General features: G+C 50.0%; 2 protein-coding genes and 3 long non-coding RNA genes across 14 annotated transcripts; 2 read left to right on the top strand and 3 right to left on the bottom strand.

Moving 5' to 3' along the window:
• The first annotated feature begins 14,100 nt into the window (after window positions 1-14,100).
• On the top strand, window positions 14,101-19,499 carry LOC135283272 (uncharacterized). The gene is made up of 3 exons (XR_010349119.1): window positions 14,101-14,379; window positions 17,960-18,112; window positions 18,662-19,499. It is a non-coding gene; the product is annotated as an uncharacterized LOC135283272 (long non-coding RNA).
• A 9,940-nt stretch (window positions 19,500-29,439) lies between these two features.
• LOC135283186 (uncharacterized) lies at window positions 29,440-31,149 on the bottom strand. The gene is made up of 2 exons (XR_010349043.1): window positions 30,703-31,149; window positions 29,440-29,617 (listed from the first exon to the last, which is right to left on the bottom strand). It is a non-coding gene; the product is annotated as an uncharacterized LOC135283186 (long non-coding RNA).
• A 5,985-nt stretch (window positions 31,150-37,134) lies between these two features.
• Window positions 37,135-40,019, top strand: LOC135283311 (uncharacterized). The gene is made up of 3 exons (XR_010349142.1): window positions 37,135-37,274; window positions 37,523-37,624; window positions 39,300-40,019. It is a non-coding gene; the product is annotated as an uncharacterized LOC135283311 (long non-coding RNA).
• Window positions 40,020-41,141: 1,122 nt separating this feature from the next.
• Window positions 41,142-59,661, bottom strand: TMEM268 (transmembrane protein 268). Of its 10 annotated transcripts, XM_064393947.1 has the most exons (10): window positions 59,538-59,661; window positions 53,761-54,720; window positions 51,202-51,490; window positions 49,116-49,225; window positions 46,781-46,888; window positions 45,550-45,699; window positions 44,488-44,598; window positions 43,997-44,074; window positions 42,853-43,038; window positions 41,142-41,557 (listed from the first exon to the last, which is right to left on the bottom strand). In XM_064393947.1, exons 3-10 carry the CDS (start codon window positions 51,299-51,301, stop codon window positions 41,399-41,401), a joined length of 1,002 nt encoding a protein of 333 aa, XP_064250017.1. In that variant the 5' UTR covers window positions 51,302-51,490; window positions 53,761-54,720; window positions 59,538-59,661; the 3' UTR covers window positions 41,142-41,398. The 10 variants fall into 10 exon arrangements, with proteins under 10 accessions (XP_064250017.1, XP_064250012.1, XP_064250014.1 ...); XM_064393942.1 differs by lacking the exon at window positions 41,142-41,557 and having other exon boundaries at window positions 42,108-43,038; XM_064393944.1 differs by lacking the exons at window positions 41,142-41,557; window positions 53,761-54,720; window positions 59,538-59,661 and adding an exon at window positions 53,415-53,700 and having other exon boundaries at window positions 42,108-43,038.
• A 31-nt stretch (window positions 59,662-59,692) lies between these two features.
• On the bottom strand, window positions 59,693-63,285 carry ATP6V1G1 (ATPase H+ transporting V1 subunit G1). The gene is made up of 3 exons (XM_064393952.1): window positions 63,124-63,285; window positions 61,281-61,381; window positions 59,693-60,430 (listed from the first exon to the last, which is right to left on the bottom strand). Exons 1-3 carry the CDS (start codon window positions 63,203-63,205, stop codon window positions 60,257-60,259), a joined length of 357 nt encoding a protein of 118 aa, XP_064250022.1. The 5' UTR covers window positions 63,206-63,285; the 3' UTR covers window positions 59,693-60,256.
• Window positions 63,286-69,481: the final 6,196 nt, after the last annotated feature.

Genomic DNA, 69,481 nt, shown 5'->3' with positions numbered 1-69,481 from the left:
GTGGATCCATGGAGGCTTTTAATCAACCCCTGCTTTATTCTTTAGCTCTGTCCAGTCTCTGTTCTAGGGCAGTCTGCACAAGGCATCCCAAGTGAGAACTCATGATTTGCAGGTTCAATTTCCAGTGCCACTTTCCATTCTTCACTTTTTAAAATACCCCTTTTTAAAATATCCCTTCTTAAAATATCCCTTTTCTCTGCCTTTCTGCAGCTGGTCCTGAGCCCCCATTCCCAGCAGTGAGGATGAACTTCCTGAACCTGATGCCATGAAGAAACAGCAAAAAGCTCCCAAGAATACAAGGGAGGATGAGAAGTTTTGAGCAGCTTCAGGAATGTTGCAAAATGTGACTAAATTTGGCCTAGAGCATGGAATCAGGGAATAAGGAAACCACACATGGAAATATGAGAACACACAAAAGCACTGGCTCTCCCTCGGGAGGGGAGGAAGCAAACAAATGTTTTCTTTGCTAGGAGAGGCCAAAGCAGCTCTCCAGCAGCCCTTCCAGAAGAGTTTGTAACTCTGTGATGAAAATGAGTGAACAAAGAGATGGTTCCCTCCCTGCTGCCTCTTTTGGATGCCAATTTCAAGTGAAAAACCTTCTCATAACAAAGCTGAGTCATGAAATAACATCACTGGGCCTTGAAGCTGAGTCATGAAATAACATCATATGGGACAGTCATGAAATGACATCATGCAGGACAGCAGCACCAGAACCTCACACTGTGCTGTCCCCTGGCAGAGCCACCAGGTGCACAGGGATGGGACAGCCCCAGCAGCATTGGGAAATGACACTGAGAGGAAAAAAGCACAGAACAAGGTCTGCAAAGTTTGAGACTTTGAGACTGCAAGGTCTGAGTACTTGCTCAGTGCCACCCGACTCAAGGATTGAGGTGAATTTTCTGCCTGGGGTGTTTAGTTTGTGAGACAACGACCCCAAAGAGCTGTGATTGCCTGTGGCACAGGGAGAAAACCCTCCCTGGACAGCAACCAGCCCTTCATGGCTCACAGATGCTACCAAGGCATCAGCAGAGGTTGTTCTTCTCTCAGGTGGGTGATGCCCAGCTCCCCTCCAGCACTTCCAGGAGCAGACTGGGTTTCTGTCAATTGTTTCTGTTAGAGCTGGGTGGGAGCAGGTGACCCAATGTTGTAATAATTAAGAAATTTAATTCCATTTCCAGTTTAAATGCCAGGAAAATCAGTGGATTATGCTTTTGACTCAAAGGTCGCATCCAACTCCAAAATGCCACTGCCAGGTGCTGAGTTTAGAGGAGAAGAGGGAACAGCCTCAAGCTGGGCCAGGGCAGGCTCAGGGCGGACACCAGCAGGAATTTTCCCAGTGGGTGCTCAGGGATTGGCAGGGGCTGCCCAGGGAGGTTTGGAGTGACCATTCCTAAAGGTGCCCAAGGAAGGACATGGCACTCAGTGCTCTAGGGTGGTGACAAGGTGGGGATTTGTCACAGCTTGGACTCGATGATTCTGGAGGTCTTTTCCAACCTCAGTGATTCCATGACTCTGTTCCTCTGAAGAGCCAGCCTCCGTGACTTCACAAACAGGGATTTCATCATCCTTTATGAATTATTTCCATGGCCCCTCTCTAACTCCTGAGGTGTGGGGAGCCCCAAGCACACCTTGTCCCGAGGGCCCTCCTGTTTCCTCAACAGTACAAACGATTCCAGGGCAATTACACACAGAAACCTTGAAATGAAATGCTTCCCCATCCAAGGGCACAACATCTGCAGTCAAAAGGCTCCACAGCCTCTCCCTTCCTGTGCAAACAGCATCCCACATAGGGATTAATCATTCCGCAGGAATAGCACAACTGCTTTAGAGTGCTTGGCACCTCTCCCATCTCCTCCAGAGCAGGGAACTCGACCCTGCTTGAGTCATCTTCCCAGGAGCTCTCTTCAAGCCTGTACTCATCACCTCCCAGGTGAGCAGAATTTTGATTGTCAGCTCCCAGCACTTTCACTTCTCCAGCCTGGGCCAAATCAAACCTCCTGAAGAGGAGGAACACAGCTGGCACTGGCTGAGTGTAAACCTCACCCCACCCCAAGCAGGACAGCTGATCAGGGCACAGCTGAACAAATTTATTAGCTGCCTTTTGCTGTGATAGCAAATTTGATTTCTTCTTCCTTTCTCTGGAGTTTAGCAATATTCTTCAGCAGTTAAGAGTAAGAATACCAAAAATAAAACCAGTAAAAAAAACCCACAACAAAATCAGATCACTGGCGGAACTCACATTCCTTTTTTAGCACAAAATCTCCTTTCTGAGGACTCCCCTATTAAATAAGACATTTTTCTGGCCTCCCTGTCCATTTTGGATATGAACTTGCCAGGAGGGAAGTGACAAAACAGCCCTGAAGCAGCAGCACTGCCCTGGTGCTTGCCCAGGAGCTGCACTTGGAGCTTCTCAGCTACAGAGACAAAAATTGTTTTAAAAATGCCACATTTACAATGAAAAGGGTGTAAATTCACCATCTATTTTCTTATCTTCTGATGCAAAACTGGGGTTTTGCTTGCATCCTAGCAAGGTGCAGAAAAAGAGGGAAACACAATCCAGCAAAAGGGAGGATTAATGAAACAGAGTTTCAGCAGCTCATGGAGCCACCTGATGTTCAACACAATATTAACAAAAAAATCAGTTTTCTGTGCAGAATCAAACCAGGAACTGAGATCTAGACCAGGCCTGGACCCAAATATTGTTCTGTTAAGCAATCAAGGTGCTTGGGCAGATGAGCATATCTTTGCTCACTGATTTGTCCCTCAGCCTCACACCAGCTGGATGCTCCCAACATTTTGGAGCCAGTTAAATTCTCATACAAGCCTCAAAATTGATGGCACTGGAAGAAAACATGTGGGGCTTTTCCTTCAGGGTGAGGTGACAACAACTGCACAGCTGCAATCAGATCCAGAGCAGCTGTGAACAAAAAGTAAAGGTGAAAAAGAAATTTGAGTGCTGTTCTCAGTGAAACTCCACCAATGATTCACCCATGACAGAGAATCAAAGGCACCACGACACAAACAGGGACTCAGTTCAGGCACCCAAAGTTCTGCTCCCATCCATAACCTAAATTGGGATCTACCATGATAAAAATTCTTTCTGGTGACACTTTTAATTTCCCAGAGTGGGGGGAAATTTTAAAGCTGCCTTGTACAAGCAAGAATTTCTCAAAGTAAGTTTGTGTCTGCTCATCCCCAGCATTAACTGAATAAAATGAGAATTTTCACTTGCCTTGGCCTGGCTCTGGCATTGCTGCAATTATTCATGAGGCAACAGCTTGAATCACTTCCAACTGAAATTATATAAAGCTGTGGATAATGAAACCTCTATCAGCTCTGAAGCAAAGGATTTAGTTTTTATTATACCTGCAGGGACTTGAAGTTCTGTACTGAAACTTAGAGAGGGAGATGGGCTGAAGAAACTCCTGATGAACTTGAATATGTTTCCAATGAGTGTGGAAAATTCCTTGTGTCCTTCTCTAGAACGTCCAAAGGAAGCTCATTTGGAAGTGATGAAGAGTATACTCTTAAAGAGTATCAGGCTCTAAAAGAAATTTCAGCAGCACTGATGGGAGCTCATCAGGGTTTCCATCTACTCCTGACTGCACAAGGTCCTGCCAAGAGCCCAGCTCAGGGATTCCAGCAGAGCCCTGCAGCACTGCCCCAGGCATCCCACTTTGGGGAAGGATGTCTCAGAACATCACTAAATGCAGCTTTCCAGCCCCAGACTGAGAGGTTTTGTGGTTTCTTTAACTACATCACCAAAACCAAGCTTTTTTCACACATGTGATAACCAGAAAAAATTATGTCAGTTATGGCAGAAGAGCTTTTCTACCTGTGGTCTCCCATCTGATATTCAGTGGGACACATTTTGTTTTAAATTTAGTGCCAAAGACACATTTTATTTTCATAAAGCTGTTCAGCTCAATTGCACAGATTTAAAATATCCTACAATGATTATGGACTTCAACAAATGAGCAACTAAAATACACAGCCTTAATTTTCACACATCACTAAAGATCTGCACTGGGCTTTTAAACTGGGAAAGATTTCCAATGGCAGATGCAGGAATTGAAATCATTCTATCCTCTCCTAAAATGTTATTCAGCTTTGAAAATCCCACTGATTAAGGTTGATTTAATGTTGTTTTCTTTGTTCAGTGTTTGTCACTCATCAGGAACGGCAGTGATAAGACAAGGGGGAATGGGTTCACACTGAACCAGAGGAGGTTTAGGTGGGATATTGGGAATTAGGAATTGTTCCCTGGGAGGGTGGGCAGGCCCTGGCACAGGGTGCCCAGAGCAGCTGTGGCTGCCCCTGGATCCCTGGCAGTGCCCAAGGCCAGGCTGGACAGGGCTGGGAGCAGCCTGGGACAGTGGGAGGTGTCCCTGCCATGGCAGGGGTGGGATGGGGAAGAAATATATAAAGTTTTCTATATTACATTAGAAATATAATCTGTAATTCTATACAAATATAATCCTAGAATCCTGGTCCATGGAGTGTTGTGGAGCTGAATCATAGAGTCACAGGTTTAGGTTGGAAGGGACCTTAAATCTCATCCCATCCCACCTCACACCTCCCAATGCCCCAGGCTGCTCCAACCCAAACCTTTCCACGATTCTCTGATTCCATAAATCCTGCAGCTATTGACTCTCCATCCTGCTGGAGAATTCCAAATAAATTTGCTTTTCCTGCTCAGATCTGCATGTAAGCAGTGGTTTCCTTTAACAAGGAAAATTCTCTTTGCAGCACATGGAATTCACTCAGAAGGGTCCCACACCCAGCCCAGGATGGAGCAGGCACAGAAGCCCTGGCTCATGGACCCCAGTCCCTGGGAATGTTGCCCCCTGTGCTGGATAAAGGCTCCAGCTCAGTTCTGCTTTAGCATAAGAGTGAAAAATCACATTTCTCACACTCCTCAGGGGACTTTTCCATAATTAAATGAAAAGCAGCACTAAATAACCAAACATGTGTCTCGTATCTGTTCCTTTGGCACTGACAGATGTTCCTGTTTCAGTCCTGGAGTGAAAAGGAAGCCAAGCTCCACTCAGATTTTGTTCTCTAAATGCCTCACAAATGGCAACAGATGCCAGTGCAAACCTTCCCAGATCCTTCCTGCAGGTCCCTTTTGTAAACAGCTCCTTCTGGGTGGAATTTGGGCATGAGATCAGCAGTGCTGGGAATCCTCATGGCAGAGGGAGCTCAGTGGCTCTTCCCCAGCAGAGAAATGGAGGAAGGGAGGAGGAATGTTTGACTTTGGGCTGAGAGGAATCAGATTCCCCTTCCCAGAACCCACAGAATGAAGGGGAGATGGGTGAAGGGAGGAGAGAGATGCTCAAAGGGTGCCCAGAGAAGCTGCATCAGCACAGAGCTGCTGATGCTGTCATCCAAAAGCTGCCTTGCCCTTCACCTTGCCACAGGGACATCCACGTGCTGGGGTGTGATTTCCATGTTCCTCACAGACCAAGCTGGGATTTACATCCCCAGGGTCGAGTCTGCAGGAGAAAGCTCATGGAAAATCTGAGTTTCTTGCCCACAAGGAAGAAAACAGACTTGTTTAGGGAAGCTGGGTGGGAAGCAGATAAGCCTGCCTGAAGCACTGAGTGATAAAGAGGATTTGCAGAGACAAATATTTGGAGCTTCTCAAACAGAAAAAGCAGGGGAAGGTTGGAAGGAAAATGATACATTTGAAATGAGGTGGCTTTCTAGTGTGCTATTTGAATTGTTTTCACATGATGTAAGGCAGAAATGGTGTGTTTGTTCTTCCTGTGATGAGGAAATTGTGCTTTTTAGGGGGACATCCTCTGTTTGTCACCATGTGGAGTCAGGGCCCGTTACTGAAGGTGATGCAGAGATAGGAAGGCACTGAGAGAATACAAAACTGGTGTGTCCCAAAGCACAGGGTGGTGCTGGGCCAGAGCCACAGCCCCTCTCTCTGGAATCACCCTTTCCACCCCAATTTCTGTAGAGATGGGAGGAGTTGGCTGGGTGTGACCCCCTCAGCCACAGGCAGCCCCTCCTGCACAAGTACCACAGAGGTCCAAAAGGTGAATAAACCATGGGAAACAGGCAGCTCAAGGACCTCTCCCAGCCTGTGAGTCCCCAGGTGACTCCTGCAGATCCTTCAGCAGGCCCAAGCTGCTCAGCCCCAGCTCATCCCTGAACCCTCCCAGCCCTTTCCCTCTGCTGGTGGGTGACACAGCTTCTCCCAGCAGTGGGGTCACCACCCTGCTGCTCTCTGCACTGCCCAGGAGCTGCTCCTTCCCCAGGGGTGTGTTCCCAAACCTCAGACGTGCCCTGAGCAGTCAGCAAAGGCTCCTGAGCTGCCCACGGTGAAGTATCAGGTCATGCTTGAAGGAAACACCCATCAGGGAGCTTCCAGGAAACATAAGGAATCAGCACTTCCCAGAAAATCACATTTTCCTTCCCTTCACCTCAAATAACTGGGTGTTTTCTGGCCTTTTTGGTTAGCAATTGGTGGCAGAAGAACATATGGGTGTGTGGGACAATGCCCTTTTCTGGCCCAGACATGGGGCAAATGAGAGGTGTTTTAAAAGCTTTTATTCCATTTTCAGTCTCATGAGAAGGGTGAGACAATACAGATGTTATAATTCACACCATCACAATCAGAAGCCAACTATTTCCTAATTACAATATATTAGAAGTGTTTCTTGGCCTATCACCTTTAGCCACACCATGCTGTAGATGCCTTAAAGCCAATTATCTAAAACTACCCCTTGTTGCTCCTACTACAATGTATCTTCCATAGTTCTATTTCTCTAAAGTATCTAGAATTATTTGCAAGGCCATTCTTTGAAACTTATTTCTAGCTCCATTTCTCTCTCAGCAATGCCTGTCCTATTCCATGGCATTTCTGAGTCAGCATTTCTTATTTCAAAGTTTATATACAGACAGTGTGAGCTTTCTGTGAAGCTCTGAAAACTCTACAAATCCATTTCCCACCTTGATCAGAGACCTCTCAGGTGTCCCAGGGAAAACAGTGCTGGGAAACCCAGCTGTGCTCCTGGCACGGGGGATTTGGAGAGCTGCAGTCTCTGATGCAGACCCAGCCAGGGGCCAGCTCTTGGCTGCTCTGCCATGAATCCCTCTGGCCATGGGCTGCCTCTGGAGCTGAGCTGGCAAGGCTTTCATGGGCATCCAGCTGCTGTAATGGCTCTGACTAATCAAGGGCTAATTTTGTGTGTTCCAGACAGAGCATCCAGACACAACAGAGCTGCTCCTGCAGGACCTCAGGAAAGGGGGAAGCACAGCACGATAGGAGGGATAAATCTGGTGGAGGGGTCATTACTGTAATGAGATTACAAAACAAGCCAGCTGGTCCTTAACCTCTAAGCCTGGCTGAAGGAGGAAGGCAGAGCATGGGCTTTGCCAGGAGCTGTGCATGCTCTGGGCTTGTGCCCTGACATCTGGGAAGAGGCGTGGGTGAGGCAGGACTGGCCACAGCCTCAGTTCTCCCTCAGAACCAGGGATCCCAGCTGGGGATCCACCTCCCAGCACACCCTGCACTAACAAGGGGATGAGCTGCTCCTGCCTGACACAGCTGCCAGGGCAAGTGGCTCTCACTTTCCTCCTCATGGGAATGGAAAGAGGAGGCTGGAGAGGTTCCCAGCCTCTGGTGTGATTCACTCCCAGAGTGGGGACATCACCTTGCCTGGGAAGTGCCAGATCAAGTGATTCAGAAGCGTCCTGAAGCCGGGATGTGTGGCAAATCCAGGCAGCCACAGCCATGCTAGGAAATCATCTCCAACTGAGTAAATCTGAGTGTGTTTAACAGACACCACAGTTGTGCAATAACTGGTGTTGGTCCAGGAAATTCACGGGCCTGCTCAGGCAGCACACAAGTGAGAGGTGACAGTGGCACTGCCTCGTCACAGGCATCATCAGGACACGGCAGGGATGCTTTGTTCCCCTTTTCTCCTCCTCAATCCGTTCTCTGTGGGCTGGACACCACAGACACTGCTCAGCCATGGCTCCCCCTGACCTGCCAGCATCATCTCGGGGAGTTTCACTGGTTTAACCACCTGCACATCCTGCCACGGAAGGTGCCTGCAGCCCAGGGCCAGGAAGGGTTGGTGGCTGGGAGCTGCAGTGTGAATAAAGGCTGTCCCAGCACTGCACCTTGTCCCTGCCTGCAGGAAGGAACAGCCCTGAGCAGCAGGGCTGCAAAACCCCTGAAGGGGAACTGCTCCTTTCCCAAATGCATCCCCCAGGCAGCTGGCACAGAAAGGGGAACCTGGGCAGAGCAGGAGCCTGGCAAACACAGAAATGCCCCAAAGAGGGGGAGGAAGTGAGGCTGGGCCACAGCCACCCTTACTGTCAGTGTCCTGCTCCTGGGAAGTGAGAGGAATAGCAGATTTGTCTTTCCAAACAAGCTGTGGGTCTGCTGGGAGATAAAACTAGCACTGGGAAATGAAAGAAACAATAGGAAGGATTTCACTGATTGATGAATGGAAAAAGATATTTGCTTTCACAACTAAACTTTAGGTTTGCTGATAAATTAAATTGGACATTGAAAGAGGAAAGAAACAATGGGGAAGAAAAACCCCTAAATTCTATAAGAATTAAAAATTAAAAGGGAGGGTTATACATTAGAGGGAAATGTTTGGCGTGAGGTGTATTGGAAGTCTGTGCCTCTCAAATCCCTCAGCTAATGGGGAAAGAGAGAGGGAAATGTGGCAGGGAAATTGGGATAAAAAGGAGGCTGAGTCCTCCAAAAATTTGAGAGACCCCAGGGGAATGCCCCATGGCCTCTCCCTGTATTGGAATAAAGTCAAAGGACTCCTCTGTCTCTTTTTTGAATATAAACTTCTGATGTTTGTGGATTGATTTTCCTGACAACAGGCAGAACAGCACAGCTGGAAGAGTTTGCAGCCAGAGAGAGGGTTAAGCCAGCCAGGACTGAGCTGAGTTTTATTGGACTGGTGCAACATGTGATGGAAATGTGGAAAATGCAGTGCCCTCACAGTCACCCACAGCAAAGGAGTCACTGCAGAGGGAGAGGTTCAGCAGGAGATGCAATCAGCTCCAGGGCTCGTCCAGATGGAGCTGGATGTTCTGCAGACAAGGAAAAGCTAAATTAAGTAATCTTTTTGTATGTCAAACGACTTCCTGAAGTTAGTAGGACAGGAGTGTTCGTCTGATCCGGGAGGAGCTGCAAGGAAGAGGAATGTGCCAGGAAAAGGCTGAGTAAAACCATCCCCGGGTCAGGCATTTCCAGGCCTGCCTTTCCAGCTGGGCTGTGGAATGTTGGGAATGTTAATCGCCGGGGTGCTGCTCAGTGCTCTCTCTATTGTCACACCTTGGGCAGGTGACAGAGCACAGGGACCCTCCTGGGGGCACCTCCAGACAAAAACTGCAGGGAGAGCCACAGTGAAGTACTCTGGACCATGGAAATCCTGCAACCTTCTATCTATCCCTACTTCTTTGGACCATGGAAATCCTGCAACCCTTTATATCCCTCCCTCTCTGGATCAAAAAATCCTGGAGCCTTTTATCTCTCTGTTTTCCTCTGGATCCTATAAATTCTGGAGCCTTTTATTCACTGCCTCTCTGAATCCTATAAATCCCAGAACGTTTTACATCTTTTTTTCTCTGGGCCATATAAATCCTGGCATCCTTTGTCTATCCCTCTCTGGATCCTATAAATCCTGGAGCCCTTTATCTATCCCTCTCTGGATCAATCATATAAATCCTGGCATCCTTTATCTAGCCTTCTCTGGATCCTATAAATCCTGGAACCTTTTCTATCTCTTTTTTTTCTCTGGACCATATAAATCCTGGCGTCCTTTATCTATCCCTCTGTGGATCCTATAAATCCTGGAGCCCTTTATCCCCCCCTTCCTCTTCCCAGACATTTGTGATGCTCCAGCCAACTCCCAGCTCAGTGTGGGGCACGTCCCTCACAGTTGGTGCAATACTTTATTTCATCTCTTCTCTGATTTAAAAACCTCTTTACAAACCTCTGAAACAGCTCAGGTGGCCAGAGAAAAACAGGGGCAGCTGCACCTCCTGCTCCTGAAGCTCAGCTCATAAATTGGCTGCAATAATATTTCAGTTATAAAAAAGAAGCAAAAATAGAGCTTTGCCATTGATCTCAGCACTGCTTTTCTCAGCAGTGAACTGAGTTTTGCTTAAGCCTGCCACTGAGCAAAAAGGGAAAAACAATCACCAGAGATGCCTGGATGAAGCTCCTGATGTCAATATTTCTGATGAAGATAAATTTTGTTGGTAAAAGCAAAGTTCCAGGCCTGAGAAAAAGGAGCCTAGAGGTATTAATATTGATAGAATTTGGGCCAGCAGACTCCTGCAAGGGAAGGTGGATTCAGGAGTGGGAGAGGCTAAAAGTGAATCTCCATGGGTCTGTAGGAGAAATGGAGAGAAAGGGGAGGAAGGGAGGAAAAACAATGTTCAAGGGAAGAATTGTTGGGGGATTCTGGGGATCACCCTCCCTCAGGCACCCGAAAAGGGACTGAGGTAATACAAGCAGCTGCCAAGGCTTGAAAATCAGCCCCTCTTTGGGTCAGGGGGGCTGGGGCTTTCCCCACAGGGCCAGGTGCCAGCCCAGCACAGTGAGGGACCGTGCTGAGACCCAGCTCAGGGATGTTCCTGCCCTTTGGGAAAGAGCAAACCCAGCCAAGCTGTGCAATCCTGGCTCATCCCGACATCTGTGCATCCAGCACAGGAGATGACTTCAGCCCTCACTCCTCGTGTGATTCCCCTGCTCTGCTCCCTCCCTGGATGGTTTTTGCTGTTGTTCCTGGGAGTTTTGCCAATTAACACCGAGTGAAAACCTGTCCTGTGGCACCCAGGCTTTGCTCATCACCTGTGCCTGGGATGAACCAGGGGATAACGAGGTTAAACTCCAGCAGGAAGGTGTGAGCTGGGCACTGGAAAACATCCTGGGGTGTGCTGGCACTGGTGTTTGGGCAGGATGAATTCTCTCAGGCTGGCTCTGAGGTTTCTCAGACCAAGGAATGGAGGATCCATTTGCTCTTCCCTATTTTCCTCCCTGGCAAAGCCACTTTGGGCACCTGACCATCGCTCTGCTCCCTGCCCTGCAAGGCTGGGCACTGCATCCAGGCTCCAGCACCTTCAGCTCCTCCTCCAGACTGGATCATATAAATCCTGGACCCTTTATCTATGCCTCTCTCTCTGACCATAGACTGGATCCACCCCCACTCTGCTCCAAAATCAGCCCCTTCCCTCCCATCCCTGATGGCAGCAGGAGCACGGGGTCATTCCTGTCCCTGCCAGGACTGAGCCAGGGTCCCCTCCTTTCCCTGCCCCTCTGGTTTAACCAGAATTATAAAAAATCCACAAGAAACCTCTGGATTTACACCTTTATTTTCAGCCTTGGATGGTGGCACTGAGAAACAACTGCATTTGTCACTCACTGAATAAATTTCTCTTTCCCATCTATCATAAAATTAAGGTCAAAGCCATTATAAACTTTTTTCTTCCTGAATATGGAGTAAAAATTTGGCAGGGGAAGGTCATTGTGTCAAATTAAATCTTCTCATGGAGATAAAGCTTTTTTTTCTTTTTCCTTTTTTAATCAAAAGGTATCTAAATTTAACACCGGGGCCTCATTTTGAAATGTAACATTGAAACTTTCCATACTGAAAAATGCTGAAATGCAGCACCCTGGGCTTCAAAACAAAAAATTGAAAATCAATGCAGAATTTGACAGATTGTCTTGGTTGTCCTCAATTTGAAATTTCGGTGGATAAACAGTTGATAAAAATATCTTGTCCAGTTCTAATTAGCACCATCACCATCAGCCAGGGGCCATCACTATGGTCCTAGGCTCTGAATAAAATGTAAGAGTGAAATAACCCCAAATGCAAAAACACTTTCCAGTCTCCTTGCCAGGATGTCACAGTTGCCATAATTCTCCATCAGTTTTGCACTCCCAGGGTAAGAGAAAAGGCTGCAGGAGCAAACAGCACCACAATTGTCCAGAGTTGATGAAGACACAAGGAAGGACACACTTCCTGAGGCTGTTCCTGCTTTCCCACAGAGGGAGGGATGGGAACAGAGCCCCTGGACAAGGGGCACTGATTGTCAGCTCAAAGTTCCCACAACACCCAGTGTGTGCTCACTCTTTGAATTTAACCAGTCTTGTGTCACTTAATTTAGGTAAATTTAGTTAAACCTCAGCTGGTGAGGCCACACCTGGAGTGCTGTGCCCAGCTCTGGCCCCTCAGTTTGGGAAGGACCTTGGGACCCTCGAGAGCATCCAGAGGAGGCAACAAGGCTGGAGAGGGGCTGGGAACACAAACCCTGAGAGGAGCCACTGAGGGAGCTGGGGGTGCTCAGCCTGGAGAAAAGGAGACTCAGGGGTGCCCTCATCACTCTGCACAGCTCCTGAAAGGTGCCTGTGCTCAGCTGGGGCTGGGCTCTGTCTCCAGCAGCACTGACACAACCAGAGCACACAGCCTCAAGCTGGGCCAAGGGAAATACAGGTTGGATATTAGCAAAAAGTTTTTTATGAAGAAGTGATAAAGTTTTGGAATGGCTGCCCAGGGAGGTGGTGCAGTCCCCATCCCTGGGTGTGTTTAACAAAGCCTGGATGTGGCACTGGGTGCCAGGGTTGAGTTGAGGGGCTGGGGCTGGGTTGGACTTGATGGTCTTGAAGGTCTCTTCCAACCCAGGGATTCTGTGAATTCTGTGAATCAGTGAAACCCAAGCAAGCCATAGAAACAGGGGGTGGGAGCTGACTCTGCTGTAAAATGGCAGCTGTCTGGAAGCACTCAGAGTACATAGACTCGTATATTTACACCTGTAAGGATGGCTGTGAGGGCTGCTTAATGAACTTGACTAATTAAAACAAAGTCACATTCAGGGGAGATGTACCAAGGGGGGCATTGTGAGAAGGCAGCACCAGCTCCTGAGAGAAACCCTCCTGGATGGGCAGGACAACCTGGGGATCATCCCCAGGGACAATGAGGAGATTTTCCTTGCCAAAGCAAAGCTCTCCAGGTCCATCCTCTCTCTAAACTAATTAATCTGGACACAAATTAACACATGGGGCTCTTATTCCCCACAGTGCTTTGTGATCCTGCTTGCTCTGGTCTTGAGGGAGGTGAAGGGATTCAGCTCAGCCCTGTGCCAGTCCCAAAAGTCCCTCCATGGTTCTTCCAGGCTGTTCCCAACCCCTCCTGCAGCTCCAGGAGCCCTCCAAGATCTGCATCTGCTCAGCCTCCTGTGAGAGATCAAAGGCTGATCCTTATCCCAGCACATCTGGGAACAGATGGGACACGAGCCAGGTTGGATTTCCTCCAGGAAAAAGTCCTGGGGGTGCCTGGGGATGAAGCAGGCAGTCCTGGAGATATTTCCTTTCATTCCTCAAATGCCAGGAAATGCATGGACCCATCCCATCCACATTGAGAAGATGTGTGCAGACATGAGGGAGCTGTTCAGGTGAAATATTCCTGAATTTTCACTCTGCAAACACGCTAGGCATGTTTCTGTGCAGGGATGTGCCAAGGGAAGGAAACCCCCAGCTCTCCATGCCAGCCATCCCTGGCAAAGTGATTCCCTGAATGACCTTTGGGCAATTTAGCTTTTGATTTATTTGTAATGGAAATTAAATAGGTAATGTCATAAAGGAAAATTACCTCAGCTAATTGGCATGTAATGCCAGGAGAATAAATCCTTGTTCTTGATTATTAAAACTTCCATGTCTTACATGAAATGGAACCTCTTTAGTCTTGCCAATTCTAACATGATCTTCCCAGAGAGGTGGGCACACACCCCTTACACACCCACATCAAAATTTCTTTTGTTAAAAAGAATAAAACCAGCTCAGCTGTCCCATTCCCAGGGGGGGAAAAGCCTTTTCTGCTTAAACAATTGAACCAGTGTGGCTTGCAGTGCATTTTAAACAGTAAAAGTGGAAAAGGAAGCCAGAATTTGGGGTGCAAAGTCCAGCCTGTGGACACAGAACACCTGAAACGCTGACTCAGGTGAGTCTCACCCTGGGAAAATCTGTTTCACGCCTGGGTTTTGTTCCAGCTGACAAAGCCACACACTTCAAAGTGAGAGAATTGCCTCTCACACTTGTTTCTGTGGGTGGAAAGGGAAAGCAGAGCTGGTGCCCGTTCCCTGCAGTGGCTTTGGGAGCTTGTGCTCCAGCAGCTGCTCCCTCCTCAGCACAAAATCCTCTGTGCAGAGCTCCCAGTCTCGCTGAGCCCCACTGGATTTCCTGTTCCCTTCATTCCTTCTGGATTTCCTGCTCCCTTCATCCCAGTGGAGGGAGGAGCTGCTGGGACTGCCCAGAGGAACACAGCTCTGCTGGAGCAGCAGCCTGGAGGGAGAGGTGGAGAAACCTCTGAGGAAGCAGCTGCAGAAAGGGAGGTGAGATGCCAGAGGGGTGATTACAGAACAGAGCCAGTCCTGAAGGGCTGCCTGTGCCTGCACAGCACCAGGGGACACTGGGGGGACACTGTGTGGCCACAGCTCTCCTCACAGAGAGCAGCACGCACAACTTCTCCAAGGATTTTTCCTGGAGAAGCACAGAAAGAATAAGATAAAACAATTGTTACCTCTATTCACTGCTCCTGATATTTGGCACATGTGGAATGTGTTATGGAGATTGTTTACCAAGAGATTTTTTAATTGGGCACCGGTGATGATTGTTTGGATTGATTGGCCAGTTGGGTCAAAGCTGTGTCATGACCCTCTGAGACAGTCACAGGGTTTTCTTGAGTTTCTCTTTAGTGTAGTATCTCCTTAGTATAGTTATAGCATAGTATAAGTGTAATATAATAGAGTTTAATAAAGCAATTGTTCAGCATTCTGAAGTCATGGAGTCAGAGCACATTATTCCCTGGCTGGAGGAAGCCTGCATTGATAGCACTGCAGTGGCATCTCAGTCCCCATTTCACTACTGGGTTTGTAAAAGTCAAACTCCTGCCACTCTCTGAGGCTGAAAACACCTTTGGGAGAAATGCACCTGTGCAAAAGCAGTGGAGCACTTCCACTGGTGGGAGAGTTCTGCACTCACTGCCTGCCAGAACCAGCCAGGGCTGTTGGGAAGGATGAAAGTTTGACAAGAAAGTCTCACAGCTATGTGTGCTTGGCAGAAAGATCTCTGAGTGCAGAATAGAGATGGGAGCAAGGCTTGATATAGAACAACAATAGATGTGTCAATTGACAATAGCTGAGCCAGTCTTACTGGACTGAAAAAGCAAAGATTGAATCAGTTGGAAAGAGATTTTATGACTTAGAGCAAAGGATATGTTGACCACAAACAAAAAGATGCTTTTTCCAAGCAGAAATAGGTCTTAGGAAAAGGAGAAGATACCACAGGCAAATAGACATGCTGATGTGGCAAGTAGAAAAAGGGTCCAAGAATTTTCCACTGCAAAAAAACTGAAAAACAACTTTAAGCTCAAACTGTACCATACTAACTCATGTGATTGGACAGCATTGACCATAATATGGTAATGATAGTTATGATAGGCTACAGGTAACAGTAAAGGTGTTGTGCATGGTGCTGATTGATTGTTATGTATTAAGATGCTCAGCAAAGAAAAATATATATAATGCATTGTAACCAGAACTAAAGGAGCTTCAGGCTTGCCTCTAGCTGTAGCTGGCAGCTTTAGGTGTGGCTCTGTTACCATGATCCATGGCTGCTGTAACATCTTCTACGCAATAAACAGCATTTTGAAGAGCTGTAATATACAATAAACAGCATTTTGGGAGTCCCACATCTCTCATCTCAGGCTCTTACACAGGCAGATGGGCAAAGGGCTGAAATCAGGTTTAGTTTTCCCTCTGGGGTTCATAACTCACCTGCAAACCTGTCTAGGGCTTGTGCTTTGTGGGGTGTGGACGGCTGGGTGAGCAAGTGCTTTTTCTCCCTAAAGAAATGACTGAAGCACATAAGAAAAATGTTCTGAAACAGTTCCTTGTGCTAATATTTGAAAAGCATTTCCAGCCCACAGGAGCTCTGAGAATCCCACCACAGGAAATGTGTGTTTCCCTCTGGGACAGGGCAGGTGGAGTTTGTGCAGTTCAGGATCATTCCATGCTGTTTCTAGGCATGCAGAGGAGGCTGCTGTGCCCCCCAAAAAATTCACTTTGTGTTATTCTCTGTGAAGAGTGCATTTTAAACAAATTTCCCCCCACCCTCCTGTTCGGCAGCTTGGGCATGGCCAAGTGGGAGTTATCCAGTGCTGTTTGAAGGGTTCTCTTTCCTTTAGAAGAAAACTGGAAGATGTATTTCCTTATATTCTAGAGAGAGAGAGCAGACAGCTATCAGAAACAATGAGACAGACCTAATTAAGTTTTGAGATTTATTAGGATGGGCTTTTTTCCTCGCATCCTGCTCTGCAGTGATGCCTTTTGGGGCTACCTAAAAACAGAGGCCAGACAAAATTAAGGCAATAAAAAGCAGGTATATTTTTTGAAGGACCTTCAGGTACATTTCAGGCAGGCAAAGCCCCCCAGGGTCTACACCCAAAATGGACGATGGGTTTCACGCTTTTATAAGTTTGGTCCATTTGCATATTGGGGGTTAATCTGCCAATTACAGCTTCAGCTAATGAAGTCATTGACCCCAAGTTTGCTCTCCCCCAACTCACTTTTGTTTCCATCTCTGGGGCCTGAGGCAGTGAGGTGTCCTTGATGGCCAGGCCTGGAGAGGAATTGTTGTGTCTGCCCAAAATGGGAAAGCAGCAGCTCCCACTGTGTGTGGAGTGTGGAGTTATCCACTAAAAAACAGCAGGATTACAAATACATGGAATATATAAAAGCTAAAATCCTAAGGCATCAGTGCTACCACATGGAGCAGCACAGCAAAAGCAGCAGTGGCTGCTGGGGATGCTCCCTGAGGCAGCAAACACCCAGTCCCAGATTGCAAAGCCCCACAGCTGCCTTGCTGCTCCAAACATGTCTCCCAGGGACATTTCACACCCACAGCCTCGGGACAGCTCTGCTCCCAAACTAAACCTTCCCTCAGGGAGATCTGCATTGCCACTTGGATGGGGAGAGTTGTGAGTCAAGAGAACAGTGGGTGCATCTCGTAATGGAAAGCACATTTCTCTCTCTGAGCTTCCTGGCTCTGACGTAACTGGGGAGATGATTTCTCAGTGTGTCAGTTTTACTGTCAAGCCACAGCCTCATGCTCACCGTGAGGGCTCCAAATTGCTGTGCCAGACCAGGTTTTACAGCTGGCATGTCACACCTGCCCCTCCCTGAGTGCCAACCCCAGGCTGTCCCTGCAGCTCCATCAGGGATGGGGCAGCCAGGGGATGGAGGCACTGCAGGAAACGGGTTCTTTTCATCACAGCCACCTCCATCCCAACCCCTCAGCCTTCATCTCTGCTTGCTGTGGCTGAAGGTCGGCAGAGGTGATGGGAAGTGATGAAGAGCTGCAAAGCTCTGAGCACTTTGAATGTTTACCTGAGCACCAGAATCTTCTGGAGTTTGCAAAACCAGGCCGGAAATTACTCAATGACAAAATTTCTATTCTTTCTCCTTCCAGTCAGGCTAAAAATAAAATAAAGCCCTTGTGCCAGGCTCATTTCTGCTGCAACCACATTGGTCTCAGCAGAGTTAATGGGGGTGAGGATGGGCCCTTACCATGTTGTTTTTCAGCAGTGCAACTTCCAGTCACAGCCAGAGCAGGGAAACGGAAACCAGTGGTGGGTGAGGCAGCCCAGCCCTGCTCCCCTGGGCTCCTCGCCACCAGCAGCTCCCCAAAATCCACCTCACCTTCTCCTGCTCAGCACCAGCAAGGGGTCTGCAAGGCAGCTTTTAGCTGGAGGGAACTGGGGCAAGGCCCAGCTCAGTCCCACTGCTGCACAGTCCAGGCTTTGTGTTTAGGCAGGGGCTGGGTGCACCTTAAGGAGGTTTGAGGCTCTTACAGCCTTGGTCTTCCCCATCTTTCACAAAATTGGCATCTAATTTTGGTTTTGTTTGCCTATAGAGGATGCATGTCTCCTGGAAGTCCTGTGAAGAGTGGGGAAGACAATTTGTTAATTCACCAAGGGTGAGAAGGAATATTGATCAACCTGATGGACAAATGGCACAAATGGCCTGTGCTTCCACCCCAGCAGGGTCACAGCTGCAGTGGGAACAAGTGAGTGCTATTCATGGAATTCCTGACACCCCAATAGGGTGCTAGGAGACAGGAATATGGGACACAGCCAAGACACCGAGCTCCTGGCTGGACACTCTTTCCCCAGGTGTTTCCCCATTCCAGCACACCCAGCTCCCACACAGGGGTATCTTTACACTGAATTCCCATCCCAGCATCACCCCCTAGCTGAGCTCAGGGGAGGGACAAAGCCCACAGCATGGGGACATTTTGCTGTAGCAGGTCACAGAATATCCTGAGCTGGGAGGGACCAGGATCATCAATCCCATTCCTGTCCCTGCCCAGACCCCCCACCAACCCCACCCTGGGCATCCTTGGCAGTGCTGTCCAAAGGCTCCTGGAGCTCTGGCAGCCTCGGGGCCGTGCCCATTCCCTGGGGAGCCTGGGCAGTGCCAGCACCCTCTGGGGGAAGAGCCTTGCCCTGAGCTCCAGCCTGAGCTGCCCTGGCCCAGCCCCAGCCGTGCCCTCACAGTGCCCTGTCACTTGTCAGTGTCACAGATCCGTGTCTGCCCCTCCTCTTCCCCTCATGAGGAAGTCACAGGTCCACAGACAGCGAAAGGAAGGTGACATCAACTCTGGCTGTCCTGAGCTCTGCTGGGAACAGGAACCGAGCAGCACAGGGCAGGGCTGGCTGTCCCACACAGCAGCTGAGGACGTTGCAGAAGCCACAGGGTGACCTGAGGTGCCTCCTGAGAGAGTCCGTGTTGTGCTGAGAGGTGGCTGCATCACTGCTGCGAGGGGAGGAGGGAACAGGGCCCAGCTCTGGGGTTTAGAAACCAGTAAGTCCCAAGTGCCTTTGAGGAAATGTTTGTGTGTGGCCGAGCCAGGATGTAGCTCTTCCTTTGGAGCACCCTGTGAACTTCCCACCTCCCTGCTGCTGCCTCCCACCCTTCAGGGATGTGTCTGTACATCCAGGGTGCCAGAGGGCTACACTCAAACACAAAACCTGGCAGAGTCACTTCAAAACAGACCTTTCGGAGCCCTCGTGGTCCTGCCACACGCAGGAGAAGCTGCTCCCATGGAAAAGTCACACTCCAGCATCGTTTGACATCCACAGCTTCCTGCACAGGCACTGCCATGCTCACAGAGACAGCTCTGAGCACTGCAAAACAGAAACCTGTCCCTGCACAGCTCCACTCCAGCCTGCTTTGAACACAAACCTCTCCACCTCCTGCCAGGTGAGGGATGGTTCAGCCAAGAGGAGAAGCTTTGGGTCTCCCTTTTCCACCTGCTCCAGATCAGCCTTGATCTGCCCAGGGCCAGCTGAGGGGGGGCTCAGGCAGTGAGGATGGATCTGGCTGCATTCCTGGAGCTTCCCTGCTGAGCCATTCCCAGGGCCATGGAAATGTCTAAGGTGAGCAAAAGGAATCAGCTGTGGGCAGTTTCTAACACAGCAGAACCTGCTGCTGTTAATAACTGCAGGCTAAATCTTACCTGGCTTGCAGCAGGCACCCGCCTTCCTTCTGCATTTAAAAAAAAGGTGAAACCACCAAAATTCTGGCGTTGGAGCTCAGTGCTTCAGCCAAGAGTTTTAATGGTTATTCTGGTGCCACAGCCAAGCTCAGAAAGCAGAGCAGCACCAGAAACTTGAGTTTACCCCATGTCTGCTTTGGGTGTGGACCTGCTGCTGTAAGTTCAGATCAAACAGGAGGGATGTGCCTGAACAGGACTGGATTATCACTCTCTAGTGAGCATTTCAGTGAGAGGTTATTGCTCTGCACTGTGTGACAGCAGGGTGAGAACTGAGGCAATGAGGTGACAGGTGAATTCCTTCCACTAAACAGGAACAAGGCTCTGTGGGCTGTGCTGTCAGGACATAAGGAGATAAGGCTCAGCTCCCACAGCAGAGATTTCATAAGAACTGATAATTTAAAACCCTTGCAATGTCTAGCAACAGTAATTATATTTCATACCTCAGATGACTAAAAAAGATTCTCCAGTATCTTATGGTATCTGTGACAGGGAGATTGTGGGGCTGAGCATTCCCTTGGGACAGGATGTGCACATCACTGGGAAAGGAAAGAGTGGATAAGGTTAGATTGACGTGCAGATCCTGAAGTTTTTCCAACCTTTGCTCATTTTTTTGAACAGTTCTGAGCCGGGGAGGGAAAAGAAATTAAGCTCAAGGACATCAGCTCATTTATACATCCAAAACAACAGAGTTGGGACCTTGAGTTTCTGACCCTGACTTCATTTACTCAGTTACTGCAAATTACTTCAGCAGCCACCTCTTAAATCATCTCAGAAAATGCATGGAAATATTTAGCAACAACAACCAAAAAATCCACCCCATCTTTCCATTCAGTCAGACACACACTTACAAACACCTTTTGGGCTGAAACAAAAGCAAACAGCAATGGCTTAAAGCATCACCCGCAGCTCTGCGGTCCCCTAAAAGTCCCCTGGTTCCTGCTGGCCTCTCTCGGTTAAAGTTCACAGAGAGCAGGTACAGGGGACAAAGCTCGATCAGGAAACAAAAAATTGGGTGGAAGGGAAATTCAACAGGCCTGCTGGTTGTGCTGAGGTCGGGAACACCTCCCAGCACCGCGCGCCGCCGGTGTGATGTTCGCTCCAACCACATGAGAAAGGGCTTTTCACAGCCCGTAGTGACTGACTGCTGACTCAGGCTGCTGCCACCATTACTCACTTTGTCCCCACTGCTGGTTTCTCTGCTCTCCTTCTCCCTGCCAGGCACTGAGAGGCACCTCTGGGTCTGTGCCTTCATCGCCAGCTGCTCCTGCCAAAGGGGAGAGCAGGCAGAGGGGACACGGGATTGAGCCCAAAACTCCCAAAACCAATGTCCCATCACATCCCACCAGCCTGCACCAAACAAATTGAACCTGCCTTGAATCCTGACTTCCTCCAAGCATCTCTCATTTGCAGGACAATCAAACTGGTCTGTGTTGGCTCATATGGGGGATTTTTGTACAGATGTTTTGTTTTCTTGGCTGTCCTTAACAATTCTTACCATTTATCCTTTGCCAAAAATCCACCTGGTCACAGAGATACCCACAGGCCCTGCAATCACTGCCAATAAATTTGTCTCTTCTGCACCTCTGTGACATGTGAGTCCCTCTGGCATGGAGAAGGAAGGCCAGGGCTTGGGGGATGGGAAATGGGGTGGAAGAGCAGAAATGAGCCTTTCGTCAGACATCCCAACTCATCCTTGGCACTGATCCCAAACCACTCCATGGACCTTGCCTGGGACCCGCCAGGACACCATGGGGAATTCCCCTGCCACAGTCTGAGTAAGCTGCCAGCTGTTGAGCACATCTGGGGTTTTGATGGATGTTCCTCTCACACCACTGTGGACCCCAGAGTTTCTCCTACTTGACAAAGGGGACAAAGGAGCCTCCTGTCACTGAGGTGCCTCTCCTTGGGGCTGTCCTTGCTCTGGGATACTCAGTACTCTGCTGGCCCTGACACCTCCCTTCCCCTCCCCACTCTTTAATTTCCAGCAACCCCTTTTTTCCAGGAAGGTGGGCAGTGGTTTCCAATTAACCAGCCATGATGGCTCCATTAAATTAATTATCCCTTCCAACCCATCAGGCCCTGACCTTCTCTTTGAGTTCTTGTTTTCCCTCCTGTCACTGCTATGCTGTGCCTGACCCTCCTGCTGGAAGGGTTTCAGAGAGGCTGAAAAGTGTTTTTGAAGATGCAGCCAAAGGGTTGTGCTCCCTCAGGTGCCCCATGGTAACCTCCTGGCAAGATTGTGCACAAAGCCATAATGAATTCATGCTGCCCTGAGCCAGCTCTGCAGTCCTGCAGCCCAGAATTTTCCTCTCACTCAGCCTCTAAGCTCTTAAAGGAAATGTCTGCATTCAGTGCTGAGCCCAGCAGAGATATCCTGCATCCCAAAGCAGCATCTCTGGTGGATCACATCCCCTGAGGAGCTCTGCAGACCCCTCCCCACCAGCCCTCCACCCTCCCCTGCCTGCATGGGGCTGTCTGGAGGAGGCTCTTGGGCAAGGTGGGGAATTCATCCCCCCACAGGGGCAAATTCCTGTTTCCCTGTGTATATTTCAGCTCCATGCCTGGTCCCTGTCACCCACCTCTGGCACCAATATCCCATCACATCCCACCAGCCTGCACCAAACAAATCAAACCTGCCTTGAATCCTGACTTCCTCTCATATCCCAGGGAGGGATCTGCAGCAATTTGTCCCCTGAAACCCCACAGAGCCACAGAAACCTTGTGTCTCTCCCCTCTTTTCCACACAGCCAGGCAGTTTTGCAAGCAGAAGGGCTGATGAGGCTGATCCTGCCAATTTGCCTCATCACCCACAAGATTTTCCTAATTTTGCTGAGGTTTGGAACCACCCCAAGGAACTTGATAGACTTTTTTATTTGGCTGTGAGTGCTGGCTCAGACTCTCAACTCCCCCACCACTTTGACACGAGCCAGAAGTGTCTGGATGTTTGCACAGGATGTTCAGACACCTGAAAGGTGGATACACAAACAATTCATGATCTCAGATATAAATCACACCTGTGTGCTCTGCTACCTCACACTGGCAGCTCTATCCATCAGCAGATCAATTATGCTAATCACGTTCATAAAGAACTCTCCTGGGTGTATAATTAGCTCTAGGTGTGAATGTGACTTGTCTAATACGCTGAGGGGCAGGATCACTCATCCAGCATGAGCTCGAGTAGAGTTCTTAACCCTGATGTTTAACCTGATAATTCCACCCGAGAAAACTTTTTCACCCATTCACCTTTATTGTTCTGCATCTGTTACAAGTTTTGAGAAACTTCACATCTGCCCTTCCTATTTGGGCTTTTCCCCATCCCCAGGCGCTGCCACATCAATCAGAACACACTCAAACACCCAGAAATTACTGGAAGGCTGCTGTTGGAAAGCAGAGATGCTAAAGAACCCTGCAGCTCCCTGTGGGCCAGGCCCGAGCTCCTGCCTTCATCACCAGCTTCCTCTGTGAGCACAAACCACGTCTGGCACCCTGAGCCCTGGCTGTGCCCACAGCTGCGAGGAGGGGACGTGGTTTTGTCACCTGGGTGATGCACAGGAGGTGAGTCCCCTCACAGCAGGGAGCTCTTCTTGCTGACAGGGCACTGGGGACTCAGCAGCCCGGCCTGGGCTGGGAGCAGGGCTGCCCACGGTCCCCACAGCTCCCTGGGGCTGTCACCAGCACCAGGAGAACAAGGATGCTGTCCTGTCCCGTTAGTGCTCAGGGTGGTGGAAATGGGAACGTGATCAGCCCAAGCAGGACCAGGGGACCCACCAGGGTCATCTCATGAAGGCCTGGAGAGGTGGCAGACCCTTCAGGCCAAAAGCTTTTCCATGCTTGGAGTCCATCCCAGCAGTTGTACCTAACAAAAAGACATTCTCTTTTTGTATTATACTTCTTTGTGGGGTTGGAAATTACCTTAAAAACAATCTCACCCCAACCCTGCCATGGGCAGGGACACATTCAGGTTGCTCAGACCTGGCCTTGGACACTTCCAGGGAGGGGGCACTATGATTTTAAGATGATTCCACGATTTTCTGCAAACCCAGCTTCTCCAGACAATCCCTAGAGCTCAGGCAGGGAAGGGCTTTGAGCAGCTTTATCAGCACTCCCTGATCCTGTGACACCGCGGGGCACGGGCACGGCGTGTCAGCGCTGCTCCCCGCTCGGTGATAAGGCTGCCACAGATCCCTCCGAGCTGCACACACCCAGGGATGCCTTTATCACCCATTTCCTACTGATAAGGAGCTGGAACACAGATAAACCTGGCCTGCACTGGAGCCCCAGTGCGTCACCCGGCACAAAGAGTGGCTGCCCTGTTTGAGCAGTGACTGCAGCTCGTAAATAACTCTCTCTTTTACAGCACTCAGGGAAGTGTCACCAGTCCCCGGGGACACACATGGCTCCAGTCATGACCCCTCAGAGCCAAGCCTGAGGGAAAAGAATGTTCCAAAGGATGAATTTGTTCTTGGTGCCTGCAAAGTGCCTTGTAATTGATGCAGGGCAGGCAGGTGCTGGTACAGAGCTGAGCATGGGAAATCCTGAGCTGGAAGTGACCTCAAAGATCATCAAATCCAGCCCCTGTCCCTGCCCAGACCCCCCAGCAACCCCACCCTGGGCATCCCTGGCAGCGCTGTCCAAAGGCTCCTGGAGCTCTGGCAGCCTCGGGGCCGTGCCCATTCCCTGGGGAGCCTGGGCACTGCCAGCACCCTCTGGGGGAAGAGCCTTGCCCTGAGCTCCAGCCTGAGCTGCCCTGGCCCAGCCCCAGACGTGCCCTGGCTCCTGTCCCTGTCCCAGAGCAGAGATGGGAGCTGCCCCTCGGGAGGAGCTGCAGCCCCGGGGAGCTCTGCCCTCACTCTGCTCCAGCTGAACAATCCCAGAGCCCTCAGCTGCCCCTCACGCCCCCTCCAGACCCTTCCCCATCCCTGTGTCCCTCCTTTGGACACTCTCTCACAGCTTTAGATCTTTATTGTGGTGCCCAAAGCTCCCCCAGCACTGGGGGTGAGGCTGCCCCAGCTCAGAGCAGGACAATCCCTCCCAGGCCTGACCAGTGCTGCTGTCCCTGATGTCCCCAGGACGGGGATGTCCCTCCTGGCTCCAGGGCACTGCTGACTCAGCTCCAGCTGGCCAGTCACCAGCACCCCCAGATCCTTTTCCAAGCTGCTGCTCTGAGTTTTCCCTCAGCCCTTTCCCTTGGCTCTATCTCCATTGTTAGACTGGGAATTCCCACTAAAGATCACGAGCTGCACAAACCAGGCTGGTTTGCTTTTCCACACTGTAAATAACCCTCATTTCCCAGACTGCCAAGTGGAAGCAGCTGTTTGAGCAGCAAGGTGCTTATCTGGAAACGTAAAGCCCTTGAATGAGCTGTTCCAGAGTGGGGAGCTCAGATCCGGTAACCTGGGCTATTTTTAAGTCTCTTGTTTTATTCAACACAGCTGAATTTCCACGCTAGCCCAGTGCTGGATGTGGGATATAAATAGAAATTAATCCAGGCCTGGTCACAGTTATCTGCCTGCAGCCCTCACTCCTGGCAGCCGGACAGGGGAGGAAGGACCCGGACGTCACCGGGAACGTGAGCAGCCCTGGCCCTGCTCACACAACAGCTGAGATGAGGTCACCTCTTTGTAAGGAAAAAATGTCTTACCCAGGTCAAAAAGAAGCCTGGGAACTCATCCCACACACAGCTTGGCACCCACTGTGGGAAGAGAAGGATGGTGCTTACAGCAATGTCTGCTCTGTTGCTGCTCCAAGCTTCTTTGGCTCCCAGTATCCTACTGAGAGGGAATGGGCACCTCTGGGTGCTAAAATGGGGTGAATTCCCTGGCCAGGGATACACAGGGAAAAGGATTGTGGGAGGAAATAAAATCCAAAAGGTAGTGCCAAGAACAGGGAAAACAATATATAATAAACATTTTGTATATTACATTAAAATATAATATGTAATCCTATTCAAAGATAATCTAGAATCCTGTTCCAAGGAGTGTTGTGGAGCTAAATCATAAACTCACAGGTTTGGGTTGGAAGGGACCTTGAATCTCATCCTCTTCCACCCCTGCCATGGCAGGGACACCTCCCACTGTCCCAGGCTGCTCCCAGCCCTGTCCAGCCTGGCCTTGGGCACTGACAGGGATCCAGGGCCTGCCCACCCTCACAGGGAACAATTCCTAATTCCCAATATCCCATCCATCCCTGTCCACCGGCAGTGGGAGCCATTCCCTGTGTCCTGTTCCCAGCTCTCCCAGCCCTTCCTCACAATGTCTTTCATATTGTGTATATATATATATATATCAGGCCAATGGCTACAAGAGAGTCACCAAATTCCTGCATTTTCCCAAAGGCCTGGCTATTCCCACAACAGGGCTGCTCAGAGGATTTGTCTCCCTTTTCCCAACCAGAATAAACAAAGGTGCTGCTGCCAGCTGGCAACCAAGGAAGAATCTGCACAGGGATCCAGCCAGCAGCATCCTCCAAAGCAGCTGCACATCTGGGAAACCTCCACACCTCACAGCCCTCGTTGCCAGCTGCCAGCACATCTGGACCAGCCTCCACAGCACCAGCCCTTCCCCAGAGCTCCCCCTGCCCCTAAAAGGGGCTTTGGAGTGGGTTTGGATCCAATGGCAGCTCCTGGGTCACCCCCTGTTGCTCTGCCAGGTTTCAGAGGTCAGGGCTGTGGATGTGGCTCTGATCCCTGCAGGATTGTCCAGAGCTGGATTGGTTTTACTCCTTCTGGACAAATTATTTGAGCTTCCCAAGGAGCAGCCTCTCCCTGATCCTTCTTTGAACTGGCATCTCCCAGCCCAGCACAATCAGCTTTAGGGAAGGGGTTGCACAGAGAATTCTGGTTAAAATAGTTAGTAAGAAATCAGTAGTAGTTAATAATAAATCATAATAAAGCTAATAGTTAAAATTAGCTTAAAAGGGGGATCATCACCTTAAATGCTTTGTGGGGCGATACAGAGCCCTAAAACAGGGGAAGGGCTTTGAGAAGGGCTGCCTCCCAATCCAGGGGAAGTCTGGGATAAAGCCCAGCTCATCCCAACCTCTGCAGCCCCAGGACTGAGTTCCCCAGCAGCAGATTTTGCCACAGTAATTGTAACACAGATTTTCCATCCTCTCCAGGAGCTGCTGCTGCAGTGCCAATGGATGTGGCACTGCAGAGCTGCTGGGATGGATTAGGGACAGAGCTTTTGCCACCAGAAATATGAATGAATGCTAATTTATAAATCCTCCTCTATCTCACAGCCTATCAGAGGAAATGAATTCCAAACCATTCTCCAGGAAAACAACAGCTCTGACAAATTTCATCAGTTCAACGTTTCATCTCCCTCATACTTTGTCATTTTTTACCCTATTTTACCCTATAAAAATATTTAACAATAAATCAGTAGTAGGTAATAATAAATCAGTAGTAGTTAATAATAAATCATAATAAAGCTAATAGTTAAAAATAGCTTAAAAAGGGGGTCTTGCTCTGCCAGGTTTCAGAGGTCTGGGCATGGACGTGGCTCTGATCCCTGCAGGAGGCAACAAACAGCACAAGGGGCAGTCCCTGAAATGGGAGGAAAATGCCTGGGCTGAGCAGGAGGTGGAAAAATGAGGAATGAAGAGCACAGGAGGTGGAAAAATGAGGAATGAGGAGCACAGGAGAGCAGAGCCTGGAGCAGAGCTGGTGTCCCCTGCTCCCCCCTGGGCACCTGACCTGCTCCTGCTTAGGAAATGTCCCCAGCAATTGTCACATCTTCCCAGCTGGCCTCTCTGCCAGGGAAGAGTGAGGACTGACAGGGGGGATGGACCCTCGGGAGGCTCCCTGGCTCCAGGGGCATGGCAGGGTGGCCCCAGGGGCACTGTGCATCACCAGCTGCCCAGGGCACAGGGGGAGGCATCACCTGCCCCTTCCAGGGGTGACTCCTGCACAGCTCTTACCCCGCATTCCCTGCTTCTGGAGACCCTTCCACCTCAGACTGCTCTGGATTCTGTCACCTCCCCCTGCCTGTGCTAGGCTGATGAAATCAGTTTGCCTCAGAGGGGTGGCTCAGGCCTTTGGTTGGGGTTTTCCAAGCTCCACAACCCACACCACGAGTCCCACTGCCAATCTGTCGGGTGGCTCTCCAACCCCACGCTGAGATTTCAGCATCGCAGAAGTTTTGGCTGCCTGGGCTCTTTGCAAAGACATCAATTTCACCCTCTAATAGGCACAGCAAACTTGATTTCAGGCCCACTTACAATGCTGTAAATCCAGGCTAACCATATTAAACTCAGGGCAGCTGATGCCAGAGACTTAAAACCACCACGAGTAAAAGTCACCTCAGGTGTGTGCAGCCAACAGCCTGGCCCGAGGCCACCCTGGGCTGCTTTGCGAAGCAGCCCAGAGAAATTTCTCTATAAATGTTCCATTAATATTAACAGCTAAATCCCTAGCCTGCCTTAAAACCCTCAGCCTCACCTAAGTTAGCAGCAAGAGTTCTGATTTAATTTGCTCCCAAGGCTGCCAGAGCACAGCAGCAGTGGCTGCACGCTGATGTAGCTCCCCTGGAGTTAATCACATTTATTTCTGTCTGCAACAGGGGTATAAACACTGCCCTGGCTGAGGAACAACCTCTTGCTCCATCCCTTTTCAAGGCACAGGAGAAAATCTGAATGGAAACCACCAAGTCCTACAACTTCTCCTTCAAATTTTCATCTAAATTTCACCTAGAGAAAAATTCCCCAGCAGTATGAAAACTAGTGGGTTATTTTCTCCTTCAATAAATTATTTTTGAGGCTTTCTAGAAATCTCCCACCATGAGGAAGAGCTTTAAGTTAAACACACCCTGAAGCTGACGCATCAGTCCTTGAGCTATGCCCAAAACATGGGGTACATCAGGAAATATTAATTTTTTAATAGTAAGGAAAGACCTTTTTTCTTGAAATAAAGGTAGCAGCAGCCAAGCACAGCCCTGGTCCATCCTGCCCCTAATCAATCCTTTGGCACAGATGTCCCTGTGGCTCCAGACAAGCTGGGTTCAGCAAGGTGCAGCTCAAATCTTAAAATTTCCCTGATAAACTACATCCCAAAGCAATGGTTTCGCTGAGGTGAGAAGGAAGAATTAAAGACAATTTCATGTCATTAATAACTATTTAATAACTATTACAATTTCATGTCATTAATAATTATTTAAACAGAACAGTCTGATCCAGAGGGAATTTGTTGCCAGTTGCCTCTCTGTCCCATGTCCCACTAAACCCAGCCTGGCCACTGGTTTGTACTGGTGTGATTGCTCTGGTGCCCATACTGAGTGAAAAACACAAGTACAGCTTTTACAGACAAGGCAGATTTGGGCTTTTGAATTGTTTCAGATCATGTGAACAGTCAGTTTTAGTTTCTGTTCATTACATGAACAGACTGAAACCTGAAACCAGAAAGAAATCAGAGAGAAGCAGAAGAGTGGGCAGCTTGTAGGAGAAAAGAAAGGCTCAGCAGCAAAACCTCCCCATTCAGAAAAATAGAAAGTGTTAGGAAGAACCAGCAGAGTGGCAAGAGAAGACTTTCAGAAAATCAGAATGAGAAATACAACACCTAGAAATGAGGATGTCAGGGTAAATGCCACCTGAGAGTGGCACAAGGATTTAGTGGTAAATGTTAAGATGTAAATGAGATGTAAATAAAAGGGTTAAGAGAGATGCCAAAAAAAAGGGTTTCTGCATTCATCTGAGCTAAAAGAAAAGGAAACATGGGAAAGCCAGAGTATTGAACACCCTTCTTGTTTCAGTTTTCTGAGAGAAAACCAACACTTCATTCTCCCCATGTGCCCAACAATGAGGCAGGAACTAAAAATAAAAGCTCAACTAAAAATAAAGGCTGTCTGTAATACAGTTATTTCTTTATTTATCTATTTATTTTTAAAAGCATCAAATACACTCGTATTGAATACTTTGGTATTTAAAGGGTGAAAGGCTCCAAGGGCTACCAGGCACCCCAAAACCTCCTTGCAGACAGTGGAAGGCATCCAGAGGAAGGGCAGTGATGACCTGGTCACCCTGAGGGAAGTGGAGCAGGGATGGTCAGGAGCACCCAAAGAACACTCTGTGCATGAGCCCTCAGATGATGCAATGACAGGGGACACCCAAATGACCTTACTCAAAACTAAACTGACATCCATCTGGCTGTGGGGATAAGAAGGAAGGTGAAATATCGCAATTTGTCAGGGGTTTGGGCACTGTTTTCCATGTAGACCTAGGTTTTTGGGTTTTCCATGTAAGGTTTGCCTGAGTTTTTGGGTTTTCCATGTAAGGTTTGCCTGGGTTTTTATGGCCCAAAACCTCCTTGCAGTGGAAGGGGTCCAGAGGAAGGGCAGTGACGAGTTGGTCACCCTGAGGGAAGTGGAGCAGGGATGGTCAGGACCATCCAAAGAACACTCTGTACATGAGCCCTCGGATGGCGCAACGGCAGGGGACACCCAAATGACAAATGACATTTCTCAAGACTAAACTGTGCCACATAAAATCCCTTCTGACACCCATCTGGCTGTGGGGGTAAGAAGGAAGGTGAAATATCCCAATTTATCAGGGTTTTGGGTACTGCTTTCCATGTAGGCCTGGGTTTTTAGGTTTTCCATGTAAGGCCTGGCTTGCCTGGGCTTTTTATGGCCACCCTACATGGCACAGGCTGCTGAAAAACACACACAAGTCCTTGAAGCTCTGAGCTGTTTGCTCCCTCATTTCTGGGAGGAGAGGAGGTCCCTCCAGAGGTATAGTAGCAGTGGTCCTCTGAATGGGGAATACTGAGGATTGACTCCATGACTGCAGAAGGCTGAACAATTGCGGTATTGTTACTACACTACACTCTACTATACTATTAAGAAGAAAACCTATCACCCTTGCCAGACAGTCCAACACAGCTTTGACCTAATTGGTCAATCAATCAAAACACCATCACCAGAGTCCAATGAAGAAACCACCCCTTGGTAAACAAATCTCCATAACACATCCCACATGTGCACAACAACAGGTGCAGCAAGTGGAGATAAAAATTGGTTCTCATTTTCTCTGAGCTTTCTCACAGCTTCCCAACAAAATCCTGGGAGAGAATTATGTCTCTCTCTGTTCAGAGGATATGTGATTACCACACAGAGGAGCTTCAGGGCACTGGAATTTTTTATCCAGTGTTCTTCAGGCAAATCATCCCAAGACCCTTCCAAGGGTACCAGTAATGGCTGGAGGTGCCCTGCCAAAGATGGCAGCGGCAGGGAGGCCGGGCAGGGAGATGGCACATGTGCCACTGGAATGATTGGCTCACACCAATGCAATGATTGGCTCACACGACATTGGAATGATTGGTTCATAATCCATTGCAATGATTGGCTCACACACCAGTGGAGTGGTTGGTTCACACACATTCACACACCAATGGAATGATTGGTTCACACACATTCACAAACAAATGGAATGATTGGTTCACACTCCATTGCAATGATTGGCTCACACACCAATGGAATGATTGGTTCACACACATTCACACACCAATGGAATGATTGGTTCACACACATTCACACACCAATAGAATAATTGATTCACACTCCATTGCAATGATTGGCTCACACATCAATGGAATGATTGGCTCACACACATTCACACACCAGTGGAATGTTTGGCTCACACTCCATTGCAATGATTGGCTCACACGCCATTGGAATGGTTGGCAAGCAGCAGGGATGGAATACACCCTGAGGGAGCTCCTGCATTGGCCCTGGTGCCTGGGTGTGTGCCAAACTTAGCTGGCATCACTACTAAAGCCTGCCCGTGCCCCACAGGGGACAAACCAATCTGCTGGCGCATGCCAGGGCTCTGCCACGTCTGCCCCTCCTCCTGACACCTCGCTGGGCTGGGCATTTTCCATGTCATGGCTGGCTGTTCTGGGCTGTGTTGGTGTCTCTTTTCCCTCTCAGCACGGACGTCACCTTGCCAAGGGCTGGGGAAGGGAAAGGATTTTGGGGATGTTGCCATAAAAAGCTTAGAATAACCTTGATCTCTCCTTGATTTGCCAATGTTGGGATAGATTACTCAGAAATATCCTGTTTCCAAGGACTGGAGAGGAAGAGCCAGGCTGGGCTGGTGGCACAAAGAGGACGCCAAGGTGAAAAGAGCCACAACCAGCTGAGGAATGTTTGATTCAACAGAAATTCCCCACCATCTATGCCAAGAATAAAGCATCTGGAGAAAGAGAGCACCAGCTTTGGCTCCTAAAACAATCATTTCCCATGGATTGCCATTGCAAGGGTGTCCTGGGCACTGAGACCCCTCTGTCCCTCATGCCAGGCTGTGGTGGTTGTGAGGGTCCCAGGATGAGGGAAGAGATGAATCTGACTCCATATTCTCAGAAGGCTGATTAATTATATAACTGACATTATATTATATTAAAATAATGCTATACTAAAACTATACTAAAGAAAGAGAAAGGATACATCAGAAGGCTTAACAAGAATGAATAATAAAAACCCGTGACTCCTCAGAGAGTCCGACACAGCTGGCTGTGATTGGTCATTCAGTAAAAACAATTCACATGGAACCAATCAAACACGCACCTGTTGGTAAGCAACCTCCAGACCACATTCCAAAGCAATCAGATAATTATCATTTTCATTCTTTTCTGAGGCTTCTCAGCTTCCCAGGGGAAGAAATCCTAGCAAAGGGATTTTTCAGAAAATATCACAGTGACACCAGGCCTCTGTAGGAAGCCCTGTGGGGACACTGGACTTTCTTCTGAGCGGGATCAGATCCCCAAATGCACTTTCCCTGCTTTATTCCCTCCTAAACGAGCTGGTGTTCCATGAAAGGTGTCACCACGGAGCTGAGATGGAGTTCTGGGAGAAGGGCAGGTGTAGCAGTGCTGAGGGTAAAATCCACCAAAAACTGGGAAATTTAGAGCATTTCTCTAAAAGGCCTCTGAGGGAGCTGGAGAGGGGCTATGGACAAGGGTCTGGAGTGATGGGACAAGGGAAAATGGTTTTAAAATTACAGAGAGCAGGGCTAGGTTGGATTTTAGAAAGAAATTCCTCTCTGTGAGGGTGGGCAGGCCCTGGCACAGGTTATACAGAGGGACTGGGGCTGCCCCTGGATCCCTGGCAGTGCCCAAGGTAAAGCTGGACAGGGCTTGGAACAGCCTGGGACAGTGGAAGGTGTCCCTGCCCATGGCAGGGGTGGCACTGGATGGGTTTTAAGGTTCCTTCCAACCCAAAACTGTAAATCTATTATTTAACTCCACAACTCTCCTTAGAACAGCTCTGGATTAATTCAGGCTGTGCAGAACCCACAGGTCATGGAGAGGGTCTGAAATGGCATCAGGCTGGTTGGTGGCTGGAGATGAGGTCCCTCAGGACCTTCAGGTGACATTCTGTGCTCACGGGCAGTGGGAATTGCAATGGATGACAGGCTGTTTGCAGCACATGGATTAATGTGACCACTCATTTTTCAGAGCTTTTTGCACATCTGGAGTAGAATAAAGAGGTTGGGGAGTCTCTTTGTCAGTAAAATTCTGGTTTCACATCAGCACTGGGAGAAAAAATAAAACAGCCCTGGTTTTTCCAAAATCCTGGAGCTCTGTGTGCTGTGCCACAGAAACCATGGGCTTGAGCAGCCTGACACAAATCACAGAGTGCTGAGCACTTCTGGCTGTGACTTACTGCTTACAAAGGGACCGAGCTGTTCTGGAAACCCAGCCCAGATTATGGGTTTCAAACACTAGAAAATCTCTAACTGAGCTCTTAATCCAGTTTATGGGTTCATCACAAATGGAGCTGAGCCATTCTTGGAAAGAAAACTTGGCAAAAGGAATCTCTCTCCACTGCATCAGTAGAAACCACATACAAAGCTCAGGCCAACCAATCTAGATGGGGCAGTAATTAAAACGTGTCACAGCCTCTGTCTGTGGGTGAGGGAAGTGGGGACAGCAGGGCAGCTGCCAGGGCTGAGTGACAGCAACACCAGTGACACCAAAACCCACCTGGAGGCTGGGCTGGGCTCACACACCTGGAGGGCAGCTGGAGGCTCCTCAATTCCAGCCCTGCCATGGTGCCACAGCCATTTCCACCACTGCAGGCTGTGCCCTGGGGCCAGCAGGGTGCAGGAAATCATCTCCCTCTGCAGAGGCACGGGGAGAGGAGCTCAGTTCTCCTGCTTCAGAGCTTCACAGAGTCGTTCTCCACATTTTATATTTAATGGGGGAAAAAAAAAAAAGAAGCAGACCTGAACAGGGCTATTCGTTTTTACACTCTCTTCTAACAGCAGCTCTGTTTCAACAGCTCATTTACTGCCCATGTGGGACTCCACAGTGAAATCTGCTCAGCCGTGGATCTAAAATACTTCCTTCACACTAATCCTCAACAATCCTTGCTGTTCTCTGGCAGCCAGGCTGGATTCTCTCTTGATTGCCCACATCAATAAATCATACATTATCTATGCTTGAATTTGGTGAAGATTCTGGTTAATGATGCATGAGATAGAAGAGGACTCAGCTGATGAGTTGTGCTGCTCAGTAAAAACTGGTTGAAGTAGGAAAAACAGCCAAGATGGATTTTTGCCATTAAAAACCCACTTGTCTGGTCTCGTGCATGGATAGGAGCAGATGCACTGATTAAAGTCACGATGGATTTGTGAAGTCTCACACACCAGCAAGGGAAATTGGAAGTGGAAGAAGAATCTGGGATGTGTTTGCTGCCAATAGACACAATGAGCACTTTCAGGAATGCTGGAAAATGGAGAGGGAGATGATCTCCTCACCCAGGAGACCTCGGGCAGTGCCCAGAGGGGCAGCTGTCCTCCCCGGCCTCTCACCACCCACCTTTTCTCTTTATCTTAGCACCATCTAGAGGGATGTGTCTGCACACCCGAGAGGAGAACACCCACACACGGGGTGTGGAGCCCGGAGAAGCCAATTCTCAGAGGAGCAGTGCACCCCTCCAGGCACCTTGTCAATGTTGAATCATCCCCCTTGTCCTGCTGAGCTCATCTGGGACTGGAAAATGGGTCCTCCAGAGGGATTGGAGGTCAGAAGGTTCAGGGTGGGGTGGTCCGGAGGGTCTTGCTCGGGGTTTGGGGTTTTTGATTGATATTTTTTAACACCTACAGGTCTTGTATCACCTACAGATCTTGCAGGTTTCAACAGAGGCCACATCTGGAGTTCTGTGTCCACTTGGGCTCCTCAGCACAGCAGGGACAGGGAGCTGCTGGAATGGGACCAGCAGAGGCTGCAGAGAGGAGGAAGGGCCTGGAGTGTTTCCATGTCCAGGAAAGGCTGAGGGAGCTGGGGCTGCTCAGCCTGGAGAGGAGCCCCAGCTGAGAGGGGCCTCAGCCCTGTCAGTCCCTGTCTGTTCCCGTCTGTCCCTGGGTGTCCCTGTGTGTGTCCCTGTCTGTCCCTGTCTGTCTGTCCAGTCTGTCCCAGTCTATCCCTGTCTGTCCCTGTCTGTCTGTCCCAGTCTGTCCCTGTGTGCAGAGGTCAGGGCAGGCCCAGGCTCTGCCCCAGGCCCAGCCATGGCCCCAGAGCCACGGGCAGGGCCTGAGCCCAGCAATTCCCCTGCCCAGGAGGCAGAACTGCTGCCCTGGGCAGTGCCAGCCCTGGGCAGAGCCCAGAGAGGCTGTGGGGTCTCCCTGACTGGGAATATTCCAGTCTTGCACTCCAGCCCCATCTCCAACCAGTCTCACACAGGGGCAGTAGGAACTGGAATGGATGACAGGCTGTTTGCAGCACATGGATTAATGTGACCACTCATTTTTCAGAGATTTTTGCACATCTGGAGTAGAATCAAGAGGCAGGGGAGTCTGTCAGTAAAATTCTGGTTTCACATCAGCACTGGGAGAACTGCCCTGCTTTTTCCAAAATCCTGGAGCTCTGGGTTCTGCTCCACAGAAACCATGGGCTCAAGCACCCTGACACAAACCACAAAGTGCAAGGCCATGGAAACCAAAGTCCAACCTGCCCGAATCAGTGTGTGCTTGGTGCAGAGGTAGGAAGGGAAGCACATTGCCCTGGCCAGAGGGCGAAGCAGGAGCTTTCAGAACTCACCTGACTGGGATTAAGGAGCACAGAGAAGCACAAGCAGCAGCAGGGTCTGGCAAAGGATGCACAAAAGCTGCATTTCTTCAGTAGCTGGCTTTAGTCAGGACTGAATCAGTGCTCTGGAGGTGGAACGGGGTAAAGAGCCTGGAAAAAACAAGGACAATCCTCTGCCTACATTTTGTCTGTTAGGGAGTGTCACCCCTACCCCCCATCATACAATGGATATCAGAGGGCTTGAAGGTCTGACATGAGGTCAGAAGGACAGTGGAAGAGGGGCTGAAACTGGATGATCTTTAAGATCCCTTCCAACTCAAACCATCCTGCAATCCTAAAACTGTCCCTGCAGTGTTGAGAGAGCAGCACCAAAGGAGAGGGAAGGTTCCTTTCCTCATCCCTGCCCCACACAAGCTCAGTGCTCACTGCTGGGACCCTCTCCAGCTCAGTTTGGGTCACAGCACAAGGTTCACCTCCCACATCCCAAACCCAGCTCCTCCAACAGCCACAAAGCAACACCTGCAACCCCTCCAGGCAGGGCCAGGTCACCTTTCATTTTCCCTCACCCAAACCTCGGAGCAGCTGCCCTGAGCCAGCACTGAGAGCTTTCTCCTTCCCAGGAGAAGCAGGGGTTGAGCTCTTTCTCCAGGCAGCACTGACACAACCAGAGCACACAGCCTCAAGATGCACCAAGGGAAATTCAGGTTGGATATTAGGAAAAAGTTTTTACAGAAAGAGTGATAAAGTTCTGGAATGGCTGCCTGGGGAGGTGGTGCAGTCACCATCCCTGGATGTGTTTAAAACAAGACTGTGTTAAAAACGGAACCAGACTGCCGGTGCTAAAGTGATTTCAGCATTTATTATAATAAAAAGAAAGGCCTAAAGCAAGGGGCCTGTGGGCAGAGCAAGAGCATTCCTGTCGAGGACGCTGCAGCGCCGGTGCTGGGGCTTCTCAGCAGTGATGTTCCGGATGTCCCAGGTGGAGCAGCACAGATTCAGTGGGTCAGAAGCCCCTTTTTAACCTTTTTTTTGTCCGTTTGGATAGGTTTCTTTTTGGATCCTTCATTTGCGTGAAGGTTTAAGGTGCTTGATTGGCCCATGACAGTTCTGTCCAGGCTGGCTCGTTGCGCTGGGGGTGGTGCACTACTTAGGTGTGTTATGGTATGTTGAGTACCATATTTCCTATAATTACCCTTTAACCCCTTTTACAATAACTAAACTAACAGTACATGCTTAACGGTCTATCAACTATTTTACAACAGTTTCTAGCCTGTTTTTAACAACTGGATGTGGCACTGGGTGCCAGGGTTTAGTTGAGGTGTTGGGGCTGGGTGGGACTCGATGGTCTGAAGGTCTCTTGCAGCCCGGTGATCCTGTGAATTCCCGGGCAGGGAGCCCGGGGGCAGTGCCAGGCTGAGCCCCCCCCGGGCGTTCCGGCAGCAGCACACCCCGGGGAGGGAGGCAGGCAGGGAGGGAGGGAGGGAGGCAGGCAGGCAGGGAGGGAGGGAGGCAGGCAGGCAGGGAGGGAGGGAGGAGGAAGCCGAGCTGAGTCAACACTGCGGAGCTGCCTGCGAGAGCAGAGAGAGGCACAGCCGGGCTGGCTGACAGATCTGCTGAGCCACGGGAAAATGGTTTGAGTAATAATCAACGGTAAGGAAACCTCTGGTCTGGGGAGAGAGCTTAGAGGGGAAATACTCTGCGTGTTTCACGGGCTGGGCTGCTGGGGGGGAGACAGGCTGGTGCTGGAGGGGTTTGGAACACAGCCAGAGCGGCAGGCAGCGAAACAAGTCCCGTTTATCCCGGTAAATCCAGTCCCTCCCTCCCTGCACTGGCTGGGGAGGCTGCTCTGGGGGGGCTGCTGGTTCCCAGTGCCACAAAAGTGTCCCCTGTCCCCCCAGCCTGCCGCTATGTGGCCAGGAAGATGAGGAGCCTGTTCAGCCGGGAGCCCCGGGAGCCACCGCCCTGCCCGGCGCAGGCAGCGCCACAAAGCCAGCAGCAGGGTAAGTGTGGGACAGGGACATCCCTGTGCCACAAAGCCAGCAGCAGGGTAAGTGTGTGGGGACAGGGACATCCCTGTGCCACAAAGCCAGCACCAGGGTAAGTGTGGGACAGGGACATCCCTGTGCCCCAAAGCCAGCAGCAGGGTAAGTGTGGGACAGGGACATCCCTGTGCCACAAAGCCAGCAGCAGGGTAAGTGTGGGGACAGGGACATCCCTGTGCCACAAAGCCAGCAGCAGGGTAAGTGTGGGGACAGGGACATCCCTGTGCCCCAAAGACAGCACCGGTAAGGGGAACTCATGGGAACATCCACGTGCCCCAAAACCAGCACCAAAGTGTGGGCTTTTTGGGGACAGGGACGTCTGCATGTCCCAAAGCCACCACCAGGGTAAGTATGGACTCTCTGGGGACAGCGACATCCCCACACCTCATCCCAAACCTGCTGGGATGGGAGGGGGCTGGGCTCACCTGGGCTCAGCCAGGGATGGGGGCACCTCCACACTGCCCGTCTGTGCTCCCAGGACCGAGCTGCAAAGGTTTCTGTTCTCCCCTGCTTTATTTCTCCTGGCTGGTTTTGGTGTTAAATGTCCTTCCAACTCCTGGCAGAGAAGCAAATAGCAGCCTTTGGAAAAGGGCACAGACGTGCTGTGGGGTGGGATTAGGGGGACAAGAGGATGTCACCTGCTCCCACAGAGCTATGTGTCCCTGGGACACTGTAACCCAGAACCCTGCCAAACACCAAAACACAGCACCACACACCGAGCTGGCAAGGAGAGATCCCTGTCCTTGCCTCCCAGTCTTCCCCCCCTGGCCCATTTAAAGCCCACATCTGAACCACAGTGGCTTTGCAGATAAAGCACAGCCCCAGTTTGGCACGGTGGCTACAGCAAGGACCATCCTGGCTCCCCTCCCTGCCCCAGCCAAGGCAAGGAAAATTCTCCAGCATCACCTGACTGCACTGCTCAGGTGCCAAAGCTCCCTGTGAAAGTGAATTCAGCTTTGAGCAGCAGGCAGAGGAATCTCAGCATGGCAGGGATGTGCCCCACCCGTACTGGTTGCACTGGTTTGGCTGAGTCACTCCTGAGCAAACATTCCCAGAGCAGCAGCACATTCCTGGGCAGCTGCCACGGGGTCAGGCCATGCCTGTCACCTCTGCCTCTGCCAGGAGCTTGCAGCTGTCCCTGGGGACTCCAGGGAGGGCACAGGGCTGAGCCATTCCCTTCCCACTGCCCCCATGAGCTGTGTGGGAGGGGAGGAAGGGGAATTGTGTGCACAGGGGGTCCTAAAACATGTCCAGAATTTCACCTGTCCCCTAAAGTAACAGCTGGCTCCTGACCAGGGAAGGGAAAGGGGATGTGTCCCTTCACTGATGCCTTGATTAAGGCTGTGTGAAGGAGAAGCAGAAGGAAGGAGCAGCTGCCATCCTGCAGTGGGAGCCGGGAATTTGCAGAGGCTCCGGGAAGATCAGGGAAGGTCGATGATACATCATTGGATGTATCAGGGAGAGGAATCAAACTCCTCTTTTGAGCAAAGCTGTTCAGCTCCTTTCTGCAGTTAATTGCTGGGTGTTTAAGTGCAATCAGGATAGCTGAGGTTTTCAGAGGACCTTCCCTTCCAGAATTTCCCCCTTGTTTAATCCCAAATCCCTCTCTTTTCTCCATACTTTTCATTTGCAGATGTAAAACAAGAACTACCAGCACCCCCTGAAGCACCAGCCTCACTCCCCAGCAACAGCAAACCCATCCAGAGCAGGTCCTGACGATAAAACCCTCGTGGTCCTCCCATGAAGGCCACCAGATTTCTTCCCACTAATTTTTGCTGGAAATCCCTTATCCCAGGGATTGGAAAATATCAGCAAATCCCTGCTGGATCTGCTCTCAGCACAGAAGCACATTGATAGAAAATGTCCTGATCAGTGTCTCATGACAGAATTTTCCAGTTGGCAGGGGAAAAAAGAAGATTCCCAGTGTATATCAGAAGATTGCCAATGTATCAGCAGATTCCCAATGTGTATTAAATGCTCCTGACATCCATGGGCCATGGAACACCAGGGGAAGAGCAGGAGCTATTGCATCCTAGCAGGGAAATAGATTTTTATACTGTGAAACCAAATTATGCTCCCAGTGATATTGGTACAAATTCAGACAAATTCAGAATCAGTTCCTGGCATGGAATGAAGGGTTCTGGAGCTCGGGTGTGTGGGAATCCCTTTCCCCATGCCCAGTGAGCCCCCAGTGATGTGCAGCACCCCCAGAGCAGAGGCTGCAGGGATGTGCCCCCAACCCTGCCCTGTCACAGAGCAATGACAGCAGGGCCCCAAACCCCACGGGCGTGGGGGGGATCCTGCCTGACCCCTCCTGTGGCAGCTCGAGCAGAAGTAAAGGTGCATGAAATCAGCTGCTTGGGAATGTGGTGGTTTTTCTCCTGGAATGAGTTTGGTGACACTGCAGTGCTTGGGATCCTGCATTGGCAGCACGTGGGGGTAAGGGGATCACATGGGGGGTCACTGATAAGGGGGTTATCTGTGTTTGGGGGGGTCACTGATAAGGGATTGATAAGGGGATCCGTTTTAGGGGGTCACTGATAAGGGGATCCTTTGTGGAGATCACTGATAAGAGGATCATGTGAAGACCTCACTGCTACAAGGATCATGTGCTAGGGGCTCACTGCTGAGGGAACAGTGTTGGGGCCTTAGGCAGGAGGAGATGGATCTGGTGTCACCATTCCTGGTGACAGAAAAAACTGGAGAAGGAGCAGAGTCATCCTGCACCCTGGAAAGAGCCAAATCGTGGTGCTCCAGGGCTCAGCCTCCTGCTGCCACCCCAAGCAAAGCTCTGGCCCTTGCTGGTACGAGGTTGTGTGAGGGGGTCATGGTTGCTGGCAGGAGGGTTTGGGCACAAGCGAGTCCCAGGCTGTGCCTGGGTTGTTTCTGATCCCTGGGGCAGCTCCTCCCTACCAAGTTGGTGGGCAGGAGCTCTCCAAGGTGAGCAGCTTTCCTGCATCTTTTTCATTAGAGTCCTATTTCCACTCATTCATCCAGGACAAGGAATTACAGCTCCCTTCTCTGCCCCAGAGCTCCTCCACACTGGAGTGTGGGGACAGTTTTGTTTTGGGGTTTTCCAGCCCCCTCTGTTCACCTGCCCCAGCTGTGATGGGTGTGCAGCACTGTGGAGACAAGGGTCCAGTCAGTGAGAAAGCCAGATAAGCTTTCCCATGAACTGGCCTGGGAAGTTTTAGGGAGGCAGAGAGAAAGAATGGTAAACAAATGGTAAACTATCTGCAGATGATGTTTTCAACAAGTTGTTTTCCTCCTAAGATGTTTCACCAAAGAGTGTCTTCTTAATTAGCCAATCATGTGAAATGTGTTGATTGAATGACCAATCAGGTCCCCCTGTATCAGACCAGGGTATGAAAGAAGGGGCTCCAATAAAGTCAGGGCTGCTAGCCTCTCACCCTTCTGCCCTGGAGTCTGTGTCTGTTGTAACAGAACACAAAATGAACAACACACATACTGAAACTTCTAAGGTAAAAAGAAGAAAGTTTATTTCTCGAATTCAATACATATAGAATTTCAAAAGTGGATTGGAGGATGAAATTGTTACTTCTCTAACAATACTGGTTAAGCTAACATTCTATCAAATTTCTCCTTTTCTAGAGAAGAATGCAAAAACAATCATTATTTACGTAAAAGTGCGCGAGAAACTCCATTACAAAACCGTAAACGTCAGAAGGCTTAGAAGAACTTAGAAGAACAGGGTGACGTGTCATTCCTGACTCAGCAGCGGCACAGCACGGTGCTCTGGATGAACTGGCAGGGGCAGGGGACGCTGCTGTGGCCCAGGTGTCCCCCTGGGCTGGCCCGAGGGAGCCGGCCCGTGACCAGGAGCCGCACGTAGCACGCACTGAAGATCACCAGGAGCTGCTGGGCCATGGCCTGCAGGGAGCAAGAGAGGTGTCAGAGCAGGGCAGGCTCAGAGCAGTGAGTCACTGTGTCCCACAGTTTATTTGGTGTGGGGTCACTGAGATGAGCGATGGGCAATGACCCTGGCTCATCCCAGGCTGCCGGGACTGAGGAAGGAGGACTGGCTGCTCTCTGCTTCTCCCTTAGCTTGGAGTTTTGTCTTAGCTCAAATCTTCCTGGCTTTAAAGCAGCCACTTGTTTTAAACCTGGCTTCAAACCAGCCACTTGTTTTAAACCTGGCTTCAAACCAGCCACTGCTTTTAAACCTGACTTAAACCCAGCACTGGGCTGTGTTATTTGGTCCTGGCTACCCTGAGGGCATCACCTGCCTCAGCTCTGCTCCCTGGGAGCCCATCCCAGCATCCACATGGATGGGAGGGGAGGCATGGACAGATTCCTTCCTTGACCTGCCCCTTGCAGCTGTGGTTTGTGCACTTCAGCCCGAGCACTGCCTCCAGGCCCTGGCAGCCCACATCACTCACCTGCAGGGGACACAGGTAAGGGACACTGGGGACAGCCTGGAGCCACGGGCAGGTCCTGCCCTAAGCCCTGGATTTGCTGGGATGGAGGTGGGCAAGGACAGATAACTGGCCCAGATGCCCTGTGGCCAGCAGTGCTGGCCCACTGTCCCCACAGGGGGTGACACCAAGTGACTGCTGACCTGCAGCTAGCCCTGGGGACCTGCCCACTCTGTCCCTGCCTCCTCGGGCTTGTTTTTGCCTGTAGACAGCCAGAGAGCCTCAGCCTGCAGGGATGTCACTTGCACTGAATTTACTTAGTGACAGTGACAGGAAAACTGCAAAATAAATCAAAATCATGCCTTTGGTAGCTCCATGCTGAGCAGGAATCAGGGCACATTTGTTGCCCAGCGTGGCACAAGTCTTTGAAGGTACTTTCCATGGAGGAGACAAAGGCTGGGCTCATCCCTGGCTCAGCTCAGCCTGGGCAGGGCCATCAGGTCCCTGTGGAGAGGTTTTCTTCCAAACAGGACCCTTGGGACCAGCAAGCAAATGCCCAATCCATGAATTCCTCAAGGATTATCCCCAGCTGCTCAGACAGCTTTGAATTCAGGTTTACAAACATGGAATTCAGGTTTTTAAGGGTTTCCTCCTCCTCCTGAGAGCACCAGGGCTGGAGAAGGTCTGTGTGGACTTCCAGGTGCTTCTTCTGGAGGAAAAGGTGGTGTCCCCCATGGCTGGAATGAGTTTTGGAGCTGAGATGCCTTGGGGGTGATTTGGTGCCACTGTCAAGGGGATGTTTCTCCTCACCTGGGGTGGGCCCTCAGGGATGAGGGGCAGGAGCTCACTGCAGGTCACAGGATCTTTATTCAGGGTCACCCTTCTGGATAAAAGCGGGGATTCTTCACATGGAGTCTCCTCCTCCACCCCCAGCTCAGGCTGAGCTGCCACATCCATGACCACCCAGAGCTTGTTCAGCCTGTGCCTCAAGTCTGCCTGGAAGAAAAGGAAAGGAGATTTTGGGGCTCTCCAAAGGCAGGCAGCAGTGGTGTCCTGTGGAGAGCCTTTACAGGGCACCATTTATCCTTGCATAGTTTTTATTCCTGGGATTTCCCACCCCAGGCAGCAGTGGTGTCCTGTGGAGAAACTTTACAGGGCACCATTTCCTCCTGCATGGATTTATTCCTGGGATTTCCCACCCCAGGAAGCAGTGGTGTCTTGAGGACAGAGTTTAAAAGGTACAATTTTCTCCTGCCCATTTTTCACTCCTGGGATTTCCCATGCCAAGAGCCATGCCCAGCACTTGGAGCTGGGTGTCCATGCTATGGCCTGGCTGCCCTCAGCTGCCAGTGGCTGCTCCCAGCACCATGGGCACAGCCTGGCATGAAGAATCCTTCAAAAACAGAGTTCTCTCATCCCCTGTGTGAATCCAGGAACTGCTGTCCTTCTCTGAGCTGCAGCTTTCAGGGAGATGAGCAGCCTGGAGATTTCAGAGGGTTCTCACCTCTCATCACACAAAAGCAGTTCAGTGGATATTTACACACCCACAGAGAGCAAAACATTTTCTGAAGGCCAAGAGGACAAAGTTTTTACATAATTAACTCAATGCAGCAATTCCTGCTCCTCCAGGCTATCCCACTTTTTCCAGGAGGACAGCTCAAGGTGGCAGCTGCTTCAAGGTGTGCCACATGCTTCCAAAATTTGCCTTTCATTCCTGATGACTTTCCATCATTAAAGCTGCACAGTTAATTATCCAGACACGCACATTCCACGGGGTCTGGACAAATTCCTGCTGAACTGGGCAGGGACAGTGCACTTTATTCACCTCCCAGTCTGCCCAGTGCACAGCAGGGCACTCAAACACTCATTTGTCCTTGCCCACCTCCATCCCAGCAAATCCAGGGCTTAGGGCAGGACCTGCCCGTGGCTCCAGGCTGTCCCCAGTGTCCCTTACCTGTGTCCCCTGCAGGTGAGTGATGTGGGCTGCCAGGGCCTGGAGGCAGTGCTCGGGGCTGAAGTGCACAAACCACAGCTGCAAGGGGCAGGTCAAGGAAGGAATCTGTCCATGCCTCCCCTGCCATCCATGTGGCTGCTGGGATGGGCTCCCAGGGAGCAGAGCTGAGGCAGGTGATGCCCTCAGGGTGCTCAGGGCAGCCAGGACCAAATAACACAGCCCAGTGCTGGGTTTGAAGCCAGGAGGATTTGAGCTAAGACAAAACCCCGAGCTAAGGGAGAAGCAGAGAGCAGCCAGTCCTCCTCCCCCAGTCCCGGCAGCCTGGGATGAGCCAGGGTCATTGCCCATCGCTCATCTCAGTGACCCCACACCAAATAAACTGTGGCACAGTGACTCAGCTGCCCTAAACCTCTTTCTGCTGTCTCATCTTTGTTTCAGCAGGAGGCATTTATCTATCCAGGAGGGATCTGACCAATTGCCACCAAGGATACTTGTAGGATGCTGTGTGGCCCGTCCAGGACATCTGTAATCCCCAGGATTATGCTGTGTTTGATAAAGATTTCATTGACAGCTGCCAGCCTCACATCTGTGTTCACGTTTAGCTGTTAAAGAATGCAAGGAAAAATAACACAGTCCACAGCAAAAGTCTAAAAACTGCAGCTGGATAATCCCAAATACTGCAGCTCTGAAAGGAAAACAGTGGGATTGATTTCCAGTGTCATGTTCTCCCTTCTGCCCCCCAGCAAACTTCTTTCCTGAACCCCTGTGAACCCCCACATTTATCTGGTTTCCTCTTGGAAGAGTCATTTGCCTCAAATCCCCCTCTGGATTTTGAGTCAAGACTTTCCAATATTATTCTTCAGCCAAAGACATGGTGCCAGTGATGTCAGAGGCAGCAGGGAATGCAAGGAGGAATCATCAGGAGCAGGGCAGGAGCCAGAGCTGCTGTGGGAGCACAGTCCACACTCTGCAGGGTGACCCTGTTGTGGCCTCTCAGTGCTCAAAGAAGCTTCAAGAGAGCTGGAGAGGGACTGGGGACAAGGCATGGAGGGACAGGACACAGGGAATGGCTCCCACTGCCAGAGGGCAGGGATGGATGGGATCTTGGGAATTAGGAATTGTTCCCTGGGAGGGTGGGCAGGCCCTGGCACAGGGTGCCCAGAGCAGCTGTGGCTGCCCCTGGATCCCTGGCAGTGCCCAAGGCCAGGCTGGACAGGGCTGGGAGCAGCCTGGGACAGTGGGAGGTGTCCCTGCCATGGCAGGGGTGGGAAGATCTTTAAGGTTCCTTTTAACCCAAACCAGCCTGGGATTCTCTAATCCTCTGATCTCCAACAGCAGGAGGTCTGAGCCAGCCTGAGCAGCTCCAACACTTCCCTTTCAAGCATTCCATCCCCTCCCTTGGCTGCAGAACATCCCTTGCCTTCCCTGAGTACTGTAAAATTATTCCCTCCTCCCTGGATCATTGTATTCTTTGCCTGCAGCCAGGGAATGCCCCAGCAGGAGGAATCCTGCTCCCCTCTCTCCACATTCCCACACCAGGAGCCTCCTCTCACCTTCCTCTGGTGCCCATCAATGACCAGGATCACCAGGACAGTGAGAGCCAGGGCCACCAGTGTCACCAGCACACCGGCCCCCCAGAAGTGGCCCAGAGAACTCAGCTGGAGGGTGGAGTAAAGGTTTGTCCAGAGAGAGATGTAGAAAACCTGGAGGAAAATAGAAAGGCTGGTGAGAGTTACAAACCCATGAAAATTAGAAAAGTCACAGGAAGAAGGAAATAACAGTCCCTGCTCCCTTATAAATTAGGTCCCATGAGATTTTTCACAGGGTGAGAAAGGACAAAACTTCTTTCCAATAATAAATAAAGAAAGGATTGGAAGGACTAAGTGAGCCCTAGTTTATTTTAAAAAATCACCACTCACCAAAGACAAAGAGTGAATTATTAATGATGATTCATCCCTAGGAAGGATTTCAACAGAGTGCTTCCATTTAGATGAGGAATGCACTCACTGAGGCATATTGATAATAATTCTCAGAGTCCCTGGATTTAGAAAGTTCCTATTTCAAGGTGGTGCAGAGACCACTCCATTACAGTAATGCTCAACCAGTGAGCACTGATGCAGGTTTAAAGGGCTGTGTTAAAGACAGGGAAAACTGGATTCCTTCACCTTACAGAGCATGGATTTGGGCAGGAGATTGCCTAGGGGCAGGTGTGACATGTAGGGCACAGCATCATCTCATCATGACAAAACTCAGGTGCACTAAACAGGCACCAAACCCCTCAAAACACTGAGCACCAATTCCTACAGGAGAAAATTTGTATAATGGCTATCCAAACAAAAAAAAAGTAATCAAAACAAAGATTTGGGGTTGATCACACCCTTGGCACACTGCAAAGCACCAGCCTCACAGCAGATGCTCATGGTTGGGTCTCTGGAGAACTTTCTTTCACCAGAAGACAAACAAGACCAAAAGTTGACTGATTTGTTTGTGTAATTAGCATCAGGACCAGAATGCCTTCATATCTTTAAAATCAAGATCTAAACCAAGCCTGTTGTAGGTGCTGTCACCTCAGGATCTGCTGGTCACCCATGGACAGCCTGCTTTAGTGGGGCTGCCAGCAGTGGGGTGGAGAGAGGGCCCTGCCCTCCATCTGCAGCAGTTCTGTGAGCTGGAATTGCCAAGAGAACCCGCCAGGAACATGTTAGAATCAGGATTTGCTGCCCAGCCCAACCGCACTCCCTCCCTGGGCACAAGAACCCTGGTGCCAGGCTGGGCAGTCCTCACCACAGCCATGGCAATCTGGAAGCCCCTGGAGCTGTAGAACAGGTACCGCCTCACTTCGGGCCTCAGGACTCCCTCCTGGATCAGCCTTCTCCACGGATCCATCGGCACCTGCCCGGGAACAAACACAAAACCACAGCCACCCTCAGTTTGGGCTCCAGCTCCCAGCAGAACCAGCTGGGCAAACCTCGTTGCTGCTGTTGCTCAATGCAGAAGGACATAGTGTAAGAGCCTGAGAGATGTGGGACTCCAGGTGGCTCTACAAAATACTGTTTATTGTATACAAAATGCTGTTTATTGTATAGTACAGCTCTTCAAAATGCTGTTTATTGTATATTACAGCTCTTCAAAATGCCGTTTATTGCATAGAAGATGTTACAGCAGCCATGGGTCGTGGGTGGCAGAGCCACACCTAAAGCTGCCAGCTACAGCTAGAGGCAAGCCTGAAGCCCCTTTAGTTCTGGTTACAATGCATTATATATATTTTTCTTTGCTGAATATCTTAATACATAACAACCAGTCAGCACCATACACAACACCTTTACTATTGCCTATAGCCTAACATAACTGTCATTACCATATTATGGTCAATACTGTCCAACCACATGAGTTAGTATGTACAGTTTGAGCTTAAAGTTGTTTTTCAATTTTCTTTCAGTGGAAAATTGTTAGACCTTTTTTCTGTGGCAGCAGCTCTCTGGCCACAGAGATAAACACAACTGTCCCAGACTTTCTGGGAAAGGCTGTGAGGAGATCAGAGAAAAGAATGAGAAACAATTCTTATCTTAACCTGCTGCACCTGTTGTTGTGCACATGTGGAATGTGTTATGGAGATTTCTTTATCAAAGGGTGGTTTCTTAATTGGCCAATGGTGATGGCGTTTGGACTGGAGGGCCAATTAGGTCCAGGTGTATCGTAACTGTCTATAAAAGCAATGGGGGTTTCTTGGTAATGATATATATAATAAAGGGATTGATCAGCCTTCTGTGAATCATGGAGTTAGTGCTAATTATTACTCGGCTGGGGGCCTCTGTAACAACATTTTTCTACTTGCCACATCAGCATGTCTGTTTGCCTGTGGTATCTTCTGCTTTTCCTAAGACCTATTTCTACTTGGTAAAAACATATTTTTTGTTTGTGGTCAATGTATCCTTTGCTCTAAGTCATAAAACCTCCTTCCAGCTTGACTTAACCTTTGCTTTTTCAGTTGTCCACTAAGACTGGCTCAGCCATTCTTAATTTAGACATCTCTTATTCTTCTATATCAAAACTTGCTCCCATCTCTATTCTGCTCTCAGGTTCTACATTCAGAGATCTTTCTGCCAAGCACACATAGCTGTGAGACTTTCTTGTCAAACTTTCATCTTTCCCAACCATGTAGGACACGTTTTATGGCACAAAAAGAAAGGATCCATCCTGGTTTATTTTGTGCATCTCCTTTTATACGGTTTTTAAGAACATCCCATCTATCCCCAATTGGTCAGTAACAAGTTGTTATTCTGTATTAATTGGTCACTCAAAGCCCAGTGTGTACGTGCAGAAAAAGTTCTTTGTGAGACATGGTTTTCATTTTTCTATCTAACAGTGTAAAGACAATTTATACAGGTGGCTAATGTTTATCACAGCCCTAGAGCTCTTTCTCAGGGAAAGCAGGTTGTTTTCCACAGTCCTAGAGCTCTTTCTCAGGAAAAACAAGTTATTTTCCACTGCTGCAGGACTCTGTTCTCACAAAGAGCCGCCAGTTTTCTCATGGGTTGTTGTCTCAAGTCAGGATTTGCTTTGTAGGCCTTTGGCCTGCTGTTTCACTGTGAGAAATGAATTTGTAGACAATTTCTAAAGTGTATAAATTTTGTGCGTAAATTTTCTACAAATTCATTTCTCACATTTCACTACCACTCCTTTGCAACCCAAATGTGTGTCCCAGAGCTGCCTCCCACAGGGAGCACCTCCAATCTCACCCACAGAGCTGCCACAGACCCAAAATTTGTGTTCCTGCCTCAGCTGCAGTGAGTAAAACCTTCCTGGGAAGGGCAGGGACAGTCACAAGGGAAGAAAACCCCTTTTTGTGATGAAGGACAAGACAAGGCAGATGTCCCAGGGATGCCCTGCCCTATCAGAGTGAATTTTAAGCAAAATTCACTCCAAACTACCTTCAAAGAGTTTGTTCACAGAAGTTTAAGACAAGTTCATCCCAGCTGACTTCCAGCCCACGGGGAATAGACCGACGTTGGACTGAAACAAGCGACTCTCAAACAAAAAAAACCCAAAGCCATCTGGGCTGTGGGTGTAAATGCAAATTATGCAAATCCAGCTGGAATTAACTCCCAGAGGAGCTCACCTGGATGCCGAGGGACTGCAGTTTGTCAGCACAAAGGTCCATGTCGAAGGAGGAGCTGGGGCAGGTGTTGTCCATGCTGAGCACCAGCAGCACCCGGCCTTGTGGGGGTTCTGCAAGAGCCCAAAAGAGCCGTGAGCACAGCTCTGGGGGGTTTATCCCACAGCCAGGCAGCACCTGGCAAAGGGGAGGCTGAGAACGCAAACCACCCTGGTGTGATTTAAACTGATCCAAAATCCCCTCCTTGGCCATTGCTAAGGAGCTCGGCAAGCAGCCTGAGACCCCCTGAAGGAAACAGACTGCAGAAAGGGAAGAAACCCCCAAAACATCCCAGGAGTGAGCAGCCAGAGATAAGAGAAGATAACAGGATGCTGTGATCTGCAGCACAACCATGTCCTGTCTCAGCAACACCAAACTGGAAGTGTGGAGGTGAAACTGCAGGCCAACGGCCCACAAACTGAATCCTGACTCAAACAACTTGTTTTCCACAGTCTTAGAGCTCTTTCTCAGGGTAAAGAAGTTATTTTGTGAGCTGGGATTGCCAAGAGAACCCACCAGGAATGTGTTAGAACCAGGATGTGGTGCCTAGCCCAACCCTGCTCCCTCCCTTGGCACAAGAACCCGGTGCCAGGCTGGGCAGCCTGCAGTGCCCTCACCACAGCCATGGCAATCTGGAAACCCCTGGAGCTGTAGAAAACCCAGTTTTGGCTCTCTCATGGCTTCTGTTGGCTCAAGTCAGGATTTGGTCTGTAGGCATTTGGGCTGCTGTTTCACCACCACAAACAGGCTCAGGCTGCTCCGTGGTGCCAAGGCACACTGCCCTCTTGGAGACCCCTCCCCATTGCCCACCCACCATAAAAACCAACTTGAGCAATGAATTCAAGTGCTTTCCAGCAATCCTATTGCTTGGGAATGTGGCAGGGCTGCCCTGGAGCAGCCCCAGACCCTCCTGCAGCATGGCTCTGCTCAAGGCTCTTCAGTGTCAGCTCAGGGCAGGATCACAGATGCATCCTAGAGACTCCAGTCAGGAGCCTAAAGAGTGTGAGGACAGCCTGTCCTAGATTTGAGCAGCACGGGAGAGCTGTGATCTCCAGGCAGCCCATCTGGCACCCACCTAGAGCTTACACAAGCTGTGCTACAGAGAGAGGAAGGGTTTGGGCCTAAGGAAGTGGCTGGTTCAGCTGAGACCCTGCTTCACTGAAAGGTTTCACACAAATTTCCTTCCTCTTTTCAGCTCCAGGGTCAGCCAGGTGTCCCTGGGCTGCTCCTGGGGACATTTAGTGCAAAAATGGGGCTGGAGGGTGCAGGGGGTATGAGTGACCAGCCATCCATGGCTCTGCCAGAGGGCTCCAAACCCTGTCCAGCCTGGCCTTGGGCACTGCCAGGGATCCAGGGGCAGCCACAGCTGCTCTGGGCACCCTGTGCCAGGGCCTCTGAATCCTCACAGGGGAGAATTTCTTCCTAATCTCCAATCTAAACCCACTGTCTTTCAGTTTGAAGCCATTCCCTGTGTCCTGGCACTCCAGGCCCTTGGACAGTCTCTCTCCATCTTTCCTGTTGGCCCCTCCAGGCCCTGCAAGGCCACACGGAGGTCCCCCCAAAGCTTCTCCTCTCCAGGTGAACAATCCCAGCTGTGCCAGCCTCTCCTCCCAGCAGAGCTGCTCCATCCTCTGATCCCCTGGTGCCTCCTCTGGATCTCTGCAGCAGCTCCAGCTCCTCCCTGTGCTGGGCCAGGGCTGGGGCAGCTCTGCAGGTGGGGGTCTCACCTGAGCCCAGGGCACAGGGGCACAATCCCCCTGCCCTGCTGCCCCCAACACAGGTCAAATTTCCCAAAGACTTCTCAGCCTCAAAGGCCAAGAGGAGAGGCCTTGCAGGGGGCTGCTTCGTTCATTCCTGCATATCAGGCATTTAATAAAAACCCCAAAGTATCTCCATCCCCTTCCCAAAATGCTGAAACATCCACAGTGTTTTGGTACTTTCACAAGTGAGATGCAGTTAAAGAGCATCTTTGGTAAAATCTGTCAGTGGTTATTTTAAGGACACTGAGCTCAGATCTGCCTCTCCTCTTAGCAAAGAGCTGCTCCCTTACCTGTCACCCACTGCAGGGCTCCTTCCTTGAAATCACTCTTGCTGTACAGGAGGGAGGAACCATTTTTCTCAGTTCCACCAGTCTGGCTTTTCTGGGCCATGCTGAAGGTGTGTCTCCTTGAAGGATTCTGTGTTTTCTGGTCAGAAATTCAGCATTTCTCTCTCTCCCTGCTGGGAAGCACCAACCAGCCCCACAGCAGCTGAGTGGGGAGCAGATTGTGAAACCCTCACTCCCACTGCTGCCTTCCTGGGCATCCTGCTTCCCATGAGCCACGAAGCATTTTCTAGCCCTGAAAAAACAAGAAGAACATCCCAAATCTTGCAGAGACAGCAAATAAAGGATAACAGCAGTGACTGCACCTGGTGTTGGCCAGTGTGAGCTCAGTCCACACAGACTCACTTTTTATGTTTGGTTTTTGTTGAGAGGTGGAAAAGCTATCCTTAAATATTCCTTAAATTATCCTGACATCCATCAGCATTCACATTTTGCAAGCACTTAGCAAGGAACAGTCAGGGTTTCTCCTTGCCAAGCCTCTTTGCCATCACCTTCAGAAGAACCTGGAGCTGGTGGAAATGCCCCTCCCTGGAAGTGACACGGGGACAGATCCTCACCACACGATGGGAGAAGTACAGATGAGGCAGAAAAATGCATCTGCTGAAGGCAGAGTCAAGCAGGAGCTCCCACCCAGCAGCAATGAAGCCTTTGAGGCTCTGCTTTCCCTTCCTTTCTCTTCTGCTTTACCTTCCCCTCTCCTCTGCTCTCTTCTCCCATCTCCTCTCCTTTTTTTGTCCCTCATCTCTGCTTTCTCTTCCTCTCATCCCTTTTCCTTTCTCCTCTCCTCTGTTTTCCTTCTTCCTCTCCTCTACTTTCCTTTCCCCTCTCTTTTCCTTTCCCCTCCCCTTTCCTCAGGGAAGTTCTCCCAGCAGGCACAGTGCCCAAGGTTTTCCATGTGTTTTTTTCCTGCTGGCACAGCTCTCTAACCTCCTGCCAGCACCTGTGGGTGGCTGTTAAATGCCTGGTAAACTCTCGAGTTTACTTTTCAATTACCTTCCACTCCAGCTCTCCAAAACCACCGCTTACTTTTTAACCTCTGCTCAGACCAGGAGCCTGTTGCTGTCTCCTGGTGGGAGGATCCCTTACAGATCTCACCCACCCTCCTTCCAAAGGGGATTGTTTTGTTTCTGACTTTTTTTCTGGTTTTTTTCTGACTGTTGCGGCTGTATTTACCTCCTTGCACAAAGCCAGGACAGTCCCTGGTTGAAGGAAATGGAGGCAAGAGAAACAACATGAAAAATTTTCCCCTGATCACAGGGGAAAAAAACCCAAAAGGGCTGAAAACTCCCTTAAAAAGCTGAAACTTAAAGGATCCTAAAGGATTTCTGAAAACTTAAAGGATCAAAGCAGGAAGTGTGTGCACACAGGATGGGCACAGCACCTGCTCTTCACCTGCACAGGTGAGGAGAGGTTCCCCTGGGCACAGCTCTGCCATGAGGATCATGGGCACCAAATGTTACAGGGCACATCCCAGCACCAAAAGGTGCATTCGGATGGGTTTTCTCACTGCTTTCCTTCTTTTGCCATCCAATGGAAGTGAATGTAAAATCAAGACAGAAAAGCCCATAGCAGACAGAAGCAAAGAGTGAAAAAACAGAGGAAACTAAAGAAAAATATATGAAAACTAATTAAAAACTGAAGAAAAACCTGATTAAAACCAACCACCCTGTTGCTGCTGCTGGCACATCCATTTGGACACAAATCAAGGCTCTCTGGCTCTGAGGATGAGAATCTGGGGCCTCTGGAGGACAGTCCCCAGGAGTTGACAGTGCAGGTGCAGCAGCCCAGCCATCCCCAGGAGGGAAACAGCCTTCCCCAAACACTGGGAGCTCCTCAGCCAAAGCAGCTTTGCTTTTGCTTCTCAGTGCAGCACAGTTTGGCTCTGTTGCCTTTCCCTGCAGAACTGCCCATGTGGGGATTTGGGTCCCCCCAAACCTCCCTCTGATCCCTCCTGAGGCACCTCAAGGAGCAGCCTCTCCTCTCCTGCACTCCCAGGCTCTGCATTCTCTAAATTTCTTCTTTTTCTTTATGCAATGCCAACAGCCCTCTGGTCAATTCACTTCCTTCTTTTTTGGACACCTGCAAGCCCTCACTAAACAGCAGACAAACACCCAGCAGGTCCTTCTGCCTCGTTCCCAGAGCAGCCAGCAGAGCCTTACCTGCTCCAGCTCACTCCTGGTGCTGGGAATGCAGCTCAGCCTCCTCCTCCTCCTGCTACCTGTCCCACTCTGCACTGCACAGGTGCCACACTGTGCTACCTTCAAGCAGGAAGGTGCCAGCCTGTGCTGGATGAGGTCCCTGTGTCCCCTGGGAGCAGGGAATACCCAGGTCTGTGCCCCTGCCTCCCCCTCCTCACGCTGAGCTGCACGCAGGGACTTGCAAAATCTCCCTGGTGCATGTGACTCTCCCCTGGGCTGTTCAGAAATGAGGGTTTAACCCTCTGTAGTTCCTCAGAAGTGTTCCCACGCCCAAGACACAGCCACAGGGGGAGATTCTCCTCCTCACCTGCAGCAGGGTGGGGGTCCAGAGCTGGAGCTGGAGCCTGAGGAGTGTGAAGAGCTGAAGAGTGGCACAGACAGGAGGCTCTCCTCTTCCTTCTCCTCCTCTAGGATCAGCCAGGCAGGATTCAGGAACTACAAATCCCACAGTTACACCACATCAGTTCCTGTAAGTGTTTCAAGACAGGGCTGGAGACATCAGAAGAGGAAAACACATATCTCAAGGCTGACAAGAGGTCACTGTTCATCAAAGGGTCATGGAAGGCAGTCAAGAACAGGGAGGGCAGGAGTTGTAGCCCTCCCCAAACCAGGCTGTGCTGATGTGGAGCAAGTTTCCCCTCTAGCAGCTCCAGAAGAAAAGCAGGAGGCTCAGGCACAGTCAGATGGATCCTCCAGAGTGCTGCACATGTTGGAGTTGTTTGCCTGACAATGCTGAGACACCATGAAAACCAAACTCCTTAGCCTGGGAATTGTGGTGTGAGAGCTGCCCAAAAGCTGCAGGATCCATGGAGGGTTGGAACAAAGCAAATCCAGGGGTAGATGGTTGAAAGAAAAGGAACAATCAGCTCTTGCAGTGTCTGTGTGCACTTCCTGGAGCAAAGGCTGCTCTTCTGGAGGGATCAGTTCTGCAACCCTGCCTCTCCAGAGCTGTGAGTTCATCCCATCACGTGGCTCCACAGGCAACAGGAGCAACTCCAAAGCCACTCACCCTCATGGGATCCTGTTACACTGGAAACCAGCAACACCATCCAGGCACTGGGAAAAATCCCATAAATCTGTCACCAGCTCAAGGCCCAGCTCCAATCCCCACCCCAGACAGGGCCATGGGAAGCTTTGAGTTCTTTTGCAAACGCTCATCAAAAGTTTTGGCTTGGTTTGCTCCTCACCCACACAGAGATGCTGACAGGGAACACGAGAAGCCAAGAGCACTGCCAGCTCTCCACAGGAAAAGGCTCCAGGCAAATTCCTGTGGGACAATAACTTGAAAGTTAACAATAACTTGAAAGTTAACAATAACTTGAAGGCGGTGTGGATAATGATCTGCAGCACGGTCCCTGTGCCCCTCTTGCTCAGCAAGACACAAAAGGTCTTGGCATCAGCACCTCCAGCAGCAAACTCCTGCTCATTTGAGAGGAGTGTTGGGATCACCAGAGGCTGGACTGCCAGGATGGTTTGGGTTGGAAGAACCTTAAATCCCATCTGAGTCCACCTTTCCACCACCCAGGCTGCTCCAAGCCCTGTCCAGCCTGGCCTTACCCTCCCCTTACCACAGCAATCTGCTGCCTCTGGGGAAGTCCCCCACCCCATTTTCCCAAATTCCTGCAGGGCTGTGCAGCGGCTCATGGATTGCTCTGAGCTGATGTATTTGATTTCACCTTTCTCAGCTACTCCTCCCTGCAGGGAGGCTCAGGCTATTGGTTTCAGATCATTTCTCCCACTTATCAAGATCATTTGGAATTGTGATTCAGTGCTCTGTACTGTTTGTATCTCTTCCCAGCTTGGTGCCCTGGACTTACATTGTACTCCCTGTTCCACCTGCTGCATTAATGAATATATTACAGGGAAACTGATTGCAGGGAAATGAACAAATCTGCTTTTTCAAGATAGAAATTTGAGGACTGTCCCAGGCTGACAGTGCCCACCCACCCCTGCCAGCCCCAGAAATAACCTCACCCTTCATCACACCCTAAATGTCATTTCTGCGGTCACTCTTCAGCACCTATTTGAAGTCTCACTGCTTTAAATAACCAGACACACACATTTAGTCTGCTTTTGCCTATTCTGACCATGTTCTCTCTGTATTTACTCCATGCTTTGATAAACTGAGCTCCTTTGCAGTATTTGGAATCCACACCTCTGTGATTCCAGCTTTTTTGACCACAATCTGCATGTGGTTGCAGTTTCTCCCCACGTCAGCCTTGTTTGGACTGTGCACTGCAGCCAGCACTGGCACATCTCATTTTCTTTTGATGAAACTGCATTTTCAGGGGAGAACTGTGCCATCTCTTTCCTTTTTTTTCCCTAGTGAGCCTTAATTAGGAGAACAAAGTTGTTGAAAGCCTTGTCTTGCCCTTTTCCCCCTTTCTGCACACAAAGTCCTTTCACTTTGCGTTGTTGGATTTTTTTGTCAGCAAAGCTGACAGATTGACAGTCATTAAATATAAAAATTTATTTCACACTACCCATAAATTACAAGTTTCAAATGAAGAATGACATTTGCTTAAGGCACTGAGTGTGGTTCTTATCTTTTTTTTCCTACTTCTGCCTTTTTCTTATGAAGACTTAAAGTATTATTCTTTTTACTATGGTAATGCAAAAACGTCTTTTCTTGAATCTCAAATTAAAAGAGGCAAAGCTCGCTATGTGCCTGGGATAATGATTCAGCTATTGATCCAGAAGATGCTTTATTAGATTATTTTGAGGCAGATGAAAGTAATTTAATACCAATTTATTTTCTATTCCTATGCTAGTCCAAGATACAATCTTTTCTGCATGAAATTAGCACTTTCTCCTTTCAACCTCAAAGAAACATTACACTGTGCTCCTTCCTTGGATTAGTTTGGGAAAACTTTTTCAGCAGAACATTGATCTAGAGGGTTCTCAATTGTATTTTCTTTAAGACTTTAAAGCCAAGACCTCAGCTGGGATCAGCAGGTTCTTGCCTTTTCTCTCCCATTATGCATTAATGCAAAAACTAGTGAAGAGAGACAAAGGGGAAAGAGATTCCAGGTGAGGAAAACAGAGGCAAAGAAGGAAATCAGAGCAGGTTTAATGCAGGCAGAGAGAAGGGAGAGGAGCTGCATTATGTTTACACAGTCATCTGTCACCTCCAGGGGACACTGCAGGGTGGTTCTGCCCCACAACAGGAGGACAGCACCTGGGATACCCCATCCTGCTGCTCACACCTCCCACGAGCTGCCCCAGGGGCCAGGAACTGCTGCATTTTCTCTAGGGTTACCAAATTCTGCCTGCTCCAGGGTCAGCTGGGCTCCAGGGTGGGAGAAAACAGCAGGAGCCCAAAGCTGGGGATGGCAGGAAAGGGATAGAGGGACTGCCAGCAGCTCACTGGGCTGGATCTGCCATTAAAACAGCTCTACATTTAATAAGGATCATCAGGACCTGTGCACTGACCTCACAAAAGCAGAAAAATTAGGAATTTAAGGTTGCCCAATGTGGATTTGCCCCTGGAACACCCTGAATTCCCTGGTGTTGCCATCCAGCACAGCCTGGCAGCTCGAGGCAGGGAGGAGAAGGGCTCCTGGACCTCCAACAGCAGCAAAATGTCCTCACCTGCTTCTGAAAGTGCCCAAATCCAGCTGCCAGGGGAGCCCCTGCTAAAGCACTGCCAGCCAGAACTGCTGTCCCCCTAAGGAGAGCTCTCTGGACTCCAGATCTGGGGTTAGAGGTGATTTCCTTCCTTTATTTCATAGGAACACAAGATCACAGAATATCCTGAGCTGCAAGGGACTGAAGGGATCACCCAGCCCAGCCCTGTCCCTGCCCAGACCCCCCAGCAACCCCACCCTGGGCATCCCTGGCAGCACTGTCCAAAGGCTCCTGGAGCTCTGGCAGCCTCGGGGCCGTGCCCATTCCCTGGGGAGCCTGGGCAGTGCCAGCACCCTCTGGGGGAAGAGCCTTGCCCTGAGCTCCAGCCTGAGCTGCCCTGGCCCAGCCCCAGCCGTGCCCTGGCTCCTGTCCCTGTCCCAGAGCAGGGATGGGAGCTGCCCCTCGGGAGGAGCTGCAGCCCCGGGGAGCTCTGCCCTCACTCTGCTCAGCTGAACAATCCCAGAGCCCTCAGCTGCTCCTCACGGCCCCTCCAGACCCTTCCCCATGGCTGTGTCCCTCCTTTGGACACTCTCTCACACTGTAGTGCCCCAAGTGCCCCCAGGAGCAGGAGCCAGGTGGTATTTCCAGGAATGGGAGCCCAAAACAAGGGCATCTCACAATGGTGTGTGGGCCCAAAGCAGCTTCTGCTTTCTGTGGTACATGAGCAGGCTGTAGCTCAGTCCTGAGGGGTTATCACAGACCCCCAGAGTGGTTTAGGTTAGAAGGAACCTCCAGAGATCAAACTCCCTTCTCTCTGCCCACAGGGACTCCTCCCACTATCCCAGGCTGCTCCAAGATCCATCAGTCCAGCCTTGGACACTTGCAGGGATGGAGCAGCCATGACTTCTCTGGGTAGAGGAGCAGCAGGGAGAATTCAGATACAGATTTGTTCTAGCAGCTGCTGTGGGCTTCACTCCTACTCCTCAAACTTCCTGTAAAATGCCCCAAAAATCAGATTTCAGGGACAAGAAGCAGCGTGTCCCACTCCATACCTGTGTCAGGACTGTTCCCTGAAGAGCATTTCCCTGGCACAGCCTGGCTTAGGCACACAGGGCTGCCTTTCCCAGAGCATCACAGGGCAAGATGGAAGAACCTCAACTGGAAATAAAATATCTGCACTGCACAAACCAAGCCAGCCTTCCTGGAGAGCAGTAATTGGAAATGCTTCCTTCAGTGCAAAGTTGGAGTCATTCTCAACAGTTAAGTTTCAGGGAAGTATTACAGAAAATTATTATTCTTGCAACACATTAACACTTCTGCATGTTCTAAAGGGAGCTTCTTCACAGCACATTTGCCAAGGAGAAATAATCATGGATAATTTCTTCCCCTTTTTCTCCTGCTTCTGTTCTAAAGAAGGATAAAAGTCCTCATTAACCAAGGGAAACTTATGAACCAATATGAGAAAGTGGAGCACACACTTCATTTTTTCTGGACAGAGTCTCAGTCACTGATAAGAGAGGGAATGAAATTGCTAATTACAGCCTGGAGCAAGGAGGGCTTTGAGGAGCGTCCTGCTGGAGCCTGAGCACCTGCTCTCAACAGGGAGAATGTCTCATCTCCAAAGGACAGAGTGAAATTATCACGGCTGCAACCTTTTACGAGGCCATAACACCTTTCCACATTACAGCACATGGATTAAAACTGCTCTGATCCTGTTCTGCTTGCACTCACCTGGCTTCTCCCCCAACTTGGCACATTTGACTTTGCAAGAAGCTTTTGTTTAAATTTTACAACCCGTTTAATAGCTGCAATTCCTGAAGAGATCTTTCCAGGAGTACAGTGCACTACCATAAAATATGACAAGAGGAGACCCCAGAGCTGTCTGCTCCTGCCTGCAGGACTCACATCCACATCCATCTAGCTTTTTTCCCTTCCTATCACAATTCCAGAGGTCCAAGAGGCTTTGCAATGCCTCACTGAGGAGCTGTGGAAATCAAGATGTTCTGTCTGAGGAACAGAACAGCATCCATGAGGTTCCTTGCAAAGATCCCCAACTGCACAGTTCCTGGGCCAGATTAGGGACAGGAGGTCCCTTTTCCACAAAAAGCCTGGAATTTGAACTCAACAACAAAGCAAAGCTGCATTTAATATTCTGCTGGAAAGAGAAAGAAACCACTGAAACATGAAACCTCTTGATTATTTGTGTGTATCTTTGATTAAAGAGCTGGGAAGTGATGCAGACAAGCCCAGAACTTTTCTTTCCCACTGTTCCCAGGCACAGGATGCTGCAGGATTCAGGACGACCTTGGTATAAACACGCAGTGACCAGCACTGGACCCAAGGAAGGGTAATTACTGTGCAGCACCTGGCTATCAAACTATTCCAATGAACTGGCACCATTTTATTTCCCCTAATGGTCACAAGAACATTTGTTCCTGAAGGTTTTCAGAATGATCTGGCAGGTAAAGCATCAGACTGGAGCCAAGAGGAGGAGCTCTGTAATGGGTTTTAACTCACCTGCTGTGACCTTCAGATATTGGCTGTCTCTCTTAAAACTTTCTTTTATCAATACTTGATGGTCACTCTGCAGAGTCCAGACTTCCAAGGTGCCCAGCGAGACCTGCCAGCATTCCCAGAACAAGTCAGCAGGAAGAACCAGACTGAGCAGAGGCTTTGGAGTGAAGTGTTTTTACTTTCAGGTGTCATAGTGCCAGATTTGTACCTCAAGCTAACAGCAGAATATACAGAGGATTCAATACAGAGAAACTCAAGCACCTGAAAATGATCAGCCAGGACTTGCACAGCCAGAGAATTCTTCTTACAGGGTTTAAACCCTGTGCAGAGGTTTAACAACACACTGAGAAATGCAGTTTGGTCAACAGGAATACAGGTACACAGGTTTTACAATTACTGACACAGGCCAGCAGCTCTCTCCCTTTTCTGTGTCACAGAGGGAAGCCTCTCACTGCATACTATCACCATGGAAAGGGAGCATTCCTGTGCCAGCTGGAATATTTATTTAATAACTTAGCACAGATCTGAGACATGGCCACTTCATGTTTGAATAAGCTCTGCATCCGTGTCAAAAGAGAAACTAAGAGAACTCCAAGAGCTCACTGAAATAATTTAACACAGGGACAAGGAGGACGGGTAAGGTATGGCTAAGAGCTGTACATTCCACCTGAAGCTCAGACTTTTCTCCCAGCACTGCCAGGACACTGCTCCCTCTCCCAGCACTAGCCATTGATGCGGTAATTCACGTGGATCTCGGGTTTGATGTCACACACCAGGGACAGCAGCTGGGACATCACCACCTCCCGGTTCTTCTGGAAGTTCTGCTGGATTACACTCATCTTTTCCTGAGTCTCCTTCTCCACTTCAGTGGTGCAGCTGCCATGGGAGCCAAGGGCCTACAAACAGCAAGGGAAAGAGGAATCACCATGCCAAGCTCTGTATTTTGTTATTCTGGACCATCTCACACATTAATCTTTGTTGAGGGAAGATTAATGTTAATGTTCATATTAAAAAAAAAGTACTGCTGCATTTTTTGCTCAGATTTCACCTTAAACTGGCCCACATATCATCCTTAGCCTCTTTTATGGAATCATCAAATGGTTTGGAAGGGACCTTAAAGATCCCTTAAAGATCCAGCCTTTGGGTTGGAAGGGACCTTAAAGATCATCTTGTTCCAACTCCCTGCCATTTATCCATTATCCACCAGTTCAGAGCATGAGTTTCTAAGGAGTGCCCAAAATAAAGGTCCTGCTGTACAGACAGCTGGAAGCCCTGGGCACAACTGCACTAGAGGATGCAAAAAAAGTAACACCCAGGAGTCACTTTAAGCACAATTCCCATCATCCCATTGCTGCTACCCTTGGAGAACCTTTATAAAAATCTCAGCCTTCCCTCCTGGTGACCAGGGACACTCTGCCATGTCAGCACCATAGGGAACAAGCCTGTGACAGCAGCAATGAGCTGTCTCTTTTGGACACTGCCACACACAGCAGCTTTAGGGAGGCTGTCACCCCTCGGGGCACCCAGGAGCTCATTAAGCTCTTTTCCTGCCAGCTGAGATGCAACACACCACGTCCTGAGCCACTTCCAGGGGTTCTTCTGGGACACGTGGCTGTGCCTCACGGGAAGGCACTTGGGGAAGTGCTGCTGCTGCAACTCGCTCCACCCTGAGGGTGCTGCCAGGCAAAGGCAGCCCCAGGAGAAGGCAAAGGGACTAGAAACAAGTGAGAGATGGAGAACACCAACCGCTGCCTCCTTGGCCTTGAACTCCTTCTCCCGCTGCAGGCGGTACTGCTCGATCTCTGCCTGGGCCTCCTCCTTGGCCTGCTTCAGCCTCCGGTTCTTCCCTGCTCCCACGGCACAAAGCAAGGCAAACAAAGAGGAGAAAGCAGTGAGAGCATGTTATCCTCAAGCTCAGCCATCACCACAGTGCTGCTCCCTGTGCTGGAGCACACCAAGCCCCCTCCCCAAGTGTGCTGATCTCAGGGGGAGCCCAGCAAAGCATGGCCAAGGTCACCGAGCCACGAGCCCCCACCACGGAGCAGTGCAGAGCAGGAGGACACATCAGGCCACAGCCAGGCCTGGCTTATTCACAGCATGAGTCCCAGACTGGTTTGGGCTGAAGGAACCTTAAAGTTCATCCCTTCCCACCCCTGCCATGGCAGGGACACCTCCCACTGTCCCAGGCTGCTCCCAGCCCTGTCCAGCCTGACCTTGGGCACTGCCAGGGATGCAGGGGCAGCCACAGCTGCTCTGGGCACCCTGTGCCAGGGCCTGCCCACCCTCCCAGGGAACAATTCCTTCCCAATATTCCATTTAACTCTACCCTCTGGCACTTTCCATATAAAAAGTCCCTCTCTCTCCTTTTCAAAAGCCTCTTTAAGGCCCAGCAAGGGGCTCTGATCCCTCCCTGGAGCCTTCTCCTCTCCACATGAACACCCCCAGCTCTCCCAGCCTGGCTCCAGCTGTGGGAGCAGCTCTGGTGCCTCCTCTGGATCTCTGCAGCAGCTCCAGCTCCTCCCTGTGCTGGGCCAGGGCTGGGGCAGCTCTGCAGGTGGGGTCTCACCTGAGCCCAGGGGCACAATCCCCCTGCAGTGCAGCCCAGGATGCGTTTGGCCCTAAAGGCTGTGAATGCACTGCAGGCTCATGCCCAGCCCCTCATCCACCAGAACCTCCAAGTTCCTCTCTGCAAGGCTTCCCCAGTAAATTCTCCAAGTGTGTATCCATGTTTAGGATTGCCCCAACCCACGTGAGTGTGCAGCTTCTGTGAGATCCCAAAAAAAAGTCCAACTGAAAGAGCATTAAATCTTAAATTTTACCAGACCAGCTGTGAAACCAAGAGGAGTCTGGCCACTGCCTCAACTTCCCCTCCTGGACTTTCCACCACATTCTCCCCTCCAAGATAATCATCAGTGTAGAGAACTCCAAAAATCTGCCTCTTGCAACATTATCAGGGGGTTGAACTACAAACCAAAGCAGGTATATAAATAGAGATATCCATATGTATTTGTTTGAAGCAGAAAGATTTGCAAAGATTTTTGGGGATCTTTACAATTAGAATTTCTCTTGCACAACAGGAGAAGCTAACTTGGATCCATTAGGAATAGCTTCATAACTACCGATAGCACACTGTTTTCACCAGCTGAAGTCAGGACAGAGAAAGGCACAGCCATGTCCCCAGCCCCGGCCGGGTTATGGAGGCCGAGTCCTGCAGAAAGTCAGGAGCTGGGCTCTGCCAGGAGGGTCCCGGTGCCGCTCCGACCGCTCACACCGCACGGAGCCTCCGTGGGGAGCCTCCAGCGCTGCTCTCCTGGGGGCCACCGAGCCCGAGCATCCCGGGGCAGGCTGGGGGACCCCCGGGGCAGGGCTGGGGGACCCCCGGGGCAGGGCTGGGGGACCCCCGGGGCAGGGCTGGGGGACCCCCGGGGCAGGGCTTGGGGACCCCCGCTGCCCCCCGCCCTCAGCGCCGGCCGCAAGGCCTGAGGCGGCCGCACCGGGCCAGGCCTGACCGGGCCGGGCCCGGGTTCTCCCGCCACCACACGCCCGCGGCGGGGCCTGGCGGGGCGGGGCCGTGCCGTGCCGTACTCACTCTTGCGGGCCTCGGCCACCTTCTCTGCGGCGCGTTTCTCGGCCTGCAGCAGCTGCTGGATGCCCTGCGACTGGCTCGCCATGGCGGCCGCTCCGTCCGGCCGGGCCGCCGCAGCGTCACTGCGTCACGCGGGGCACGGCCACGCCCACACCGCGCCGGCCACGCCCTCGACCACGCCTCCTCATAGTGATAGTATATAGCGCGCGGTCTGAGCCCCGCCCATGGCCCCACCCCGTTGGTTGACCACGCCTAGTACCACGCCCCTTCACAGTAGCTCCGCCCCTATGCGCTTGGCCACGCCCGCATCGCGCCAGGCCCCGCCCCATGGTTTGTGAGGGGAGCCCCCGGCCAAGGCCGGTTCGGGCCTCCCCGCCCCCCGCTCCTGAGCCCTTTGGGTGCCCAAAATCCACTTAAACCCCTGCAGGCAGGCGCTGGTGGGGTTTGGCTTTGTTTATTTCATGCTTTTTAATCGCTGGAACTGCGGCAGCCCCCCGATGAGCAGTGACAAGGGCACCAGGGAGGCTTTGGTCCCTCCTGGGCTGTGGCATCTGCTCCCCACTGCTGTGAGCCAGCACAGAGCCACTGGTGCCCTGAGGGCTTTGCTATCATCATGGACATCCTTGGCCAGGGGCTCCCAGAGAGCCAAGTGTCCCCCAAGGTGTCATCCCATCGTGGTGTCACCACCAGCACAGAGCCACTGGTGCCCTGAGAGCTTTACAGCCATCCTGGACATCCTTGGCCAGGGGGTCCCAAAGAGCCAAGTGTCCCTTGAACAACCCCATCCTGCCCAACCCTCGTCCATCACATCCCCAGGGCCACTGAAATCCCTGGACGCAGCTCCCCCGGCACTTTCGCAGCATAAATTACAGTTATTGTCAAATAATATCGCTCTGATGAAGCCTCAGAGCCAGGACAGTGACTCATCGCTGCTGGGAGGCTGCCGTCCGCCTCCTCCATCCCCGGTGATGGAAGGGACAGGAGACAATGAATCAAATGCATATTTATAGTGCTGAATAGGAATTATGAGTGTTTTCAGGGTGACCTTCAGCTGGGCCCTTTCAGCAGTGAAGTGAATGGGCTTAGCGTGCCCATCCATTCAGGGGGATATTTGCTTCAGTGAAAGATAAAAGGAAAGATGGGGAGAAGAGTTCAGGCCATAATTCCGGGATTTGGAGGAAGGCTCGGGTGCTGGGATGGGGCACTGGGAGCCACTGGGAGCTGTGGCATCACAGCCAGGCTGTGCTGGCAGAAGGAAAACCCAGGAAATCTGCATCATCTGTCACAGACGGGGCAGCTCCAGCAAGGGAACACGCTCAGGTGCTGTGCTGGTTGTCACAGGAAATCATAGAATGGTTTGGGCTGGAAGGGGCCTCATTTACTTCCAAGCCACCCTGACATGCTGTCTCTATTCCAAAATATGTCACAGCCAAAAAAACCCTGGTGGGGTCATCTGAGGCAGATCCAGGATCCTTTACAGCAGCAACAGCCCAGAAATGAGATTCTCCTCCTCTGACCCCAAGCCCCAGGAGCCCCTGCCCTCCTCCCACCTCACACCAAGGCCACAAAATCATTAAACTCTGCCTCTGACCCCCACGGCCCTCAGACGATGCCCCTGAGCCCCAGTCCCATCTACAACCCACCACGCTCATTAGCTGCTCCCGTGTTTTCAGGAATGTTCTCTGTTAATTAAATCACTTGAGCTGAACCCAGAGGTGACCCCAGAGCAGGATGCTCTGAAGGGGATGCAGGGATCAAACAGGGTTTGGAGCAAAGGGGTCTGAAGGGGTCTGGCTCTGCCCTGAAATCACAGGCAGCGCTGGGGTGTTGTTTTTCTCTTGGGTGATGGTGATTTTCACACTCACAGCTCCTGTCTGTAAGGTGATAATGAGAACACTGCCCTTTTTTGTTCCCTGAAATACTTTGGCGCTGATCACACTAAATTTTCAGACAAAAATCCCTCCAGCTTTAGATTGCTTAAAAAAAAAAATTATGAATTTTTAGCTATTTCATTTTGATAGTTAACAAATGAGACAATAACAGTTCATATTTAAAACAATCTTTTGATGGGTTATGTTGCTTTCTTGTTTACAATTGCCCAAAAGCTAATTGAAACCTCATGGTGTGTGTCACATGAAACACATGTGAATCCAAAAGCTGTTGGAACAACTTCCCCATTCACTTAACATTTGAAAAAATCGCTTCTTGCTGGTTGCAAAAACAAAAATTAATCAACACCCATCATTTCCCATCCTCAGTCTTGCACAGGTATAAATAAAAACTTGAACCACTTGAATCTTACCAGAAATTGGTTGATAATTAATTAGCATCAGGAGCACTTCTGAGCTTGGCTTTTATTCCCTCAGACTCAGGGAACATGAGCTTGTCACTTGCTATTAGAGGACACAGCTCTTGCTGACACTGACATTGGCATCTCTTTATTTGTCCAGCACTGGGCAAAAGACATCTGAGGATGATAAACTTCATCAATCCTAAATTCCATGCACCTCACATTCAACAGAGACTGAAGGAAGGATATTTATAGGAGGCTGAGGCTGGTCCTGCTCTCTAGGATGGGAAAACAAATTATTAAAATAAACAGATGAAAGGTTTTTCTTTTTCTTTTAGCTGTTTCCACAGATCACAATAATGAAAATTAAATTAAACACATCTCTTAGTTAATTTTTATTCTTTTTCCGAAAGCTTTTTTATTTTCCTGCAAGCATTAAATATTTACTTTTATTTTAGAGAGGCATCTCTCCTCACTCTTCTTTTGTTCTACACTGAGTCACAACTCCAAGCATGTGTCACACAGGTTCCTGAAATATCAGCAGGTATTTCTAGGGCTTTGTATATTTCTAGAATCAAGGGAAAAAAAATACAGCTGGTTTTTACTTTTCTTTTTTGCAACACATGCCCTGTCTCATGATCCTGTTGTCATTAAGGATTCCCAGACATATTTGGGAAGAACGAGATTTTAAACAGTGTCTGGCCCCTTTCCAGAGCAGGTAATTACATTTTTCCTCTCTAAATTCCCTTGCACTTTCAATTGGATCTGTTATTATTCTCCATTCCCCAAGTTAAACTGTTATGCCGTGCAATTGTCTGCTCTTTCAAAGAGGTTTTGTGTTCGCCCCTGGGAACTGAGCTGATCTCTCTCTTCTGAGGTTTAATTCATTCACAGAAATGCACTGAGGTGATGCAGCTGCTGGATGTTGATAAAACATCATTGGTTGGTTATTAAAATATGGTCAGTGAATTATTATTAACTAGCATTCATATTTTGGATTAATTTTTCATTTATAAACAGAGTATTAAAAACCAAAGTATGGTGTAGCACTAGAATTTACATAGAAAAATCAATTAAACCCTGTAATGCACAAGTTGGTGCCACTTCTGTACCTGACCTGTGCCAAGAATTTGGCCCAAATATCCCAAAATGAGAAAGAAAACTCCATTTATCATCTGGAGTTGCTCTGTGATCAAGGACGATTTAAAGCCCAGAGTAACCCAATTGCAGTGATGGAATTACACCAGAATGGACTTACATTGATATTGTAAGAATTGATTTTTTTAAAAGCAGTTTAAGAAGCCATATTTCTGTGTCATCCCCTGTTATCCTCCTTTGGGATAAGAGAGCTGCTTTGGGGTGATGCTTGGCTGTGCCAGTGCCTTACATCACCCACCAGGCTCAGTTTCATACAAATCAGGATGTTTTGTAAGGGCCAGCCTTGTTTATATGTTCTTCTGTCAGCATGAAGTGTCAGCAGCCTTATTAATTCCTTATCCACCAAAGGAAATCTCCATTCCTGTTTCCCTGACATCTCCTGGCCTCCACCCTTAATCAGAGGTCAGGTGTCCTTTGCAAAGGACGTGGCTGGGAAGATAAATGGTCACGAGACTGAGTGTTCCCCACGGGGCATCCGTGTGTCCCATCCACTGGGATTCCTCCCTCGGGAACATCCTGGGAGGGCCCTCATGGACCCACCACAGACTGTTTGCACCAGGATTTTTGGATGTGACAGCAAAGCAAAGCAGCTCCTGGAGTAAATACAGCAATAAATAGCATCTCCTGTAATGGGCAGCACCAAAGTTTCTTCTTCCAGTTCTTCACGAGAATGTTACTCCCACTCCACGGGGAAGAAACACACGGAAAATCTTGGGTTTTTTCCCCACCATAAAAGATCTTTTGGCTTCTCAGTTCCACTTTCTCTGCCCCAAATCACTGAGTAATGTCATTGTGCACCGTGGTACAGGCACACTGACTTCCAGTGATGGATGAGACAATCCCTGCGTACGGAGATTGTTTGGTGCTCGGAGCTCTTTGAGTAAATGACACGGCACAGCACAAGCTTCATTATCAATATTGCCTGGAAATATCAAAAACATCAGAGGCTGCAGTTTAATTTGGATGCTTATCATAAGCTCGGGAGAAATGGAAATGTGTGACAATAACAAAACACTGCAGCAGTGATGCCAAGCAGCCTCGAGCAGCTGATGAATTTCTAGGCCACGAGGGATGGAGCTGCGGGTGCAGGGGGATCCTTCTCCACCTCTTGTTCAAACAAAAGTGATGCTGGGAAGTGACAATGTCTGGAGCTCCAGCAAATATCCCTGCGGCCTCTGGGGCCTGAGGAGATGTAGAACAAGAGCTGCTGGTGTGCAGCTTCCTCGTGGGACTGTTCACATCACTCAGCTGCAGGGCTCCTGCCTGCTAAATGAAGCAGATTTTTCTCCATAAAGCAGTGGAGTGATAGACTCTTCACAAGTTCAACCAAACACTCAGAATTACCCCGGGAAGGTGAACTTCCCTTGCTCCCAGCTCAGGAAGTTTGGAGACTGAAGCCAAACAACAAATAGCTCCTCCAGGAAGGTTTTGCAGAGGTACATAAGCACCTAGGCATGCAGATAGCTACCTAGTGGAACTAATTTGTTTACAACATTCACAGAAAAATCTTAATAACCAATGTCTATATTTAGCCTTAATGCCTTTGAAAATCCAAGCTCTACATCCCTGTGCTCGCTGTCCCCATCCACTCCTGCAGGACTATGGGAAAAAGCCAAAAATAAACCCACAGGCAGCACGACCCTCTCATGGTCCTGATTTTGTCAAAACCAACCCAAAGGCTGCTGCCCAGTTCGGACTCTTAATTACCCAGCTAATTACAAAATCAAGTCCACTCTGTTTACCTGAATTACCCCTTGGTTCTCCCACTGCTCTCCCCTCCCCAGATCAAACCCCTGCTCCATCCTGCTTGATTTCCATTGCGATTTGCCAGACAGCTCTCAGCTGCAGGGAAAAATAAAATCAATCTATTTTTCCACTCCCTCATCCAGCAGCTTCATGCTCTGCCTGGCATCGAGCCTCACGCTGGCAGGATGAGTTCCCCAGCAAGTGGCCACCACCAAAGCAGCCCAGGGCCACTTGGTCACTGAGTTTCAGAGCTGCTGGAGCAGGAGCTGCAATGATCTGCCTGACTGTGCCACGGGCTCAGGAGCAGAGTTTGGGCTCTGTGTAATGGGATTGCACTTCACTGGTTTCAGGATATTAATAGCGGGATTAACCTGAAACAGCTGCAGTAAAAAATTGATTATCAAGAACAATAAATCATCTCACACATGCAAGTAGCCTGGGGTTTTTTTGCATTGCAAAGCCATGAGTTTCTCTACAGGACCGTAACTCCCCCAGAACATAGCAATACCTAGGAAAAAGCCAACCAAAATATGATTAAATTATTTTGGGAATGCAGAAGGCAAAGGAGAAGAAGGCTGCTGGATTTTACAGCTCTAAGATACAGACACAAGTAATGTGACTTCGTTTTCTGCCCCTTCCCACCTCTGCTTGCTGACCAGTTCTTTCCAGAAGACTTTGGGAATGACTTTGCAGGGCCTGGAGCCAGGACAAGATGTGGCTGCTCTGGGCATGAAGGACATGGGAAGGAGTGTGGCTACTTCAGCATCCAGCAGCTGAGTGATGGCCTGCTCCCCCTGCACCCCAGAGCCCTGAGCTCCCTGGACTTGTTCCTGCAGTTTTCCCTACACAGCCCCTGGGATGCAGAAGGGCTACTGCTAAAAGTCCACTTGGTCCAGCTGCCTTCCCCCCACAGGAACAGGGATCCAACAGAGCTGCAATGTTTGAAGGACACTGAAGCACCAGATACCCAAATCCACCCCACAAAATCCACAGCTGGAACGTGGACTGTCATTTCCATGGAGGCACAAGTGAATAACTCCTGCACGTGAGCTGAGTCATCTGCTCCCAGCTCCTGATCCAGGCAGGAAACACTGAGTGAGCCCCAGGATGGGCCCTGCTCACAGCCAGGGAACTGAATTGTTCCTTGCATTGGGGCAGATTCCCTGA

The sequence above is a fragment of the Passer domesticus genome, chromosome 18, assembly GCF_036417665.1.
Source record: "Passer domesticus isolate bPasDom1 chromosome 18, bPasDom1.hap1, whole genome shotgun sequence".
NCBI classification, from domain to species: Eukaryota; Metazoa; Chordata; class Aves; order Passeriformes; family Passeridae; genus Passer; species Passer domesticus.
Note: the sequence above shows the minus strand (reverse complement) of the source record. Positions and strands in the feature narration are given on the sequence as shown.

Bases quoted from the DNA above. Each gene is read 5' to 3' on its own strand.
- TMEM268 (XM_064393940.1), bottom strand. From the start codon at position 50,779: ATGGAGCAGCTCTGCTGGGAGGAGAGGCTGGCACAGCTGGGATTGTTC. The intron at 49,226-50,595 runs GTGGGTTTAGAT...GGGCTCTTGCAG, and splicing joins TGGCTTCAAACTGAAAGACA to AACCCCCACAAGGCCGGGTG. The intron at 43,039-43,996 runs GTAAGGGACACT...CTTTTCTTCCAG, and splicing joins CTCACCTGCAGGGGACACAG to GCAGACTTGAGGCACAGGCT.
- ATP6V1G1 (XM_064393952.1), bottom strand. From the start codon at position 63,205: ATGGCGAGCCAGTCGCAGGGCATCCAGCAGCTGCTGCAGGCCGAGAAA. The intron at 61,382-63,123 runs GTGAGTACGGCA...CCGTGGGAGCAG, and splicing joins GGTGGCCGAGGCCCGCAAGA to GGAAGAACCGGAGGCTGAAG. The intron at 60,431-61,280 runs GTTGGTGTTCTC...TGCTGTTTGTAG, and splicing joins TCAAGGCCAAGGAGGCAGCG to GCCCTTGGCTCCCATGGCAG.